The sequence below is a fragment of the Musca domestica genome, unplaced genomic scaffold (assembly GCF_030504385.1).
Source record: "Musca domestica strain aabys unplaced genomic scaffold, Musca_domestica.polishedcontigs.V.1.1 3, whole genome shotgun sequence".
Taxonomy (NCBI): Eukaryota; Metazoa; Arthropoda; class Insecta; order Diptera; family Muscidae; genus Musca; species Musca domestica.
The window spans coordinates 12,801,308-12,873,396 of NW_026712299.1; the positions used below are offsets into that span (position 1 = coordinate 12,801,308).

The 72,089-nt window shown below is 35.3% G+C and overlaps 1 protein-coding gene across 1 annotated transcript; it reads left to right on the top strand.

Annotated features, from left to right (window-relative positions):
* Positions 1 to 15,965: 15,965 nt before the first annotated feature.
* On the top strand, positions 15,966 to 26,252 carry LOC131803407 (uncharacterized). The gene is made up of 3 exons (XM_059124694.1): positions 15,966 to 15,991; positions 23,954 to 25,302; positions 26,083 to 26,252. The coding sequence occupies exons 1-3, from the start codon at positions 15,966 to 15,968 to the stop codon at positions 26,250 to 26,252; spliced, it is 1,545 nt and encodes a 514-aa protein (XP_058980677.1).
* The last annotated feature ends 45,837 nt before the right edge of the window (positions 26,253 to 72,089 follow it).

A 72,089-nucleotide genomic window follows, 5' to 3' on the forward strand; every position in this document is an offset into this window, starting at 1 on the left:
GTATTTCTTTTGGAGATGATCGCATAATATTTTGGTGTTGAAATAAACCAAAATTTCCTGATTTTACAGTTGCTCTATAGTTTACAAATATAGACCAATCGACGCGGAAGTTAGCATGGGGCTTGAGCTCAGGGCTGAACAGAAGCCTTCTAATTTGGATGATCATCGGATAACATTTAGCGGGTGAAATAGACCATCACATATGTGTTAAATAAAAGTCAAATTTTCCATTAAACCGCGATTATTTTTGGTCCCATCGAAATCACAAATAGGTCAAATTTTACCGTTACGTAGATGCCGATAGTGAATATATAGGATATATATAAAGAAATATAAACAATGTTTATATATTATATTTAGCAGAAGGGATGGGCCTATTGTTTTTAAAGATGTCCGCAATATTTTGGGGGTTGAAATGGACCAACAACTAAAAATATTCCTGATTTTGTAGCTGTTATAAAGGTCACAAATAGAAACCAAAGGACACGAAATCTGGCATGAAGTTAGAGTTCAGGACAGCGAAAATAATACCAACATTTCCAATCTACCAAAACGTTGAAAATAACTCACAGGCGAACTTCTGGCTTTTTAATGCGGATTTCTTGACGAATATTGTCAAATATCGTAGACCAGCAAATCATATAGATGAGTCTACTTTTGGAGACACAGAGGAGCCTCTTGTATCTGCAGATGATTGCAAAATATTTAGGGGTTAAAAAGAACCCGAAACAGAAAAAAATTCCTGATAATTTAAAACAATCGACACGGAATGTTGCATGAGAATAGAGTTAAGGACAGAGAAGAAGTTTAGCATTTTGGATGACCATTGCATTATATTTAGCTGTAACTAACATCGCGACGAAGTGCGTAAATATTGGGCAAATGACCCTAGTCAAAAAGCTAAAGGTAATATCAGGACGGTGCTCCGTGACATAATTTCAAAAGCGAAATCTTCCGAAATGGATTTGGACATGAGGGGGCTTCTAATACATTGTAGTGTTGTAGGGTATCACATGGTCGATCCATGTAATATGTATGTTACATATTTATTTATGTATATGTATGTTACACGAACTATCTAATTCCCATTCGATATCGATTATATTTGCTATTGGATCCAGTATATATATTTTTTTTTAATTTTGGAGTATGCACAGGGTTATACAAAAAGTCTGGTCTGGGCTTTTAAAACTTGCGTGGATTTTAACTGTACTCTTTAAATTACATTATCTGTATTTGAAATTACCAATTTATAATATTTAAAATGGAAATGTTCCACATATTTGATGTGGGTATAATAATTTTTAACCTTTGATGCTCATAGCAAGCTTCTTAAGAAATATATTCCAAGGACGATTTTGCCAGCCTCTTAGAATCTCAGGTATCTTTAAGTATTACTTCAAGGTTAAACGTCTCAGACATCCGCCACGGATATTTTTTGCCACAATGTTAAATTTCCCATGAAATATTTATTAAAAAATAATATCTTATTTAATCTCTCATTTTCCGTAAGCGCTGTATAGATGGCCTTGCAAAAGCTCACATTTTGTTTTTTTTTTTTTTTTTTTTTGCTACTCTCACATATAACGTAGAAAAACACTTAACATCCAAATATAGATACATTAGTATAAAATAACATTGAATTTGCCATTTGTTGGCAAGTTAAGGGCCTACAACGAAGATGGGAGCAAAAAGGAAGATGAAACGAAATATTCTTTCTTATTTGTGGAAAAGAAGAACACGACAATAACAGCTTGATTATAGTTACATTATACAAATTACCCTGCACTGAAGTGTACGAAAATGTCTTCAATTAGCTTTCAGCAGGAAAATTGTCAAAGAAAGTATGGACGAAGCTGGTCATGGCACAATGGGTATGCTTTTGAAAGATTTGTAGTGAAATTCAAATGAGTAGAATCGGAACAAATTGAGACTATTTTTTTTTTTAATTTTTGCAAGGATCTTTTCTATTTTATGTTGCAACATATCAAAAGTATCCCCCAAAAAGTGTCATGTAGCTAGAAGAGCATAGAAGCGCACAGGCTTGAGAATTTCAGTTTGCGGACAAGGTAAGATCTTTAATATCTGACAGAACGTCTAGAATGTAGTCTACATTTCCATTGCACTCAATTATTTATCTTTATCCTGGCAAGGATGATTGGAATAGTGTCGTGCCCTTCAAGTTGTCTGAAAACATACATGCATGAAAATGGATCTGGGCTTTTTGGAAGGGCATTTATGGAGAAAACTCCGTCACAAGGCTCATGAAATCCCAGAAATTATTGCAGACTATCTTGCAGAATTTTTAACAATTTATGGTGTTACATGTAAAAAATGGTTCAGACCTAACTTTCTATTCCCTCCACCATGCGGAAAGTAACTCTTGTAAAAAGTAAAGAAAACTGATAGATGACTAACAAAGAATCAAAGCCAAGACGAAACGGCTGAAGCTAGAATCTTGAGGTCCAGTCTTGTTGCGTGGGCATGTGATAAGTGTGGGTTATAGGAAATCCGTACTAAACTAAAAAAAATCCATACTAAAAATTTAATACTTTTTATTGGACAAACGGAATGAGCTAGAATTCTTAAATTTTAAACGAGAGTCACAAATGGAGTGAAGTATAGAGCCTTTGGAATTTCGAACTGTATGGTTTCGAAAAGTTTTAAAATGGTACTAAATTTCTACAACGGTACCATTTAGTATTATGTGAACGGATGGTGCATAAAACTTGATATGAAAATCCAAGTTGGAAAATAAGTTTGATATATGAAGGTGGAGTGCTTGAAATCCAAAACTTAGTATACTATAATTCTACAAACTACAATTCTACAAAAAGTAATGAGTGGTACTACATTGGGTATTGATTAAACAAATAGAGCTAAACTCCCAAAATTTAATATTAAGGTCTCTGCTTGTATCTAGCATCGCGATTTGGAGATGGGTTTAAATATGCGCAATTATCAATCAAATAATATTTGATATTTTAGCCATATTTTTTAATGGAATAGTTTTGAATTGGCATTTCCTAATGGGTATTAATGGTCCATTTTTCCCTGCAGCACCGTGATTTAAAACCTCCCCATATTTTAAAAACTTAGTCGTATTTATATCTATACCGATTCGCCGACCTGAGTCGATCTAGCTATGCATGTCCGTTCGTCTGTAAATGTTAATTTGTAATCACGCTACAGGTCGCCATTATGGCCCAATCCTCACGAAATTGAAATTAGAGGTGGGGTGAGGGTTAGCATAGAAGCATATTGTTTTTGGATATGATCGCAAAATATTTAGGGGTTGTAATGAACGAAAAACTGAAAACATTCTAATCTTGTACTTGCTCGACGCAAAATTTAGTATGGGACTAGATTTAAGGAATGGGCAGAAGCAATATTTAGCCTGTAAAAAAAATAATATTTTCGTTATACCGCGAATAATTTTAATCCCGACGAATTCAAAAATACATTAAAAGGTCACGTCTGTCATGCTAATAGCCAACATATCGGATATATATAGGGAAATAGGTACAATCGATATGTTATTTATTCCGCTTATAAGTCATGAACCGCTGAACGCATTTTGACAATTTTCACCAATTTTCTATTGTCTCTTTCCAAAAAAAGATAAAATTTAAGAAAATCCCGTTAAAATATTTTTAAAATAAAAGTGAATACTTTTTGTTATTTTTTTTGTCATATTTTGTATCTCATGCGATTTTCTCAATTTGACTTACAATTTTGAATTGAAAATTTTGTAAAGTTTTATACACTCCCTAACACCATGTCCTGAGGGTAATATATACAGGTCGCAATTACTGTCCGATCCTCAGGAAATTTTGATTGAAATAGGGTTAGATTCACAATTAAAGCCTATTATACCCTACAACACTATGTGTTGGCCAAAAATTATGTATCATCTCGAAATATTGGTTTCCCACATAGGAAATCTTCCTATCTCGTTGAGCTGAGTCGATCTAGCTATGCACGTCCGTCCGTCCGTCTGTCCATGTTAATTTGTAATCACTCTACAGGTCGCAATTATGGCCCGATCTTCACGAAATTTAGAATGGAGGTGGGGCTAGAACCAGAATAGAACCCTATTGCTTTTGGAGAGGATCGCATAATATTTAGGGGTTAAAATGGACCAAAAACTGAAAAATATCCTGATTTATATCCTGAAATATATCCTGGTCGCTATTATAGTCCAATCGAAGTTAGCATGGGGCTAGAGGTTAGGGCTGGGCAGAAGTCTTCCAATTTAGGTGGTCATTGGGTAATATTTAGTGGGTGAAATAGACCATAACATTTGTGTGAAATAAAAGTCAAATTTTCCATTAATCCGCGAATATTTTTAACCCCGGCGAAATTGCAAATAGGCGAACAGGTCAACCCTGACCGTTACGTAGATGCCGATAGTAAATATATCGAATTTATAAAGCGAAATATATACAATGTATATATACAAAGGAAGGGGAGGTTAGCTAGAAGGCTTATATCTCAAGAATGGCTGGACAGATTTTAAGATATGTTGTCAATTCCCTCTAGGCATAAAATAATAAAATCTAAGAAATAAAATTAATATAGATTTTGTAGTATTTTGTGACATTTTTTAATTTTTAATTTTTTTTTCGCATGCGATTTTTTTAATTTGACTTAAAATATTGAAGTGTTGGTTTTGTAATATTTTCCACCTTACAACACAGGTTGGGGGTATTAAATACAGATTGCAATTATCGTCCTATCCTCACGAAAATTTTCACATAGGTAGGATTAGGCTCAGAAGAGCTAGGCCTATTGTTTTCAAAGATGTCCGCAAAATATTTGGCCCCGCACTACTACAGCCTTTCCTTACTTGTTATATTTGAATTGGTATATTTAGGGGTTCAAAAACATTACAGTTTTGCTGATTTTGCAGTCGCTCTACAGATAAGAATTGAAAAAAAAAATTGACAGGGAATTTTGCATGAAAAGGGAGTTAAAAACGGGGAAGTATTCTTGTCATTGGATTATGATTAGCTGTAAAATGGACCACAACTTTAGTATGAAGTCGTTAGGAATATCTAACAACACGACGGGGTGCGAAAATATTGCACAAAGCCTCTGCCCCAAAACCTAAGGATACCACCTGGGCAGGGCTCTACGATATTATTTCAAAAACGAAACGTTTCAATAGGGAGCTCCTAACATATTGTAGTGTTGTAGGGTCGGCCGTGCATGTCTTTAGCCTTGCTTACTTGGTTTCAATTGAATTGCCTGGAACTTGGAGTAGTAAATTCGTAATATGTACCCATTTGTGGTAGAAAATTGCCTTTTCAGATCCATATTTTACTGTAACTGCAAGTAACTATACATCCACTCTAATATTTTTGTCAGAATTTAAATAGGATTGTCTTATGTTTGGAATTTTCAGTTTGGTTTTTAAGTGATACTAAATATTTCAGATATCTGACGTTTTGACAATTTTCACTAAAATTGCAACAAAATTCGTAACATAGTGTTTTTTTATTTTTGGAAAGGTGGACATTTGTTTCCTAAATTGGGCAATGTTTCCTAAATTTGGAATTAGATATAGGTATCTATTTGTTCCTCTGAAAAATGGCAGCCGAACTTAATTGTTGCCTTAAATTTTGTACATATATATTTGAAAATCCCATCAATATATTATTTACAACATTGGTTAAATATTCCATTAAAAAAATTATTAAAAAATATATAAGCAATTTACTATCCCATATTATGCCATTGTGCAGAACATACTCGCATCGATATCCCTTGCAAGGTATGGTACCATGAATTGGGATCTATATATGTATGTATGAATGTAATTGCAGCACAGATGAAAGACTAAGTAAACATTGCAATGTGTTTCAAATGGGCTTCAATTGCATATCAGAGTGTGTGGAAGGAATTGGTATTGCATCACTTAAGACATGGAAGCTTTTGTAGAAATAAACTGGGCAAAGAACCAATACAATTTGTGGAGCTTCTAAAGTAATGTGAATTGAAATTCTGTGAAACCAAATGGTCACCAGGAGTTCTTTGAGATCGAAAAATAATTAGAATGCGATGGTTCTATTATTTTTAATAGAGAAAATATGATTTGGTATTTTTTTAATTTTTTAAATAATCATGAAAGAAAACTGCGATTCTTGATTCCTGTAGGACCCATGAGGTATAATCTCATAAGAATTTATAAGCCTGTTAGTACCTCTTATTAGCCAAAAGAATAAATATGTTATTTCAAATGTTGTTAAAAATAATTTTTAGAATTTCTGCAGTGCAGTCCTTAATATTAGCTTTTACACCAACTAATGCGATGCAGTGTAAAGACCGCACAAACAATGGTATATCCAATATATATGTAAACTATCGATTATTGCTTTTATATTAAAAGAATGCAAAGGCAAACACATTCAAATCGAAGATATTCGTAACGGGAGATGTGCACCAAGACACAGGTTGAATTTAAATTGAATTGCACCCAAAAATTATAAGTCTTCAAGTATTTAAAGTATATATATCGTAGTCTTTAAATACAATTCACTTTTTATACCCTACAACACTATGTGTTGGGGGTATTATAAGTATGATTGGGACAGCATTTATGTAACACCTCGAAATATTGCTTTCCCACATAGGAAACTATATATGGATCTTCCTATCTCGCCGAGCTGAGTAGATCTAGCTATGCATGTCCGTCCGTCTGTCCATGTTAATTTGTAATCACTCTACAGGTCGCAATTATGGACCGATTCTCACGAAATTGAAAATGTAGGTGGGGTTAGGGTCAGAACCCTATTGCTTTTAGAGATGATCGCATGGATCAAAAACTGAAAAATTCCATGAAATTGCGAAATCATATATTACATATTGGATATGTATAGTTAAATATATACAATGTGTTTATACAAAGGAAGGAAAATTGCTTATATCTCAAAAAAATAAAATCCCTTGTGGCTCAAAAGAATAAAATCTAAAAAACGCATAAAAAGATGCCAATAATGACTTTAATAAAGATTTTGTAGTATTTTATGATATTTTTTAATTTTTTCACATTTTTTATCGCATGTGAATTTTTCAATTTGGTTTATAATATTGAAGTGTTTATTTTGTAATATTTTTGCAACGTAACACACAGGCTGGGGTTATTATATATCACGAACATTTTTTTAGGGGTTGAAATGGAGCAACATCTAAAAATGTTCCTGATTTTGCAGCCTTTATAAAGGTCACAAATAGAAACGCAAGGATACGATGAAGTTAGAGGTTAGGATAACGGGGATAATGGACCACTACTTTTTTGTGAAAAAATACCAAAATGTCCATTCTACCGAAACGCTGAAAACAACTCAGAGGCGATATCCAAAATACACAAAAAGGCGAATTTCTGGCTTTGCTGATTTCGTTGACGAGTATATAACCTAATATCGTAGAGAAGATAAGTCTAAATTCGGCAAAACAGTGGAACCTCTTGCAGTTGGAGATGATCGCAAAATATTTAGGGGTTCAAATGAACCAAAAACAGAAAAAAAAATTCCTGATCACACATTTGAAACCAATCGACTCGGAATTTTGCCTGAGAAGAGGGTTAAGGAAAAGGAAGAAGTCTAGCATTTTGAATGACCATTGGATAATACTTAGCTATAAAATGGACCACAACAACTAACAACAGACGGAGTGCGTAAATATTGAGCAAATACCCCTGGACTAAAAGCTAATGGTAATATGTTAGAAGCCCCCTTATGTCCAAATCCATATTGGAAGATTTCGCTTTTGAAATTAGGATTTTGACTTGGGACATTTGCCCAACATTTATGCACTCCGCCGGGCTGTTAGTTGTTGTAGTCCATTCTACAGATAAATATAATCCAATTGTCATCCAAAATGCTAGAATTCTTCCTTGTCCTCAACTCACTTCACAGGCGTGTCGATTGGCTTCAATTGTGTGATCGGAAAAACACTTCTGTTTTTGGTTAATTTTAACCCCTTAATATTTTGCAATCATCTCCAAAAGCAATGATCCCCTCTGTATCTCCAAATTTAGACTCATCTATATGATTTGCTTGTCTACGATATTTGATATTTGACAGAAATGCGTCTTTTGTGAATTTCGGATATCGCCTGTAAGTAATGCTGGTATTTTTCACACAAAATTAGTGGTTCATTGTACCCGCTTTCCTAACTCTAACTTTATGCGAGATTTCGTGTCCTTGGGTTTCTATTTGTGACCTCTGTAACGGCTGCAAAATTAGGAACATTTTTTGTTGTTGGTCCATTTCAACCCCCTAATATATATGCGGACATCTACCCTTGTGAAAATTTTCGTGAGGATCGGACGATATTTGCAATCTGTATATAATAACCTCAACCTGTGTTGTAAGGTGAAAAAATATATACACTTCAATATTATAAGTCAATTTGAAAAAATCGCATTCACAAAATACTACAAAATCTATATTAACATCATTATTGAAATATTTTTCTGCAATTTTTTTAGATTTTATACTTTTATGTCAAGAGGGCATTCAGAATAGACAAATTTTGTCAAAATCGATACAGCCATTCTGGAGATATAAGCATTCTAACTAACATCCCCTTCCTTTGTACATACACATAGTATATATTTCGCTATATATAACCGATATATTTACTATCGGCATCTACGTAACGGTCACAATTGACCTGTTCGTCTATTTGTGATTTCGCCGGAACTAAAAATATTCGCTGTTCAATGGAAAATTTGATTTTATTTAACACAAATGTTGTGACCTATTTAAACCACTAAATATTACCCGATGACCATCAAAATTGGAAGTGGATGACCATTCCACCTCCATTGGAATTGGACCATCTGCCCAGACCTAAGCTCTAGCCCCATGCTAACTTCTAACTTTGATTGGTCTAGAATTGCGATCTGTAGAGCAACTGCAAAATCAGGAATTATTTCAGTTTTTGGTCCATTTCAACCCCTAAATATTATGCGATCATCTCCAAAAGAAATAGGGTTCTATTCTGACCCTAGCCCCACCTCCATTCTAAATTTCGTGAAGATCGGGCTATAATTGCGACCTGTAGAGTGATTACAAATTAAAATGGACAGACGGATAGACGGACGGACGGCATACATAGCTAGATCGACTCAGCTCGGCGAGATAGGAAGATCCATATAAAGTTTCCTTTGTGAAAAAACTCTTTGGCCCAACCAAACTTATAATACCCCCAACATATTGTGTTTTAAGGTATAAAAATCAAAAGAAAATGTAGAAGAAGTTTTGATTGAAAAATTGTTTCAAACTGTATAAATTGTGGAAGAATCTAAAATTTTGAGGTGGTCTTTTCGCTGACGTAGTAGCGGGCACTTGCTAGTGTTCCATATTAGTATTACTTTTTCATTCCATATTTTCCAAGAACCACCTTCATTCCAAAGAGTATCATGCTTTCTGCAACACATTATTATTTTGTTTCTTGTTTTTATTTTTATTTCCAATATTTTTTTTTGTCAATAAAATTTCTCAGTGGATTACAAACAAACAACCTTGTACATGAGCTATGCCACGGTTACCTATGCCATGGTCAAGCACAGTTTCGTTTCCCTTTAGCGTTATTATGGCCTTTTGTTGGCGACAAATAAAATGTAACCATCCAAGATGTATGGAAACGCTTGTTTTGCCATGTCATAAGTGCACACTTTAATTTCCAGAAAAAGCCATCATCTACAGTTCAGCAAACAGCAAATCTTATATCGAGTAGGAAATATACAAGAAAAATCTCACACACACACACACACACCCAGAGCATACATCCACATCTACAGTCACGTAATGGAGTGTATCATTTCAAGGAAAAAAGGATATCATAAAATGTTGACTGTACGGTCATAAAAATCTGTATTTTCCAAATAAAATTACGCCCACATAGCCATAACGATAGTGGCTTCGCAGAAAAGAAGAAGGGCAGAAGAAACTGGCATCACCCTCTACCGAAAAATACCGAAAATAACACAAATAACCACAAAAATGTTAGCCAAAAGGGAAAAACTGCTGAGAGGCAGATGCCAACACCAAACCAATATGGCCATTGCCAACAGCCAATACTTGTAGCCACCAACCAACCAGCCAGCAGCAGCAGCAATTCCAGTGTTATTCGGTGGCAGTTGTCACAAGTGCATAAATTGCAACGCCATATAAGTTACATGGGCAAATATCCTTGTCGAGTCCGCAGCAAGCTGAGAATATGCACACGACTCAACAACAACGGCAGCAGCAACATCACCAAATGGCAAGGACAGCAACAACGATGCTAAACATTTTGCTTCGTCTTTCTCAAACACAGAGGAAGATGTTGAACTGAACTTGAGCAATGCTATGCCTTGTAGTTTTTCCGCCATTTGGTCATCGAGTTTACAGGATCTTGCACTAAAGTGCACAATTTCCTCGATGTGAAAGCTTTCTTTGTGCATGCGGGTGGGTGTATTCGATTTCATATTTTCTAAGTAATTGTTTGCCTTTTGATTGGAGGGTATGTGTATTCAAAAGAAATGGGTTTATTTTATAAATTTGGAAAATTATTAATGTTATTCTCACTTAGGTTTGAGATTTTTTAATATATTAATCAAAGACCCGATTTATACAATATGAGCTAATAGAAAGAGGAATATATAGGTGAAGAAAAACTTAAGTGACCTGAGCGGCATTGTACACAAGTCTACTACAATCCGAGGCTAAAAAGCTCCTATAAAATAATAGAAAACCGTCGTCCCGGTAAAGCAAACCCAAGTCGTTCAGCCTGCAGAGGGCGGCTGGAGGCAATTGCTTTCGAGTTCCGAGCTGGTCCGCATCCTCAAATCACCTTAACGTACCCTCAGCGATGCTACTATCTATGAAATGGCATTTGTCTAAGAATATTAGTCCATTCGTCATAGAAATGTCTTTTCTATCTATTAGCGCCCTATCGTAGATCGACCTACAGTAATGGGCTTTATAGGAGCCGTCTGCCCTACGGAGGGGCAGAGCCCCAGACAAGAGCATAACATTTTTCCCACATCCTTAGCCTTTCCATCTGATGTGACAAAATTTCAAACAAGACAAGGAAGGTAAAAGCGACGGTAGGTCTGATCAATTGCCGGTAGATGAAAAAGCCTATCATCGTGGAAGAGACAACCTCTCACCCTCAAGATTCAACAGTATCCGAAATGCAGACCCTTTAACCCTAGATATGACGTAGTCTTTATGACGAATACGGTTGAATCTCTCCTGGAATACTACACCTAAGCATCTCATTTTATCCGAGACAGGAACCAGCTCCGAACCTACCTTAAGATACATCTGAAACCTCCTAAAATTTGGGTATACTATGCCCAGCAGATCAAGGAAGGCCGTAGCACAATATTTCCATACGATCAACTTCAGGAGCCATTTAATGACTTAGCGGTGGAGGGCATCGATGTATTAACCGTTCTATCGAGGGACCGAAAAAGCTCATAGGACACCATCGGCGTAAGTCAGTAGAAAGTCGCCAGAGAAAGAGACGGGATCTCGCAGGAAGATATGTTGTAAAACATCCGACCGAGGTGGTCCGAGTCGCTCAACCACTTTAATTTTGAATAACAGATCCTTAAGAAAACTAGAGACCATTTTACAGGATTGGCTGTAAAAGCCATAGATTGGAATTTATATAAAATTCCATAGTGCCAGTCAAAGACAAAAGCTCTGGCGATATCTGAGGAGGCTAAGGATATTGTTCCGTATTTCCTGTCAAAGCCTTTGTCAACAAAGCTACTAAAAGTCTAAAACCAAATTGACAATCCCGTAGAATCCTTCTTAATTCTAGGGTTCTTCCAATTCTTTCCAGAATAAAGAATTGGAATAACTTTCCGAGCGGTGATAGAAGAGAAATGGACCTGATGTTACCACACTGAGAGGAATCAGAACCCCTCTTCAGTATGTAAGCTATTTTGGCATCCTTCCAAGCCGTAGGAAAGTAGCCTAAATTCAAGCGATGATCATCACAAAAAACAAAATTACATTTCCCGTCCTTTTAGAAGCTACGTCCGGTATTTGGTCCATATCGAAGGATTTAAGGGCTGGCCGACTTGAAAGCGCAAAGCCAACCTTCTTGGTATAGACAAACGCACTTTCTTCCCAAAGGGAGATGTTGTCCACAGAGGAGCCATTAGCATGATAGGTGAATGGACTCCAATCTCCTCCATCACCAAGCTGACTTGATGTTCAAAAGAATCGTCGACCAAAACTCCCCCAGCTCTATGTTCTTCGGAACTAACCCTAGCATCAGTGGCGTCTACAAGGGGACTGACAGCATTTCGAGAGGCAAGGCCTGGATTCCAATCCTAATCCTTCATCCCATACTAAATTTAGTACTATTAAGAACTTTTCGCACAATTTCAGTACACATTTCCCCGACCACCTCCATATCTCAATCCCGGATACGAACAGTGGCAACCAAATCAAATTTTGGGATTCCAGACCTATCTTCAACCAATAACAAATTTAGTACCATTTGGTACTTTTCGAACAGTTATGGTACACTTTACCAATACCACTTCAGTGTCTTCACCACAGAAATCAACAAAGCTTTCAATTTCAAACTTCGGGATTCCAGGAATCGGGACTCCATACATTCACCCAATACCAAATTTAGTACCATTTATATTTCCCAACCACCTCCAAATCGCAAAAAAAAAAATACCAACAGTAATCTAAATATCAAATTTCATAATTGTATATCTACCTCTTCAATTAAAACCAAATTTAGTACCATTCAATACTTTTCGTACGGTTTTAGTACACATTTCCGATCTATTTGTCCAGGCTACACATAAACACATAAAACTATTTAAAAATTGTTTGCACTTGTAGAACCCATTTTCAAAACCACTTCTTTATCACTAATCTACCACCGACACGAAATTTCAAAATTCGTGCTACATCCATTCACCCCAAACCAAACTGTTCTCAATTTAGTACTTTTCGTAGTTTTAAAGTTCGATTTTCCAAAAACCCTTTGGATATCTATCTAGCACTCCATCAGTGACTTTCATTTCAAATTTCTGGCTCATTCCATTTGTCCAATACATATAATTTAATTATATCCCCAGCCATATGGCTAATGAGGGTATATATCTTTTGAAAGGGCCAAAACGTGCCCTATCGTAATATTATAGTCAAACACGTATAGAGTTCGGAGATGGACAATATCGGTCCACTACTTATGGTACCTCACCCACAAAAGGTCGAAATTATCCAACTTTGCAAATCCTAACATTTGCATCAATGCTAGGTCAGGCACAAAAATGGAGAATATCGGTCCACTTCATCCAGTCCCTCCCCCAAAGATCAACATTTTTATACCCTCCACCATACATAGTATGGAGGATATATTAAGTTCGTCATTCCGTTTGTAACTCATCGAAATAATCATTTTAGATCCAGCAAAGTATATATATTCTTGATCAGCGTAAAATTCTAAGACGATTTAGCCCTGTCCGTCCGTCTGTTGTAATCACGCTACAGTCTAAACGAATTAAGATAGGAAGCTAAAATTTTGCACAGATCCCTCCCTTTTGCACAGATCCCTCTTTTGTCTGCAGGCAGGTCAAGTTCGAAGATGGGTATATCGGTGCACGATATCGTATAGCCCCCATATGACGGTACCCCCCGATATTTGGTATTTTGATGATGTAAGTCACATTTTTCAATGGAATTGTCTGAAATTCCACACAAGGAGTCCCTAGTGGGTACTTTATACCTCGGAAGAGAATTATCTATATAGGTCCACGATATCGTATAGTTCCATATAACGGTACCCCCCGATATTCGGTATTTTGATGATTTTACACACATTTTTCAATGGAATTGTCTGAAAATCCACACAAGGAGTTCCTTGTGAGTACTTTATCCCCTGGAAGAGAATTTCTACATTTGTCCGCGATATTGTATCCCCCATATAACGGTGCCCCCGATATTCGGTATTTTGATGATTTTAGACACATTTTTCAACGGAATTGTCTGAAATTCTACAAAAGGAGTTCTTTGCGATTACATTACCCCCTGAGAGAATTGTCTATATATGTCCACGATATCGTATAGCCCCATATATCCTACCCCCCGATATTCGATATTTTGATGATTTTACCCACATTTTTTCAACGGAATTGTCTGAAATTCACACGATGAGTTCATTGTGAGTACTTTATCTCTTGGAATAGAATTATCTATATAGGTCTACGATATCTCTAGCCCCCCATATAACGGCACCCCCGATATTCGGCATTTTGATGATTTTAGTTACATTTTTCAACGGAATTGTCTGAAATTGTACACAAGAGGTTCTTTGTGAGCACTTTACCCCCCGACAGAGAATTCTCTATATAGGTTAACGATATCGTATATCCCCCCTGTAACGGTACCCCCGATGTTCGGTATTTTGATGATTTTAGCCATATTTTTCTATGGTATTGTCTGAAAATCGACACAAGGAGTTCTTTGTGAGCACTTTAATCCCTGAAAGGTAATTGTCTATATAGGTCCACAATATCGCATATCCCCCCCTATATCGGCACCTTCCGATATTAGATATTTAAATAATTTAACAGAATTTTTAATGGATTTTATTTTTTGAAAATTTTCTAATTCGTTTCAAAGTTCGGCCTGGCCGAATTTACTGCTTTTTTACTTGTTAATAATTATAACTCTTATAAAATGTGATGTAAGAGTCCGATTGCCTTCAAATTATACACATTACAATGTTCATAACGATGAAATATATCGGTCCACTCCTTCTGGTACCTCCCACACAAAGTATGGTATATGGTACCTTAGGCAGATTTTAACATTTTCTTAATATTGTCACATATTTAATAAAAAGTGAATGAAGTAACAAATATAGTCAAAACCTGGGGCGTCGCAATATTTATAACAAATTTATTTCGGACCGATACGAAATAGACTATATTGGTGCATTCCTCCTTAACTTATGTTTTACTTTTAACGTCAAAAAATATTTAAATAATCGAACAATGGTTGAGGGTATTCATCTGTCGGCTAAATTGTTTTTAAAACATTTTATTACGAATTTTCAAGAAGTCAGCCTTATTACACTCCTACCAAGTCTGAATTTCAGGATTCTAGCTTCGTATGGCCTTCAATTCTCAGTCTGTTATTTCTCTATTCTTTTTTACATATATATTTCTGATATATCGGAATTTAAAGCTCCCAAAAAGAAATTCGAACTGTAGTTTAGAAGGTTGTAAAAGTTTTGGCTGAGTACACCTTCCCTTGGTCATTTTGCTGTTCATCTCCTTTTTACTTTGTTTGTTGGAGTTGAAGGCATTCTTCATTGTTATACTTTTAGTTCTCAAGGGGAAGTAAAAACTATAATAATAGCACTACAAAAAACGCCATAATATTTATATATGCGTAGCAAAATAACTTCATTTATTACAATGCCTCTGTAATTAATATGCGAGTTTTTTGGTGTCATTTCAACTGATTGACATCTCTTTTTTCTGGAGATGTTAATTGGATATGCCAGCGGCACTTATTAGCAAACCACAACAAATGCTCTGATATCAACCGATATTATAACATACATATACAGGGAAAAAAAGTTATTTCAACGCAATGACAAATAAACATGTTACATTTGTATTTGAAATGTTAATTGAACTTCAATAATTCATATATCCATGGGCACAGCAGAGCGTTTGACCCACCGTTGCCAAGCGCAAGAAATATGAAATTGTAAAATTCATACCTGTGGGATTGATAAATAAATGTGAAGTTATACGAAAGAAAGAATTAAACATATGACTAGCCAGAGAGTACGATCGTGAATTCCTTTAAAACTACATTTTCGCAGGAAAAAAGCAGAATGTATAATGTATTGAATCGAGGTCAACCGTCATAAAAATATCAAACCATAATAAGACTAATCATCCATGGAGTCTTATTATGCAGCAATGTGAGGCTGAAAACAGGTAAGTCTGTTTGATGAGTTTACATTGGTTCAACACGAATAAAGACTTGTACTCCATATCCATATATTGGATAGACTATATCCCTTAGTATTTGCTTGACAGCTATCAAACTTTTGCTGCCAAGTATGGGGAATGGTGCTCGGAACGGATTTTTCTCTGTGCACAGTGGCCCCACATTTAGGGAAGGTGTGACAAAAATGTTTTTTAATAAAAACTAATCGATCTGATTTTTAGAGTAGCTTTAGAATAAGTAAAACATAAAACATAACATTGTGAAAATTGGTCAAGGGACAGGCATATTCCCCATATAACGGTACCCTCCGGTTTAAAAAAAATGATTGTATGTCATTTTTAATTGAATTAGACTGAAATTTTACATCTGCCGTTTTTAATGAATCAGGCATTCATGCCTATGGCTCCACAATTTTATGTAGAATAGAAATAGTTTTACCGTATGTTTTCAATCGATTTTGCTGAAATCTAATATTTAGTTTGGGATAGAGTGCCAAATTGAAGTGACAAAAATTGTTGAGATCCAATATTTTTTTGATCTAGGTCCCATAGAACACGTCCCCAGATTTAAGGTTTTTTTTTAAGATATTGGCAAGATTTCTCAACAAATGTTGTTGTAGTTTGGCATTTTGGATTCTGAATGCAAAAAAAAAAAAAAAAAAACAGTAAAGAAAGTCCTAAAGTCGGGCGGGGCTGACTTTATGATACCCTACACCACTTTGCTAATTTAGTAGAGCTCCACATAACAATTGACGGTTTTTATGGGAGAATTCAATCATACACGCCATGATTATAATTATTATCTAAAAAGGACAAAATATGGCAAAGCATTTGTATCTTTTAAATTCGGACTTGTATTGCCCATTTGGTGCAAAATTAATTTGAAATCAGATAAAGAGATATATAGGAGCTATATCAAAATCTGAACCGATCTCGATAAAATTTGGCAAATATATTTCTGAGCTGTATTTGATATATTTCCCTGAATATCGTTGTTACGGAGTGCATATTACGGCTGTGGGTAACACAGCAAATCGGATGAACAATATATATGGGAGCTATAGCTATATCTAAACCGATCTTCATACTAGCTTCTAGACTCAATTCGGTCGTATTGGTGCACAATAAAAGTAAATCGGACGACGTTGTATATAGGAGATATATCCAAATCTGAACCGATATCGATAAAATTTAGCAAAGGTATTTCTGAGCTGCATTTGATATATTTCCCCAAATATTGTTGTCACAGAGTGCATATTGCGACTGCGGAGGACAAAAATAACAAATCGGATGAACAATATATATGGGAGCTATAGGTATATCTGAACCGATCTCGATCAAATTTGGCACACTTATTCTCAGGCCTGATTTGATTGTATGTGCAAAATTTCATACTATTCGGATATTACACGTTTGGTGCACAATAAAAAGCAAATCGGACTAAGATATATATGGGAGCTACATCTAAATTTTTACCGATTATCTCCAATTTCAATAGGGTTCGTCCTTGGGCCAAACAAATGTTGTTTAGAAAATTTCATCTCAATCGGATAATAAATGCGACCTGCATTTTGTTCACAAGAATACATGGACAGACGAACGGACGTACAGAGGGACTGACATGCATAAATCAACTCAGAAAGTGATTCTATGGATATCCTCAAAAGTAACTATGGGTCTATCTCGCTTCCTTCTCGATGTTACATCCAAGTGCACAAAGACATAATACCCTTACCACTATGTGGTGTAGGGTATAAAAATAATGTTTTGTACACCTCCCATGTAAGGGTACATTTTAAAACATGATTAATAAAATGTTGATCCTTTGTTGGGATGGTACTGAAAGCTCACTTTCTGTGTCGTCCGTTCGCATTTATTATCCTATTGAGATGAAATTTTCCAAACAATATGATTTGGGCCAAGGACGAACTCTATTAAAATTGCTGAGAATCGGTTCAAATTTAGATATATCTCCCATATATATCTTTAACCGATTTCAAGTTAATTTTGCACCAAATGGCCAATATCAGCCCAAATGACCTGCATTTTGGCACATTCAACCGAGTTCAGTATAGAAGGAAGTAAGTTAAATTTGTTAAAAATCGATTCAGATAAAGCTATTGCACCCATATATATGTATCAACCAATTTGGTGTTGAAGTCCCTCACATTCATAATACGCATTCGGCAACAATGATATTTTGTACTGGATATCTTATATAGCTCGGAAATACCTTTGCCAAATTTTATCGAGAACGGCTTACATATATATCCTTAATCCTAATTCAGGTTTTTTCTGTCAGAATCGAATTCGATTCAGAATTGGATATGCCCCAAAAACATTAGTTCCCTTTGAAACCAAATTCTAACTGCTCTATAGCCAAATGTTGACATATGATCTGCCTTTAAATAAACGCCCAATATAAATTCTTTTGCTACGGGATCTCTACTAAATATGCATAGTTGTGTAGGGTATCATATAGTCGGCCCCGCCCGACTTCCTAAAGATTACAACGTGCCAGATTTTGAATATATACTTTATACTTTATATTAAATATGTGATAATATTTGTAAAATGATGAGATATGAGTGACGTTCCAGATGTAGGCGACCGATGTATTCACTTCCTCTAATATTGATAAAAATATTGAGATGTGAAAAAATTAAAGGTAATATAACAATTATTTCCTATTTTATGCTAATATTTATTGTACCAAAATTTTAACCTTTGTGGGAAATGAACAGGAGGTGTCCGATATGTTCTTTACTCACATCAGATATCTGGTTGAGAAAAATATGACAAATATGAATATTTAAAATTTCTTGAGAAGGTGCCAGAGGTGGTCGATTTGTATCATTCATTAGTAAAACATTTGGGATATTTGAAATTTGAAGTTAATTGGAGGCTTATTTCGCATTTTGTTGTTTAAAATTCAGATAGAGTGGTCCGATATCTACCATCTTCTCAACAGATCTTGTCTTGGTAGAAATATTCAGACGTGTGAAATTAGATAAGAACGAGAAGAACGGTTCGGATCTCTATTTCACATTTTATGAGCGTTTCGTTTATTCAAAATGTTAATCCTTTGTGGGGACGTACCAGAAGGAATCGTCCGATATTATCCATTTTCAAATGACTTTTATTTAACACAAATGCTATGGCCTATTTCAACCACTAAATATTACCCGATGACCATCAAAATTGGAAGGCTTAGGCCCAGCCCTAAGCTCTAGCCTAACTTCCGCATTGATTGTTCTATAATTGCGACCAGTAGAGCAACTGCAAAATCAGTTTTTTTTTCAGTTTTAGGTCCATTTCAACCCCAAAATATTATGCGATCATCTCCAAAAGCAATAGGGTTCTATTCTGGTCCACCCACCTCCATTCTAAATTTCGTGAAGATCGTGCCATAATTGTGATATTATCCATTTTCACTCCTGATCTAGCGCTGACAGAAATATTAAGAGTTGCAAAGTTTACTTAATATCGAATGATCCTGTCCCTTCCTAAGAGGTAAATTTTTTTGTTTTTTTTTGGAGTTTTGAGAGTTAAAAGACAGGCACCCCTAGATCGCCTCCAAATATCCTGAAACAGATTTTGTCCGTTATTCGCTGACGCACGTTCTAACCACATCAAATGATATATACCCTTGGTAGGCATATGGCTAAAAGTGCGATGAAAATATATTTATTACATATAAGTGTACATTTCATTCGAAAGCATCCCTATTTTCACCATACACATCAACAGTGACCCGTATTATAAATTTTTGACTTCAAATTTTAATCGTTTCCGTCACGGTATTACATAGTATTTTTCATTTTTAAAATATTGTTTTAAAAGGGTATTTCCAAAATATAGTCTTATCTGGAACCTCACAACAACAGTTTCATATTCCCCGGCGGCATGCAGTAGAAACCCCAGCCTATTCACCAAGAGTTAGCTTGATACCAGATTTATCAGTCTGCTAATATCTTGACTTCAACTAGCCCACATAAAAAATAAATTCTACGGTTTTTTATCTTTTTTTTCCGATTCACCAAAGTATTGGTTAGTATTCAATTAATAACTTCCCACAAACCAATATCACATTAAGCGCAAAATTGAATATTATTTATACACCACATAAATATTAATACTGTTTTCTTTTTTTCAATTAAAATAAATACTCAGAGATATTTTGAATTAATTTAAATAAATCTTCCATAGAGCAAATGTTGCCAAGATTTATAATCGTTGCAAATAATTAACACAAACAACAGCAACAACAGAGAGAAAATTAATGCAACATAAACAGCTTTTGTGATTAATATTAATATTATTATTAATTAGTTGTTGTTGTTGCTGCTGTTGTTGTTATTACGTACATTGAGGTCTACATGTGTGATTTCAATAATTAACATCTATAAATTTTGCCATTCATAACTGTTGCTGAAGTAAACAATTATAACAATAACAACAACATCAACATTAAATTGAATAATTGAATTTAATAGGATGAAGTCTACTGGCTGCTTGTGTTGCGGATTTAAAAAAATTTATTATTACCATTTTAATCCTGACCATAAGATTTAGTATAAAGTAAAATATAAAACATGTTTGGAATATGCATCAAGTTAGGTTTTAAATTGTTCTTAATTTGGCAAATATTTTATTATATATTTAAGACAGACAATAAATTAGCTCAAAGGTTATTTTCTTTGACACTTGCAACTTTATCTAGTCTTTTTATACCCTACAACACTATGTGTTGGGGGTATTATAAGTTTGATTGGGCCAAAAATTATGTAACACCTCGAAATATTGGTTTCCCACATAGGAAAGTATACATGGATCTTCCTAGCTCGCCGAGCTGAGTCGATCTAGCTATGTATGTCCGTCCGTCCGTCTGTCCGTCTGTCCATGTTAATTTGTAATCACTCTACAGGTCGCAATTATGGCCCGATCTTCACGAAATTTAGAATGTAGGTGGGGCTTGGACCAGAATAGAACCCTATTGCTTTTGGAGATGATCGCCAAATGTTTAGGGGTTGAAATGGACCAAATACTGAAAAAATGTCGGATTTTGCAGTAGCTATACAGGTCGCAATTATAGACCAATCGACGCGAAATTTCGCGTGTAGATAGAGTTTAGGGCGGGGAAGAAGCCTACTAATTTGGGTGGTCATCGGATAATATCTAGCGGGTAAAATAGACCATATCTTTTGTGTTGAAAAAAATCAAAATTTTTCATTAAACCGTGAATATTTTAAATCCCGGCGAAATCAAGGTTACTTCTGACCTTTACATTGATGTTATTATCCAACAAATCGGATATATAGCAAAATATGTGCGATATATATGTCTAACAAAGAAGATATGCTTGAAAGATCTTGTTGGAGCAAAAGTATTTTATTATTTTTATTCTAAGTCTTATTATTTCATTTATTATAATTAACTTATTATTTTTATTATAATTTACAATCCCTATTTGTCTGAACGGACATCCCTAATTACATTGTAAATTTTTCAACCGGCATCCCTATTTCTTTTCTAATTGCAATTTTTGGCAATTCCTCTTTTAATCGCATTCTTCGATTCAAGGTCAATATTTGTCTCAACATAAGCCGGACAATGATCTTTGCTGCCTCCGTTACGTTATGCTTTGTTGTTGTTGTTAATTTCTCTATTTACCCTAATGAGTGGAAATGTAAACAAAGCAATAGCGTCAGCAGAGACAGTAAATATGATCAATGCTGGCTCGTTATGTTGACGATTACAAATCTATTTTTAGTATTGTTCCTTTTCTCTGCCGTGCTGCATTAAATCGATCTAACGCTAACATAATTTTCTGCCTTGCTGCTAATACAAACAAAACGACCTAAGTCGCAAATTTTATAAATTAAAGTTTAAGAATATTAATAAGAATTAAGTGTCCCATCAGGAGCAAAACTATTACCAAATTATATTTAATTATAATTTTGATTAAATAAAATTGCCCCAGTGACAATAAATTTTAAAGAACATTTTATTGTGTTTTTTTTTGCTCTGGCTCAAGCAGCCATTCTCCTACATTTTTATGGTGCCGAAACCCGGGACAAGTGAAAATTCCTGACTCTAAAACTTAAGAACAGTGTTCGTGAACTTTAATTAAACCAAAAGAAAATTACTTTACTCGGTCTTAAATTTGTGAAATAAATTAATAAATAATATGAGAAACTGCACAATTAAACTGCGATAAAAATCTTTTAAATAACTGTGAACATTTTATCAAAATATATGTCTGCCGCTATTCTGGGAAAATTCTAAATCTAAACAAACCTACACCCTGAGAAAATTAATTGGACAAATTTAAAAGAATAATACTGTGAACTTCAATACTTACTCCTTTGTTGAACTTCTATACTTACCACTGTGCTGAACTTCTATACTTACCACTGTGCTGAACATCTATACTTACCACGGTGCTGAACTTCAATACTTATACCTGTGCTGAAAAAGATATTTTTTTTGGAAAAAACAAAGTGAAGACTTCGTACTGCAACAATAGCTCAAACAAGTTTTGTTATATTTTGGTCCTGTCTCATACTGGTAAGAAATTGAATAGACATTTTATATAAATTTATGAACATTTGCGCCATTTTGACACATTTTGCTGCCTCAAATTTTAATCAAATTCAAAATGGAGGATTACTCGAGAGCAATTGAAGACCAAAGGATTTTAATGAGCCGTGTCCAACGCATAATTTCTGACTTCGATCAATTGTCTGTTGGTGAAAAAACGCGAGGTTTGTGTCAAAGCTGTCTCGACGAGATAGAAGAAATTAAGAAAACTTTTGAGGCCAACCATGAGCAGATTTTTGATGCGGTGCGTGACCGATCAATCAACACTGATGATGTCCCATATTTTCATGAAGATGTGCATTACTCATTTTTCAAAATTTATCTCAGTGGTAAAGGAAAGTTGCTTGATTTTATGGCCGAATATCGAGCTCCAAATTCTCCAAATTTTCATTCTACTTTTCATGCCTCAAGTTCCTCTCAAAGAAACGATTCCATTATCCCAGACATTCGTCTTCCGAAAATCGACATTCCAATTTTTTCTGGTGACTATTTAAATTGGGTGTCATATAGAGACATGTTTATTTCGCTGGTTCACAACAACCAAAGCTTGTCCAATGTTCAAAAATATTATTTTTTGAAAAATTCTTGTCGAGATACCCCATTAACTATCGTCAACGAATATCCTGCCTCTGAGACAAGCTATGATCTTGCATGGACTGCATTGAGTAAAAGATACCACAACAAACGAAAAATAGCTGACACTGTGTTACGCAAACTACTTAGTATCCCGAAATCCAATGGTTCATGTGAAAGCATAAAAAATCTTCTTGATTCTACGAGAAATAGCTTGGCTCTTCTAAGCAGTTTAGGTGTTGATTGTTCCAATTGGGATCCGCTCCTGATTCACATTACTGTCAGTAAATTAGACCTGCAAACATGCAAAGAATGGGAACAATCATTAAAAGCTGCCACAGAAATTCCCAAAATTACCATCTTATACAACTTTCTCGAAACTACATTTCGCACATTAGAATCGATCTCTGAGTTTACTGAGTGCATTCCTAAGCCACATTTTAAATCAAACAACTCGAAATCGTATCAATCCCAAAGAATGACTCAACATCGTCGAATAAATATGGCGATTATAAACGATGAAAATTGCCCCTGTTGTGGTAAGCGCCATTTTCTTTATAAGTGTTTCAAATTTCTTGCGATGCCCTCTGCCTCGAAGCTTGAATTTATCAACTCCAAGAAAGTATGTCGAAATTGTTTAAATGTTGGTCATTTCTCGAGAGACTGTAAAAGTACAAGTCGTTGTAAATCCTGCCACCTCGCTCATCATACGATTGTACACAACGATTATACCTCTCGCAATACCTCAAGTTTCTCCGATGTTTCTCATAGCAGGAACGATAATGCAGCTTCTACTTCCGCCGTTGAGAATTCTAATGTCAACTTGTCTCTATTGAATACCACAGTCATGCCTCATGTTCTGTTAGCGACCATTCGTGTATTAGTGAAAAGCGAATTTGGAAACTTCAAATTAAGGGCCATTTTGGATCAAGGAGCCCAAGCATCTTTGATAACGGAAAGTGCTTCCCAACTTTTGCGGCTTCAAAAATACAACACTTTAGCTCAGATCACAGGTGTAGGTGGAAAAACAGTAATGGTTAAAAAATATGTTAAATTTGCTCTTGCCTCTCACTACGAATCAGGCTTTGAATTAAGAGGTCAAGCATATGTCATGCCTTCCCTAAATAATTATTGTGCTGGTCCTGTGGACAGACATAAATTGCCGTCTTTAGCAGAATTTTCTCTAGCTGACCCTGAATTTGATAAAAATGATCCCATAGATTTACTTATTGGTGGTGATTTATACGGAGACATACTACTACCGCAACAAAAGAAATTCGAAAAAGGCATTTTTCTTCAACTTACCCATTTTGGATGGATTGTTTCTGGCCCTACCGCTGAAATCTCTTATGCGCATTCCGTCAATGTTAATTTATGTTCCATAGACACCCAACTTAAGGCATTTTGGGAACAAGAAGAGCTCATAGAAACAAGAAAAATTACCCACGAAGAAAAATCATGTGAGGAGTTCTTTAAGAAAACTTGTTCTCGTGGCTCTGATGGAAGATATACCGTCGCATTACCATTCATTTCTCAAATACTTGGCAAATCTTCCCCTGTATTTAGTCACAGTGACTTCAGCGCTTTAAAACGTTTAAAACAAGTGGAGAGTAAATTCGTTAAAAACCCCAAATTTGCCTCAGAATATAGGAATTTTATGGATGAATATGAATCGCTAGGACATATGGTCAATATTGGTCCCTATCCTCAATCCATTCATCCTTACGGATATTTTCTGCCCCATCATGGCGTTATTCGGGAATCAAGTTCCACGACAAAATTACGTGTCGTTTTTGATGGTAGCAGCAAAATCCCTCTTTCTCCTTCTTTAAATGAGGAACTGTTCCCCGGACCTGCTTTACAAAATGACTTGCCGGCAATCATCAATCGCTGGCGTCGATTCAAAATTGGTTTCAGGTCAGATTTAGAAAAAATGTTCCGTCAGATAAGAGTCATAGAAAACCATCAACATTACCAGCAAATTTTGTGGCGAAATTCCGATTCTAATATTTACGTATATAAACTACAAACCGTCACCTATGGTACTTCCTCGGCTCCGTATCTCTCAATAAGAGTTCTTCATCAATTGGCTCAAGATGAAAGAGAAACTTTCCCTGAAGCTTGTAAGATTTTAAAATCTGATACTTATGTCGACGATATTATTTCTGGAGCTGACTCTGAGTCCGAAGCAATATTTTTGCAAAAACAGTTGGTCCAACTACTCTCTGCTGGAGGATTCAATTTACGTAAGTGGACTTCTAACTCTCCAGAGCTTATGTCCCACATACCAGAAGACTTCCGTGAAAAGTCAAATGTTTTTGATTTAAATGGACCAAACTTGGTAAAGGCCTTGGGCTTATGTTGGAATACTGACAAAGATACGTTTTCATTTGAGGTTAATTTTCCCATAAAACCTGACGTCACAAAAGCTAGTCTTCTCTCTGATGCCGCCAAATTATATGACCCTTTGGGATGGCTAGCACCTGTCACGATACAAGCGAAAATTTATTTCCAAAAGTTATGGCTCGAAGGCATTGATTGGAAAGATGATGTTTCTGATACAATGAAATCTAATTGGCACTCTTACTTAAAACGATTAAAAGGCATCGAAAATATTGCCATTCCCCGCTGGTTAGGCAGTTTTAAAGAATGCCCCGTCGAGCTGCACGGATTTTGCGATGCATCTACTTCAGCTTTTGCAGCCGCGGTTTATATCAAAATTTTGAATGATAATGGAGAAGGTGTAGTAAACTTACTACAATCAAAAACAAAAGTTGCCCCCTAAAGGTTTTGTCTATCCCGAAGTTAGAACTATGTGGAGCAACGCTTTTAACAAAACTGATGCATAAAGTACACGATATGCTGGATCTCAACATTACTAATGTTTATTACTGGACTGATAGTATTACCGTTTTGTGCTGGCTCAGAGGAGAGTCGTCCAGATGGAACGTTTTCGTTGGAAATCGAGTCGGTGAAGTCCAACGACATTCTAACATATCTCAATGGCGATATATTTCAACTCATGACAACCCTGCTGACTGTGCTTCCCGTGGTATTACGTCTACTGAGTTAGTTCAACATCCTCTTTGGTGGTCTGGTCCTCTTTGGCTCTCTCATCCTCAGAATCTTTGGCCAAAACAACCAGACAACTCTTATGACACTAATCTGGAAAAGCGGAAATCACTTAACGTTCATTCTTCTACTGTGTCAAAATATCCGGATTTATTAACTGATTACTCTTCTCTTACTAAGTTAACTCGAGTCATGGCTTATATTTTGAGATTTCTTCAATACAAACCTGGTTCTAAAATCCGACATAAAGGCTTTCTTCGAGCGACGGAATTGAATAAGGCGCTACAAAAACTTGTTATTTTGTCTCAAGACGTCGATTTCCCCGAGGAACTACAAATATTAAAGAACGGAGGAAGCATTTATCCAAGAAGCAAAATTGCCCAATTGTGTCCCTTTATTGACGACGATGGCGTACTACGTGTTGGAGGCAGATTGCAAAAAGCTAAGTTTCACTATGACTTTAAATATCCTATGTTATTGTCCAAACACAGTCCTTTATCTCTCTTAATATTTACAGATGCTCATAAGAAGACACTTCATGGAGGTCTCATCCAGATGCAAGCCTATGTCACTAGAAGGTTTTGGATATTATCTGCCCGAAATCTTGCTAAAAATGTCCAACGCCAATGTATTACGTGCTTTAAGTACAAGGCCAAATCCCTGCAGCAAATAATGGGCAATCTTCCGTCTGTGCGATTGCAACCCACAAGACCTTTTAAACATAGTGGTGTGGATTACGCTGGCCCAATAACCATTAAGCAATCAACGGCCAGGAATTCTGTCACGACAAAAGGATACATCTGTCTCTTCATATGTATGGTCACGAAAGCTCTTCACCTTGAAGCCGTAACAAGTCTTTCTACTGATGCTTTCATTGCTGCCTTCAGAAGGTTCACCTCACGACGAGGGATGTGTTCAGACCTTTACTCCGATTGTGGCACGAATTTCATTGGCTCTAATAAGGAACTTAAGATTCTACAAAGAAGAAATACAGAATCTCTACCGGAAGATTTGGCAAACCTACTAGCTGACAATGGCACAAATTGGCACTTTATTCCACCGGCTTCCCCAAATTTTGGAGGTCTTTGGGAAGCTGGCGTCAAATCCACAAAACATCATTTAAAACGCATCATGGAGCATCGCATTCTTACTTACGAAGAATTAGCAACTCTATTGGCTCAAATTGAAGGATGTCTCAATTCAAGACCGCTATGTCCTATTTCGCCTGACCCTTCAGATTTCGAAGCTCTAACTCCATCTCATTTTCTCGTTGGAGAACCGATTTTATGTGTCCCAGAAGAAAATCTGTTAAATTTCTCCATTGATAGACTTTCCCGGTGGAAAGTTGTCCAACTCCTTAAACAACAATTCTGGAAACGCTGGTCCTCAGAATATGTAAACCGTTTGCAGTCTCGCCCTAAATGGCTCAAACCTCAAAAGAATCTTGAAGTCGATGATCTTGTCATTATTTTCGATGAAAGATTGCCTCCAGGCCAGTGGCCGCTTGCCCGAATTATCGATGTTCATCCTGGTACTGATGGAAAAGTAAGAGTTGTCTCATTAAAGTCGAATGGAAAAATCTACAAACGTCCTGTCTCCAAAGTCGCACTACTTCCTCTTCAAGACTATTTCAATCCCCCACAAGGCCAACATAAGAGTTGCTGTGAGCAGAGGCATAGCATGGTAATCTCTAAAACCAAATAAAACACCTCATCATTCATCATGGTCAAGAATAGTTGTTCTTTGTGCGGGGGAATGTTGGAGCAAAAGTATTTTATTATTTTTATTCTAAGTCTTATTATTTCATTTATTATAATTAACTTATTATTTTTATTATAATTTACAATCCCTATTTGTCTGAACGGACATCCCTAATTACATTGTAAATTTTTCAACCGGCATCCCTATTTCTTTTCTAATTGCAATTTTTGGCAATTCCTCTTTTAATCGCATTCTTCGATTCAAGGTCAATATTTGTCTCAACATAAGCCGGACAATGATCTTTGCTGCCTCCGTTACGTTATGCTTTGTTGTTGTTGTTAATTTCTCTATTTACCCTAATGAGTGGAAATGTAAACAAAGCAATAGCGTCAGCAGAGACAGTAAATATGATCAATGCTGGCTCGTTATGTTGACGATTACAAATCTATTTTTAGTATTGTTCCTTTTCTCTGCCGTGCTGCATTAAATCGATCTAACGCTAACATAATTTTCTGCCTTGCTGCTAATACAAACAAAACGACCTAAGTCGCAAATTTTATAAATTAAAGTTTAAGAATATTAATAAGAATTAAGTGTCCCATCAGGAGCAAAACTATTACCAAATTATATTTAATTATAATTTTGATTAAATAAAATTGCCCCAGTGACAATAAATTTTAAAGAACATTTTATTGTGTTTTTTTGCTCTGGCTCAAGCAGCCATTCTCCTACAATCTCTTATATGTCGAGAACGGATGAACTGATTTCGGCAGTTCTCATTAATTCAGAATGGCCTCTTGGCAGGAAAGAAAAAATGTCTAAAAAAATCGCATAAAAATATCTCTCTAAATTGAAAATATTGATTTTGTAAAATTTTTTCATATTTTTTCAATTTTGTCATATTTTTGGCATATTTTCATTTTGAATTAAACATTTGGTAATATTTCTACAGCTAACAAAACTAAGTAGTTAAGATATCATATACAGATCGCATTTATGGCCCGATCCTTACGAAATGGGTATAAGATGAGGGTCAGAATAGAAGCCTACTCTTTTTGGACATGATCGCCATATATTTAGGGGTTGAAATGGACCAAAAAACTGCAAAATTGTCGGCAGGTGGTAATTATCGCCTGATCCTCACGCACATTTGAATGGGGGTTACCTCACATTGCAAAAGCCAAGCAGTTTCGGATGGCCATCCAAAAATATTCAATGTGTGAAGGAGTTTGCCAACTTTTATAGACAAAATACGAAAATGTCCATTCCAGTGACTTTTTGGAGAATTCACAAATACAGGAAAGAAGTACTTCCGACTATTTCGTTAACGCTGATTTCGTTGAAGAATATAGTCAAATGTCTGTATCTCATATAGATGCGTTTCAGTCAAAAACCAATAATAAATGTTAATCTTTTACCACTTCTGAGAGATTATGGGTCTTTGGGAAATATTGGTTCCAGATCTAGGAAGTCTATTTACGTGCAACATCTATCAATAATTGGAAATGAGCAAATTAGTTTAAGTTGCTATTATTCGAAAATTAGAGAACGAAACCTTATGGTTTTCTTTTATTATTTGTCACAATATCTTGTGGAATTCTTTCGAGTATATCACCTATATAAACTGTATCGTTTATTATAGTGTTGTAGGGTATTCAACGGTCGGCCCCGCTCGACTGTAGCCTTTGCTTACTTGTTAAATTTACTTATATGTAGATATGCCTTTGGAGTATAATTTCCGATCTAGTTGACATCAATATTGCACCATTGAATATTTTTGGAAATCAGAGACAAGGGATGTACACATTCTAGGCAATTGTACTTCGAACGTGGCACATGGTGGCGGCTGATTTATACATTTCTGAAAAAAAGGGTTGATAGCAATCATACGTATGGGTGCACATTTCTTGCTCATTTACTCCAAGTACAACATAAAATAAATAATAATAAGAAAAAGTCTAAAGTCAGACCGGGCCGACTATATGATACCCTGCACCACTCTGCGTATTTAGAAGAGCTCCTATAACATATTGTGAATTCATGTGAAGTAGATCATATCAAATATGAACCTTATTTAAATGCGTATCATGACTTAAGAGTAGTTACAATTTGGGATCTACACCATTTGAAACGAATTTGGGAACTTAAAAAAAATTCGTTAAAAAATTTCTTAAAATCTTAAAAATACCGAATGTAGCCGCCACATTTTGGTCTATACGACGACGTGCAAATCTATAGGCAACTATGCAAATCCAAAGGCAACATTGTCATAAGCCATTACAATATTCAAATGCGAAATTTGAAAAAAAAAAATAGTGAATAATGTAGCTAAAGTCATCAAAATACCGAATATAGGGAAAAACTATGGGGGCTATAACAAAACGAGGACCTGCACAGACACTTTTCCGTCATAGGCTGTAGTATCCATTAAGAACTTCAAATACGAAATTTGTAACAATTCCGGCGAATAATGTCGCTAACATCATCAAAATACCGAATATCGGGACGTACCGTTATATGAGGGCTATACGAAGGCGTGGACCTGCATAGGCCACGTTTGTCATAAACCATTACAATATTCAAATGAGAAATTAAAAAAAAAATCGGTGAATAATGTAGCTTAAACCATCAAAATACCGAATATAGATATACCATACCATGATACCATGGGGGTTATACCAAAACGTGGACCTGCACATACATTTTTCTGTCATAGGCGGTAGTATCCATTTCGAACTTCAAACACCAAATTTGAAACATTTCCGGTGAATAATATCGCTTAAATCATAGAAATGTATATAGAAGCTATAAAAAATCTGGACCGATTTCAATATTCCAGAGCTGCATCTGATGTCCGGTATCAATCACCGTTTTTGTGGAGTGCATATTACGAATGTGAGGACTTTAACACCAAATCGGATGAAACATATATTTTGGAACTATAGCTATCAATATCTAAACCGATTTTCACCAAATTTTAAGTACTTATTTCTAGGACAAATTCAGTCAGAATTTCCAAAATGCAGTTCATTTGGGCTGATGTTAGCCATTTGGTTTACAAAAAACCTGAAATGGGATAAACATATATACGAGACATGTATCCAAATGCGATCTTGATAAAATTTTACAGACGTATTTTTGAGCTCCATAAGTTATCTGGTACCAAATTTCATTCTTGTGAGGTGCATATTACGCATGTGAGGGACTTAAAATCCCAAGACGGATGAAACATGCATATGGGAGCTATAGCTATATCTGAACCGATTTTCTTCAAATTGTATGTACTTGCGTCTAGATTTGAGTCGGGTGTACCACAATTCAGGTTATTTGGTTTGATATTGGCCATATGGTGCACAATTAACCCGAAATAGGTTGAAGATATATATGAAAGCTATATTAAAATCTGAACCGATACAATTTGATAGATGTATTTCTGGACTATATCTGAAATCTGATACCAAACATTATTGTTGTATGGGTCCAGCTCGCTTCCTTCTCCATGTTACAAATAAATGCACAAAGACATAATAACCTTACCTCTATGTAGTGTAGGGTATAAAAACCTAAAATGAAGGCCCCAAAACCGGAATTTTGGAATTAAAAATTTATATATACCTACCTTAGTGCGAGAAATTTTTTAGATTTAAGAACACGCAAAAGTCACTTTGAGCTAAATCAGGAGAATAAGGTAGGTGGTCAAGCAACTCGTACTTTAATTCGTTGATTTTAGCCATTGTTAAAACACTCTTGAGCGCGGGTGTCTTGATACAAAAGGTTGCAATAGTACTCTGAATTTATTGTTTTACCCTTTTGCAGATAGTCAATAAATAAAATACCTTTGAAGTCCCAAAAAAAAAAAAACCTTTACCATAAGCTTACCAGCTGATTGATTTTTTTGCCTTCTTTGGGGCACTTCCTCCAGCTTCAGTCCATTGCTTGGATTGTACTTTTGTCTCTGGTTTATAGAGGTGGATCCATGTCTCGTCAATAGTTAGAAAACGGCGTCTAAAATTGTACTCACTAACGACGACGGGTCCAAAAACGCACCACCCCCTTCACGAGCAAGGGGTAGAGATAGGGAGCTGAATTTTTGTCCGCGGAATATGAGTAACGCTATGGCATCCTCCACTAAGTTTCAACATTTTTCTCCCACTAATAAGGGAGCCTGCGTTATGGGTTAAAATCCATTTTATTTCGCTTAAAATGATCAAAACAAGCTTGAGAAATGCTCATTCTTATGCAATTTTTGAACACCTCTTTCTATAAGAAGGAGTTGCCAGATCGAAACAAAATTTAACATGTGTTCATAACAGAGATGGAAGTTTCCAGCACACTTTTTTCTGATTACACCGCGCTTTTTCTGCTAAGCTAAGAAGTTTCCGAACTGCCTTCGTATAACTTTCTTTTATATACATAGATATTACAAATAAGGAAGCATTGATCTACACTTTTTTCGGGAACAGAATAGTAGCTAATCCCGCTAGTCCCTTCTTATTTTACATATTTTTCCTCCATGATGTTGAAGGCCATTTTCAGGAATATATTTATAATAAAATCATTTTTTAAGACCAATCCTTATCTATAATTTAATTATATGAATATAACCTAAATAATCAATGTAAGTCTTGCAGTATTATCAATAAAATATTACGTATACCTTTTTCGTGGATCACTCTGTGAAGCTATCTGATTTATTTCCGTATTTACAAAAGGATGTGGAAAAGCAAACCAAAGTTTAAGCCAACGCCAATAAATTTGCTAAACCCAAAAACCTTATCAGCTAATGACGCAAATGTGGCTGAATGCTGTACCAAATGATAAGTGAAGCGTGCACAAACCACATCAACGAACCTCCAGTCATCCCGCCCTCCCGTTTTGTGCAGCATTCAAGTGGCAAAGCAACCGACGAACGAATGAATGGAACATAAATAAATACAGGAAGTGAATACATCCTGATGAGAATAACAAGGACATAGATGCATATGTATGGATGTTGTCAACGCGTCTATACATATTTTCAGCATTTGGTGACGATTACGTTGGTGATGGCAATGGTCTATGATGTCCCCACACCCGCCACTCACACCCATGCCATTCTGTCGTATAATACCATAAATACCCCTTGATGTGCACATTGACAGTATTTTGAAAAAGAAAAAAATGAAAACGCGAAAGGTAGACTCGAGCTAAATAAGCCCTGCCACATAACTGCGAAGGCGGCAATATCATTAGCCACTTTGGTTGGAGCATGCAACTACTGCTGATGACTTTATGTCGCAAACAAATCGAAACCGCCTCATCAAAACAAGGTGAAAAATTAAACCACATCAAATCAGTGACTGCTGGCCTGGATGATGCTGAAACTGCATTAGAGGAAAAGCAGAGAAGCGAATGTGTTTAACTGGACAAATGGTTGGGACTTAATGCTTATGTGAATGGAAAGGTATTCTTTTGCAAAAAGGGTAATCCTATAAGGAATTATGCCAGAAAATGACCCAATCTTTCATTGAAGAGGGTTTCAAAATGGATCACAAGTAACATATGTAGGCCTACATACATATTTGAGGACAAACTTTTCAAAGAAAAGTTCCAACATTAAATCATGATATTTCATTTCAAAATGACTCTCCCATCAAATTTCTTAAACTTCCAAACTTCTTATCTTAGTCCAACTTATGTTACCAACTGGCCAGATTAAACCAACTCCTTGCTCCCACTAAACTGTCATTTGATGTATGCCATTGATTTGATATGACAAACATACATTATGACCATTCTCATACAACATTGATAGCTGCACGGATGTTGTGCAATGACTGGAGTAGAGGATCTTATCCGCACACCGACACTCACACTCATACACGAACATGCAACATCATCAATGCAACATCAATTTCATTGACTTTTTCTCATCGTCACACTCCATTGAATGCACAATTTCATTAAGCATGCCCCGGAGGTTAAACGTCATCCAACGTTCGTTACAAACTCGTTAGTGTGTCAGTGTTTTTGTCACATATGCCAGCAAAAGTCCTATGAGATATTTTAAGTAGAACTTTCTTTATTGCATGGTATAGGAGGGTGGTATACTTTATTTAAGAACGTCTGGAAGACTTTGTATAAAATATATATTTATCAAATGTCCGTTTCCGGCGTGTGGGTAAGGTACGGAAAATACTAATTGCTATAAAGGCTATAATTATTCAAAATGTTGACCCTTTGTGAAGGAGACATCAGAGGGAGTGAGCCGATATATATACAGGCTGAGATGATAAAACTGCAACAAACATCAGACTGCTGTCATTTCAAAGCCACTCGTTCGACAGTTGTTAAAATTATTCCAGTGACAGCTCATCATATTCTTTACAAGCGTACAAAAGCATTTTCGTGAGAATTTTCCAGAAAAAAAGTTATTCGCAATGGAATTCAAGCGTGATAGTGTATTTTCTTTATATTTGGCTGGAAAACCACAATTGGCTATCCTTAGAGCACTCCAGCATTTAAATGTGAATAAATCTTTTTGTTCTCGTAGCATCGTTCGTTACCGTGATACAGGTAATGGTTCGAAAAGTAAAGAAACGACTTGATCGCAACCCGGTCGCAGTGGCCGCAAAATGGCTCGTGAGCTGAACATATCACAATATTCCATTCGGCAAATACTAAAAAATGAGCTCGGGGTAAAGCCATTGAATTTCCAAAAAATTAAAGAACATATACTCCAACAAAATGAAAATAGACTCAAAAGAGCTAAAGAGTTGATTCGCTTGGCCGAAAGTGGTGAATTGCCGAGTTTTGTTTTCTCCGATGAGAAAACATTCGTTGTCTAGCAGTTTGTGAACAAACTTGTCAAAGAGGTCAGCTGAAAATGTGCACCTTCGGTTGGCCACCAGAACTCAAGCGCGGCCATGGTGATGGTGTAAGCCGCCATAACAGCCGATAGTCGCTCTCCGCTCGTATCAATCGACCGTGGCATCAGAATAAATGCCGAATATTATCGTGAAAATATTCTGGAGGGTGTATTAAAGCCTTGGGCATTTTTGGCGCAGACCTTGGCAGCACGCGCCACCCAAGAATGGATACAAAATGAGGTTCTTCGCTTCATTTCCAAGCGCAAAATGGCCACCAAAATCTCCGGATACTAATACGTTGCACTATTGTGTCTGGAGTATTTTTGAAAGCAAGGTTGGCACTAAAAGATACCATACTGTCGATTACCTCAAGCAAGCGCTTCCCCGCCAATGGGCCAAAATACCACAGAGCAACCTTCGGGCAGCGTGTGACGATTTCATTGTCCGTTTGAAGGCCATAATTCGTGCCAAAGTTGACCAATTCGAACAAATCTAAAATTATTCTAAAATTTGATGCTATTTCCGACATTTTTTGCTTTCATTCAATAAAATTAAAAAAATGTAAAAAAAATGTGGGGAAGGTACCAGGAATAGCGTGCCGATATATTTCATCTTCATACCAGATCTTGTGTTGGTGGAAATATTGGATTGAATCAGATGCTCAGATGCTCATAGAATAAATCAGATGCTTATTTCACATTTTAAGAGAGTTTGGGTTATTCAAAATTTTGACGCGTTTTTGGGGAAATGCCAGAAGGAGTGGACCGATATATCCCATAACAACGCTAGATTTTGTGTTAATAAAAATATTGGTATGCTTATTTCACATTTTATGAGAGAATTTTGAATAACATTTTGACCATTTGTGGGGTCCTATATATTCCATCTTCACATCAGATCTTGTCTTAGCATTGTGGTGTGTGAAATCATAAGAGAGTCGGATGCTTAATTTGCATTTTATTATCATAATGGTTATTCAAAATTTGGACCCTCTGTGGGTTGGTACCAGAATGAGTGTGCTAACGTCTATCATCTTCACAAAAAATTTTGAGTTGATAGAAATATTAAAATGTGCCGATTTTTAAGGAATCGGATGCTACGATGCACCTGACCTGGCACTGATAAAAAATATTGAAATTTGCCAAATTTGCACAAAATCGAATAATCCCTTCTTGTTCTATAAAATAAATTATTTTTTTGAAAATTTTGACCTTTTGTGGAGTAGGTACCAGAAGGAGTGGACTGATATTGCCCATCTCAGAAATCGACCTAAGTTTAACAATAATATTACGATGTGCCAAGTTTGGACTAAATCGGATACTTCCTTCTAGAGTTATCGTGCGCTCTATCCATCCAGACAGATGAATAGACGGACAAAATTGTACCATTTAGCATTATGTGAAGGGATAGAACTAAAAACTGAGAACTTAAAATGACAATAAAGGTTGGAAAGTAAGTTTGATAAATGAAGGTAGTTTTTGGAAATGTGTACCAAGTGTGCGAAAAGTACAAAATGGTACCACATTCGGAACAGTTTGATTAAAGGTGATCCGATGGAGTTTGAATTTTTAAATTTGTTCCTCTTGGGGGTAGGTTTGTGATAAAAAGGTGGTTCTGGAATTGTATACCACAAGTGCACTAAATAGTACAATATTTGGTACAATTGAAATCTGAAATTTCCTATTAGGGTCCCTGTCCATGTGTAGCCTGAAGTTATGGGGGAAATATTTACTATATTTCTACGAGAAGTACTTAATGGAACTAAATTTGGAACAGATTCGTTTAAGGTGATCGGATGAAGCTGGAATTTTGAAAATGTGTATTGGGGTATCTCTTGGAGGCAGGTTAGTGATAAGGAGATAGTATTGGAAATGTAATCCACAAGTGCACGAAAAGTACTAAATAGTACTAAATTTGATACGATTATTGGGTGAACATATAGTGGTTGAAATCTGAAATTTGGTTTTAGGATCGCTGTTGATGTAGAACCTGAACATATGGAGGTGGTTTTCGAAATGTGTACTATAATTGTACGAAAAGGACTGAATTTTACTATATTTGGTATTGGGTGAAGGGTACTAAAAATTGTACTGGTTGAAAGTATTGAGCTGAAATCCCGAAATTTGATATTGGTTTCCCTGTTATTATTTGGAATTGTGATATGGAGATGGCTTTGGAAACAACACCTTTATTAGAACTATGATTTTAGGTGCATTTTATGACTCGGTTTTGGTATTACTTAAAAACAAGTTCATATTTTCTGATCATACCACAGTTTTAATACTTAACATACATACACATATGTACAGTTGTGTACACCAATGCATTGATATTAAAACAGCATTGCAGTCAACATCATCTTTAAAAGTATGAAAAATAATTTATTTTTTTCTCCCAAAAACCGCACTGAAGTGCTCAATGCCAAGCGAGAAGCTTTCCTTGAATGACGAAGTTTTGGTCAAGAAAATGAAAGGAAACCCAATGAATACAATCATCAACCGGTTAAAGAAAAGCGAAAACAGTGATGACCACAAGAACATTTAACTAAAAACGTCGCAAATATCTAAACTTGCACGTTTCACAAAGAGAAGTAATTTTTAATAAAAACATTTTTATACCCTACAACACTATGTGTTGGGGGTATTATAATTTTGATTGGGCCAAAAATTATGTAACACCTCGAAATATTTGTTTCCCATCCCATCCAGCTATGTACGTCCGTCCGTCCGTCTGTCCATGTTAATTTGTAATCACTCTACAGGTCGCAATTATGGTCTGATCTTCACGGGGCTTTGGGATTGGGCAGAAACCTACCAATTGCGGCAATTTCGGCCGTCGGACAATATTTAGGGGGTAAATAAGACCGTAACTTTTATATAAGAAAATATGAAAATTTCCACTAAACCGCGAACATTTTTAACCCTAGCCAAATCACAAATACATTAAAACGATGCTGATAGCCAAGAAATCGGATATGTAGTAAAATATGGACAATATATATGTAAAATTTATAGATCTTATTTGTTTTGCTTATAAGTCAAGAACCGCTGGGCCGATTTTCACATTTCCCCTTAATTCGGAATGGTCTCTGGCCAGAAAAGGAGAAAATCTAAGAAAATCGCGGAAAAATATACTAATAAGTGAGTGAATATATTTTATTCCATTTTTTTCAATGTTTGTCATATATTTTAACGCAAATTTTCTAAATTTCTACAGCCCTCAATACTACGCTTTAAGGGTATTATATGCATCTCGTTATTATCGTCCGATCCTCACGAAATAACATGGGGTAGCGTTAGGTTCAGAATTAAAGCCTATTGCTCTTAAGATATTTAGGGGTTAAAATGGACTAAACAAATTAAATTTTTCTAATTTGTAGTCACTCTTTGAAGTCTAGCATTTTGGATGAATATTGGATTATAATTAACTATAAAATTGACCACAACTTTCGTGTGAAATTGTTCTAATTGTTGCCAATTTCTCCGAGTCAAAAACCTAAGGGTAACATCTGGGCAGGGCTCTTTGATATTATTTCAAAAATCAAATCTTCAAATATTTTAGTGTTGTAGGGTATCAAATGGTCGGCCCACACGGCTATATCATTTGCTTACTTGTTTTCTATTAAAATATTAAAGAAGCAATAAGAGTTTAAAGGTGCTTTTACAGAGACTACCGCCTGCCTCGACAAATGGAATTAGTGATCGGAAAAAATTGTATGGCATCCTTTGACATACCATTATGTTCTATGTTAAAGGAATTTCTCTGGAATATATTTTCAAAGCACAAAGGATTCCAAGATATATAGGGTTCCAAAATCGGTCACATCGGCCTAGGGTAGTTCACACTTTTCAAAAAAAAAAAACTTTAAGGAAAAGTCAAAAATCAGGCCGGACCGACTATATAATACCCTTAACTACTATGCATATTTAGTACAGCCTTCGTAACAAAAATCATACCAACTATAAACCAAATTACATTGTTGTATTGCGTAGTCGATAAGGATTATATTAAAAAATATTTATTGGAGCAATAGATATACCTAACCGAGTTTCACCAAACGGTAAAATTCGTTTGAATATGAAAAAATCTATCCAATTTAGACTGATATTACTTATATGGTGAGATACAATTTGGCAGATGTATTTTAGAACAGTATCTGTTGCCCGGTATTAAAATCAGTGTTGAGGAGGGATATTAGCAATTTTGCACGATAAAACTAATAACCGACAAAAATATATATGGGAGCTATATCCTAATCTAAACCGATCTTGATAAAATTTGGCATTTGTATTTTCGAGCAGTATCTGATGTTCGGTACCAAATATCGTCCTTGTGGAGTGCATATTACGTATGTGAGGGACTTAAAACCCCAAATCGGATTAAACATATATATGGGAGCTATAGCTATATCTGAACCGATTTTCTCCAAATTTGATGTATATACTTCCAGACTAAATTCGGACGAAAGTACCAAAATTCAGTTCATTTGGATTGATATTGACCGAAATCGGTTACTCGGATAATAAATGCGACCTGCATTTTGTTCACAAAAATACATGGGCGGATGGACGGCTGACATGCATAAATCGACTTTAATAATGATTCTATGAAGATCCTAAAAAGTAACTATGGGTCTATCTCGCTTCCTTTTCCATGTTACAAACAAATGCAAAAACACATAATACTAAGAGTATTATAGTAGAGTATACACTATGAGGTGCAGTATAAACTAGGGTATCAAAATGGATTTTTGGTCTACTTTCCACGATCCCATTCACCAAAAATTCCATACCAGCTGTACTTAAAAGGCTTCGTCCTTTCGCAAAATTGTCTATGTTGTTGATTTGCAGGAGTTAAATATCACCATTAACACACCTCCACCAACCTCCATAATTTCTTCACTTAAACATATTTCGTATGCGAGTGGGTTGTTTAATATCCAACAACATTTTTTTTTTGCGAAACTTTGTCACAATAGCCCGAATAGTCGATAACTGACCATAAAATGGAAAAAGCGCGCGAAGAACTTTTCAAGAGAGCGCGAATTTGGATAATTCAATGTTAAATTATAGACCAATCTCAATGTGTTTAACATTTTGGCTGCTTAATCAGAATTGCCAAGAAGATACTAGCTAAAAATCACTTTTTAATTTAGGCATATTCAAAATATTAAAATCAAATTTTCGTTTCGAAGTGTGGACATTAATGCTCATAAATTTTGGTTGAATTTCCAATGAACATTCTTGGTGGAAAAATCAATTCCCAAAACTGCAACACTGATATTTAATGAGAAAAAAAACACGGTGAGAGAAAAAATCATTGGAAATAACGTCACAAAGAGAATGATGCAGCGATTGCTTCATATGAACGTCATACAAGAAGCATATGTGAGGACAAACATACGTATGTCTACCGCGTCAATGTGGGGATTCATTTTGTGTGTGTGTGTGTGCTTGTGCATTTGTCATTGAACATGTGAAAGAGAGCGAAAATGCCACAAAAAGAGCGAAAGGAAGAAAGAAAAACCATTTAATATTACACCATAATTCATGGTGCATTTCTTCCTTTGTGCCAAAGAAAATGTACGGGTGTCATTGTGTGTATACCCTAATGTGTGTGAGTGTGTGTGTGTGTGTGCGTGTTTGTGCGATAGTTATAACATCTACATGCGTGTTTGTACATGTGTTCATGACGATGATGATGATGATTTCATGGTTATGGCGTTATCTTTAACACACTATCAATTGAAAATTTTCTCCAGAGTAGTTTGTTCATTTTTTTTCGCTTCTTCTTCTTCGTGTTTTTTTGCGTCCCTTTTTCCTTCGTTCATCTACTGAGTGAGTGACTTTGAGAATAAGTTTTCCTTTCAGTGCCACAAATGAAACTTTACAGTCACTCATGCAATTTTCCGTTTCCTTTGTGGGAAATTTGTCTTCAATTTAGGGACTTCTGCAAATGAAATTTAGCATTGTCTTGTTTGTGTTCTTTGCATGTCTCTTTTTTTTGTTTTTTGTTTCTTTATTTGCTGCGATAACTGCATAACATACGATGTGGAAGTTATATTTTCATTTAAAATGTTAAAGGTTAAATGAGAAATATTTCACTGGCATAATGTATTTTAAACATGCTTTTAGTTTTACTTCTGTAAGAAAAAGAAGACACTTTTTTGTTTGTTTCTTGACATATGGGACACTTTATTTACATATAATGATAAGGACTTGTTTAACGTTATAAGAATCCTGAAGCTATTCTCCACAAAATTATAAAACCAATTTAAATGTTAAATAAATTTCTTAAAGGTTGCTTTAAAAAACACTAACAAATTGTTTTAAAATAATGTATAGGTCAAATTTTGACAACAGGGTGTATTATTTATGCTATTAATTTTTCTGTCAATTATACGGTGCTCTTTCGCGAAGTGCTAGAACTAAGAAGTCAGAATTTAGTCAAGTCAAAATTTAAGATATATATGCTTCTTGATAACATTCAGGATCATCCATATTAATCAAAGTGCAAAGTAATTGACTGACTGACTGACATAACGTTTCATTGACGCCCAGACGAAACGGCTAAAGTAAGAATCTCGATATGTTGGGTGAGGGTCCCGCTTGTTCCGAATGGGCCAGATAAGCCTGCGTTTTTTGGAAATTCGTACTATAACGGTATGAAAGTATTGAAATGAATTAAATATGGCACCCTTTGTATTTGAGGAAGCAGAGCTCGAACACTTAAATTTGGTATGAGGGTCTATGTTGGAGTATATAATAGATGTACCAAAGAGTTTTTGGATATTCGCACTACAAGTGCACACAAAGTTCTAAAATGTATTACATGTGGTACCATTTCGTAACATTTGAACGGTTAGGGCAAAAACTTGAAATTTGTAATGGGAATCAAGGTTGAAGAGTAGACTCGATGTAAGGAGGTAGTACTAAACGGTACTAAATTTAGTAACATTTGAATTTGGAGAACGGATGGAACTGGAATACTGAAAATTCAAATTAACATCACTGGCGGAGTGTAGGATTGCGATATGGAGAAAGTTTTCGAAACTCGTACTTATTTGTACTAAATCCGGTATAATTTAAATTTTGGGAGAACCAATGGAATTGGAATACTGAGATTTAGAAATAAGATCAATATTGCATTGCTTGACTGCGATAGTAGTAGGTAATTCTGAAAATTCGTACTTTTGTGTACTAAATGGTACTAAATTTGGTACAATTTCGGTTTGGTTGAACCTACAGAGCTGGAATTCTGAAATTTAGAAATAAAGTTACAATTGCATTCTAGGACAAAGAATTGTGGTGAACCGATAGAGAATGAATTCTGAAATATTAAATTAGAAGTTTTGGAAATGCGTACTCATGTGTACTAAATTGGGCACAATTGGAATATGTGTGAACCGATAGAGCTGGAATCCCAAAATTTAATACTGAAGCTGTTGCTGACTGTGGTTACGATATGGAGGTGGTTTTTGGAAATTGTACACATTGTACGAAAAGTACATAATAGTGGGGCGCGTGCTGAGTACGATGGTGCTGAGTCCTATTGGAATGTCCGAGGCCTGCGACCAAAATGTTTGCGTGCCCAAGGCTTTAATACACCCTCCAGAATATTTTCGGCATTTATTCTGATGGGACCATCGGCTGTTATGGCGGCCCACACCATCACCATGGCCAGCGGTTGAATTCTGGTGGGCAACCTCTGACCTCTTTGGCGAAAGTTCACCACTTTCGGCCAAGGAAAGCTACTCTTTACCTCTTTTGAGTTTATTTTCGTTCTATTCCAATATTTGGAATTTCAATGGCTTTAACCCGAGCTCATTTTTCAATATTCGCAGAATGGAATATTGAGATAAGTTCAGCCCATAAGCCATTTTCGGTCAATGCGACGCGTGTTTCGATCAAGTCGCTTCTTTACTTTTCGAACCATTTCTGCTGATGTTGCTATTTTCTTCCGTCCACTTCTTTGACGTTGGGCTACGCTACCAGTATCAGGGTAACAAGCGATATTAGAAGACACAAATGATTTACTCACATTTAAGTGCTGGAGTGCCCTAACGATAGCCACTTGTGGTTTTCAAGCCAAATATAAATAAATCACACTATCACGCTTGAATTCCATTTCGAACAACTGTTTTCGGGAAATTTCTCTCCAAAATGCTTTTATACGCTTGTAAACAATATAATGAGGTATCACTGGAATAATTTAGCAGCTATCGGACGAGTGGCTTAGAAATGACAGCAGTCTAAAGTTGGTTGCAGTTTATTCATCCCAACCTGTGGAGCTTTTGATGACCAGTAATTCGATGTTTATATTGTCTCTTTGCCAGAGTGTGAACGATTTATGGAAAATTGTGAACTATGAACTATGCTGAACGATGTTGGGTTGTTCACGATTGGTATTCGGGTGGTTTATGTGAAGGGTGATTTGTTAACGATTTGAAGGTGAACGGGTATTCTTGGGTGACCGTCGGATGTTGACAAATTAGGAAGATCAGGTATTACGATTTTTGAGTTCGGAGTGACGTCACCGTTCGGGAACGCAACGTATTGCAATGTTCTATCTCTTGTCCAATGTTGTATCAGTTTGTAACTTTCAATACTTTACGTATTCATTATATCAGAAATGAATGTGGCTGTCTCTTGAAATAAATCGGAATGTAATAGTCGTATTTATAGTGGATTTTATATGTTCAATGTAGACTAGTAAATAGTTCTTTTTTCATGTCCTAAATTTTTTGCAAAAAATACAAAAATTCTTTTGTTCCTTTATTATCCTTTTTACAAAATGGCCAAAAATTCTACCTACATTTTAGCACACATAATTTCTTTTTGTCATATAATGGGTATGTTTACATTTACACATATTCTCACACATACACACACATATCATTTTATTATTATTGTAACACTTTCTATCGATATTTGCAGGACAAAAAAAGAAACAGAATCACCTGAGTAAGCCAACAAAATACATGTGTGACAAATGTCTAAAATGATTTTTACAACTCTTTGTTGTCGATCCAATATGTCCATTACAACCTGTCTTTTGTATCTTCGAAAACTAGGACTATTATTATGGCTTTTGTGGTATTTTTCTTTTTTTTGTGGAAAATGCCATTTTTTGATATTCACTTTTTGTTCGTTCTAGGTGTGTAGTCAATATGTTGTTCATCCTACGTACGTACGTCCTATGTGAACACACTCACACATGCCTGTAGTACGTCGGCATATTTGAAATGCTTATGTGGAGCAAATATTAATATGAAAAGTTTTGCAATAAAGGAAACCGAAATGTAAAAATGTTCGGTGGCCTCATGCCAATAGTTATAAATGGGACACCGAAAATACTTTCTTTTAGTCATTCGCATTACGTTTTTGTTTTGGTATTATATTTGCTTATTTGTGTGTGTGTGTGTTGGGCCTCTTTGTGCATATTACTTTTACAAAATGTTGTTTGAATACATTTTCGTTGGAAAAACCTCTTGTATTGCCGGTCGAACAAATAGCAATGAGGATAATGTTAATGCGTTATTGCAGAATGTATACGAATGGTATTTAGGTGGATTGGAAATAATGCGGATATTACAATATACAGTCAAATGTGGTTAAGGCCTATTACAAGATATATGCGTTGGATCGAAGTATCCGATAGGGCTAAATGTTTATACAGTACTTTCATCTTCTAGACTAGACGTTATAAATTAAGGTTAATATTTTTGTGCCCTCCACCATAATATTTTATACCCTCCACCATACATAGTATTCTGTCCGTCTGTTGTAATCACACTACAGTCTAAACGAATTAAGATAGGAAGCTAAAATTTTGCCCAGATTTCTCTTTTGTCTGCAGGCAGGTCAAGTTCGAAGATAGGCTATATCGGTCCACGATATCGTATAGCCCCCATATAACGGTACCCCCCAATATTCGGTATTTTGATGATTTTACCCAAATTTTTCAATGGAATTGTCTGAACAAGGAGTTCCTTGTGAGTACTTTTAACCCTTGAAAGGTCTACGATATCGAATAGCCCCAATATAACGGTACCCCCGATATTCGGTATTTTGATGATTTTGGCCACATTTTTCATTTGAATTGTCTGAAATTCCACAAAAGGAGTCCCTTGTGAGTATTTCACACCCTGCAAGCGAATTGTGTATATAGGTCCACGATATCGTATATCCCCCATATAATGGTACCCTCTGATATTCGGTATTTTGATGATTTTAGCCACATTTTTCAATGGAATTGTCTGAAATTATACACAAGGAATTTTTTGTGAGTACTTTACTCCCTAAAACAGAATTGTCGATATAGGTTCACGATATCGTATAGCATCATATAACGGTAGCCCCCGATATTCGTTATATTGATGATTTTAGCCACACTTTTTAACGGAATTGTCTGAAATTCTACACAAGGAGTTCTTTGTGAATACTTTTCCCCCTTATTGAAAGTTCTCTATATATGTTAACGATATCGTATTGCCCCCATATAACAGTACCCCCCGATATTCGGTATTTTGATGATTTTAGACACATTTCCCAATGGTATTATCTACAAAACCATATAAGGATTTCCTTGTGAGTACTTTACTCCCAGACATAGATTTGTCTATATAGGTCCACAATATCGTATATCCACCTATATATCGACACCTTCCGATATTAGGTATTTTAAAGATTTTAACAGAATTTTCAATGGATTTTATTTCTTTCCAAATTTTCTAATTCGTTTCAAATGGTGGAGGTTATACAAAGTTCGACCAGGCCGAATTTACTGTTTTTTTACTTATTATACCCTACAACACAAACTTTACTTTACTCCCACATACTTTGTGAACAAAATGTAAGTCCCATTTATTATTCGATTGCGATGAAATTTTCAAAACAATATTTATTTTGGTCTAAGGATGAACCCTATTGAAATTGGTGATAACCGGTTTAAATTTAGATATATCTCTCACATATATCTTCAACTGATTCCGGGTTAATTGTGCACCAAATGACCAATATTAGTCAAAATGACCTGAATTTTGGCACATCCGACTGAATTCAGTCTGGTAGTAGGTACATCAAAGTTTGGTGAAAATCGGTAAATATATAGCTCCCATATATATGTTTCTACCGATTTTGTGTTTAAGTCCCTCACATGCGTAATATGCACTCCAAAAAAATAATCTCTGATGCCAGATATCAGAAACAACTTAGAAATAAATTATAATAAATTAAATAAATTTAAAATTTTGTAAAGATCGGTTCAGATTTTGATATAGCTCCCATATATTTCTTTATTCGATATAAGGTTTATTGTTCACCAAATGTCTAATGTCACCCAAAATGGACTGAATCTTTGCACTTCCAACGATATACAGCCCAGAAGAAATTACTTCAAATGTTGGTAAAAATCGGTTTAGATATAGCTATAGCTCCAATAGATATGTTCCATTCGATTTGGGGTTTTAAGTCCCCCACATGCGTGATATGCACTCCACAAGAATGATATTTGTTACAGGACATCAGATACAGCTCGAAAATACCTTTGACAAATTTTATCGAGATCGGTTCAGATCTGTATATACGTTCGATATATATCTTCATCCGATTTTTCGGCTGCCCAAATTGATACAATTTGTCATATTCAACCGATTTTTTCCATTTGGTAAAACTCGGCCCGGTATACCTTTTGTTCCAATATATATTTTTACCTTATCGAAGTCATATTATACACTATACAGCAATGGTCTAGAGGTAAAAAAGCCTCCGTCAAATTCATTAAAAATCCCCAAATTGTGACTAGTCTAAAGCCGTGATACGTATTGAAATAAATGCTAAATATATGTATTTTTTGTAACGGGAGCTCAACTACATATGCATAGTGGTGTAGAGTATCGTATGGTCGGGCCCGCCCTACTTTTTACCGTTCTGGTTTAAATTTGACGAATATTTCTTAAAATGCAACCCCTTTCAATACTCTCCTGCGTTTTAATTTGCAAACATACCAGTGGCGTTGTAATCCACAGAACATTAATCCAATGCAATGATTAAAAATAAGATTACAAATAATATGCAAAAGTTAGAAAAAAAATGGACATCACTTCATAATATATAATGTCGCATCATTTAGCGAGGTCAGCGGGAAAATGCCACATTCAATTCTAAAGCACTTTCATAAGCTCACACTCTAACATGTTCTGTGTGGCGTTTTAGCAATTCTGTATTTATACCCTCCACCATTGTATAGGGAGAATATTAACGTTGTATATCCGATTGTACTCATGTTAGACCCTACAAATTATATATATTCTGCTTTAACGTAATATTCTTAATTTTTTTTTTCTATTTTTATACCCTACACCACAAGGTGGTCAGGGTATTATGTCTTTGTGCATTTGTTTGTAACAGGCGAAAGGAAACGAGATAGACCAATAGTTCCTTTTGATGATCTGCATAGAATCACATTCTGAGTCGATTTATGCATGTCCGTCCGTCCGTCCGTCTGTCCATGTATTTTTGTTAACGCATTTATTGCCCTATCCAGATGAAATTTTGCACAAATCATTTGTTTGTCCCAAGGACGAACCCTATTGAAATTGGAGATAATCGGTCAAAATTTAGATATAGCTCCCATATATACCTTCGTCCGATTTGCCTTTTATTGTGCACCAAACGTGTAATCTCAGTCCGAATAGTATGGAATTTTGCACGTACGATCAGATTGGACCTGAAAATAAGTATGCCAAATTTGATCGAAATCTGTTCAGAGATAGCTATAGCTCCCATATATATTGTTCATCCGATTTGTTATTTTTGTCCTCCGCAGCCGTAATATGCACTCTGTAACAACAATATTTGGGGAAATATATCAAACATAGCTCAGAAATAAATTTGCTAAATTTTATCGAGATCGGTTCAGATTTGGATATAGCTCCCATATATAATTTCGTCCGATTTACCATTTATTGTGCACCAAACGTCTAATATTTGTCCAAATGGGATGGAATTTGGCACTTACGACCGAATTTAGTCTGGAAGGTAGTATGCCAAATTTGGTGAAGATCGGTTCAGATATAGTTATAGCTCCCATATATATTGTTCATCCGATTTATTGTATTTGTTACCCACAGCCGTAATATGCACTCCGTAACAACGATATTCAGGGAAATATATCAAATACAGCTCAGAAATATCTTTGCCAAATTTTATCGAGATCGGTTCAGATTTGGATATAGTTCCCATATATATTTTTATCCGATTTCAAATTAATTTCGCACCAAATGGGCAATACAAGTCCGAATTTAAAAGATACAAATGCTTCGGCATATTTATTCCTTTGAACTTTAAATTATAATTATAATCATAGCGTGTATGATTGAATTCTCCCATAAAAACTTTTAATTATTAAGTGGAGCTCAACTAAATTAGCAAAGTGGTTTAGGGTATCAAAAAATCGGCCCGCCCGACTTTAGGACTTTCTTTACTGGTTTAATCTATAAAAAAAATTGGCTGAGAATTAGCTCTTGGCGAAAAAGTAAAATTATACTTTTTAGGACTGTCGCATGAACTCACATAAATTAAAGATTTAACCCTAAAATACTTGAGGGTTAAAATCATATAAGAGTAAGTGAACAGAGGGGCCGAACAAAAAATTCCCTCCACCATTTTTAAGGAACTTGGAAGGAAAATTTTCGAAAAAAAAAATCCGTCGAAAAATACGGCCCAAATGAAACCCGTTAAATGTGGTTTAAGTAACACGCATTAGTAATATTCATTCTACAAAAATTATATTTTGTATCAGATATCGGATACAGCTCAGAGCGTCTTAAAATCAAGTGACCCCCCTTACAGTCTCAAGAGTTTTATCCGTCTCTGAATAAAAAACCCCAAAAGCAAATGCATTAAAATCGGATAGTTTTCATTGTTGTTGTTAGTTGTTGTTAGTTTTGGTATTTTCTGGTGTCGTTTGTAATTCAAGTTGGATATTTCTCTTCATTGAAAAACAATATGGAAAATGTGTCTCGTCATCTTTCCGAGTGTTGTGGGTGCCTTTGTTCTGATATTTACTTATTTGTGTGAGAGCGTCTATTATATGCACATTTTTACGGATATTTGCCAGGAAATAAATATTTTTAAAGGGGTTTTGTTAGTTGTTTTGTTTATGCGTTCATTGAACCTTTTCGGTAGGTAGTCTTATATTTGATATTTGGTTTTATTGTTGCTGCCACCGCTGCTCTGTGTCGTTTACATTGTTTTGGGCAATGCATATCATTTGGCATAAACCAACAAAGGAGCCATTAAGCTAAAGGATCTGTAGAGATTTTTATTTCGCACAAACACACACACACACACATTCCAATACGTATATATAAAGTGCGATATAGAAAAAGCGAAATAAATCCCAAAAGAGGATTATTACAAACGCACGATCCAATGAAAAGACCGAGGCATATACATTTGCATTATCTGGTGGCGGATGTGGGGATATTTTTTTTTAATTCAGAGACAAAAAAGAAGAATTTAAGGGAAACACCAACTAATAATGTACTGTATACCACGGAGAGAATGATATTATTCCTAGGTTTATTGAAACGTCATATAACAAATAATTATTAAATATCTTCAAATTCTAAATACTGCATTTTATGATTTTGTATCAAGTTGGGGGTATTATAAGTTTGATTGGCCAAAAATTATGTAACACCTCGAAATATTGGTTTCCCACATAAGAAAGTATGTATGGATCTATCTATCTCGCCCAGCTGAGTCGATGATCGCATAATATTTAGGAGTTGAAATGGACTAAATACTGAAAAATTTCCTGATTTTGCAGTTGCTCTACAGTTCGCAGTTATAGACCAATCGACGCGAAAGTTAGCATGGGGCTAGAGCTTAGGGCTGGGCAGAAGTCTTCCGATTTTGATGGTCATCGGGTAGTATTTAGTGGTTGAAATAGACCATAGCATTTGTGATGAATAAAAGTCAAATTTTCCATTAAACCGCGAATATTTTTAATGCCGGCGAAATCACAAATAGACGAACAGGACAATTCTGACCGTTACGTAGATGCCAATAGTAAAAATATCGGATATATATAGCGAATTATATACAATGTATATATACAAAGGAAGGGGATGTTAGCTAGAATGCTTATGTCTCCAGCTGGAGCGATTTTGACAAGTTTTGTAAATTAAGAATGCCCTTGTGGCATAAAAGTATTAAATCTAAAAAAATCGCATAAAGAGATGCCAATAGCGATGTTAATATATATTTTGTTGTATTTTGTGACATTTTTTTTATTTTTTCATATTTTTTATCGTATTCGATTTTTTCAATTTGACTTAAAATATTGAAGTGTATATTTTGTAATATTTTTTCACCTTACAATACAGTTTGGGGATATTATATAAGTATTGCAAATATCGTCCGATCCTTACAAAAATTTTCACTAGGGTAGGGTTGGGCTCAGAAGGGCTACGTCTACCGTTTTCAAAGATGTCCGCAATATATTTAGATGTTGAAATGGACCAACAATTAAAAATATTCCTGATTTTGCAACCGTTATAAAGGTCACAAATAGAAACCAAAGGACACGAAATCTCGCAAAAAGTTAGAGTTTAGGACAGCGGGAAGAATGGACTACTAATTTTGTGTAAAAAATACCAGTGTTACTTACAGGCGATATCCGAAATACACAAAAGACGAACTTCTGGCCTTTTTATGCTGATTTCTTTGACGAATATAGCTAAATATCGTGGGCAAGTAAATCATATAGATGAGTCTAAATTTGAAGATACAGTTGCCTCTTGCTTTTGGAGGTGATCGCAAAATATTTAGGGGTTCAAATGAACCAAAAATAGGAAAAATTTCCTGATCACGAAATTGAAGCCAATCGACACTCCTGAGAAGAGGGTTAAGGACAGGGAGGACTTTTGGATGACCATTGGATTATATGTAGCTGTAAAATGGACCACAACAACTAACAGCACGACGGAGTGCGAAATGCTAACGGTAGTATCTTGGCAGTGCTTTGTGACATAATTTCAAAAGCGTTATCTTCCAAAATGGATTCGGACATAAGGGGGCTTCTAACATTTTGTAGTGTTGTAGGGTATCACAGACTATAGCCTTTGCTTAGTTGTTTTTCTATACAATTTTTTGGGTTATACAGTGTTAGATACTTTACTTAACATAGAAAATGACATAAAAATCGCATTTATTGAATTGGGTGTAGAGTGCGAATTTTTTAAATCCGCATACTCGTATTTGCCACAAATATAGAGTTTAACATTATCTAAAATTTATGATGTTATGAGTAAGAAAATTCATTAAGAATAGAATATGTCAAGTGTCCAAGATTTTGGATCGGAGTCTAGGTTCGGAGAATTTTTTTTTTAAATCCACGCTTAGAAATCATGTTCTAGCATAGAAAATATCTATTAGGTCTGAGTCTTCAATGAAAATACAAGCCACTTCGGATCTGGGTCTAGTTTAAGAAGATTTTTTTAAATCCGGGATAAATCCAATACCCACAAGAGTCGACCTATGTCAATTTTTGTTAAAATCTACAATTTTGGATTTGAGTTTTAAATATACTATTTATATTGAGCCCACGATTGTGACACTGGGTTTAGCTTGACAACATTTTTATGCTCAGGAAAATTTCACGAAGTCCACAATTGAATAAGAATATGTAAGAGCTTAGTAAATTAAATTGGCTTCTTTCAACATCTGAGTTTTGTTCACTTGAATCTAAATCTTGAATTAGTAAAAAATATCGCAACTGAATAAGAACATTTGTTTATGAACTAATGACTTGTTTAAAATATACTGCCCAGCAAATCATCCCATTGCCAAATAAAAGTTTTGTTAACTTCATCCCACATTTTAATATTGAAATGTAATGATGAATTGAGTTTGGGCTTTGCATTACCATACTTCACATTTTATACCCTCAGCCATATGGCTACATAGGTAAAATAAAAACGATTTTTAGCTCTACGTCTACATTTGGAGTCGACCTATGGGTGTCTGTTGGCATGACTGGTGTATCTGATGTCTTCTAGACTTGGTACACCGCAATATTATTACTAAGCATAGATTGAGTTCGGAGTTGGGCAATATTGGTTAATTCCTTTTGGGACCTCCCGCTCAAAAGGTCAAAATTGTCGAAGAAAATAATTTACCTCATGGAAAGAGAAAAAGCCATTCGATGGGGTGACAACTTTACAATTCCTAATATTTGTATCGGTGATATGTCAGGGATGAGAAGGGAGATTATTGGCCCTCTAATTTTAGTACCTCCCCATACATATAAAAAATGAAATAACAGTCATGTTGTTTGAAAGTTTGCACACCTAAATATTTCTGTCATGTCTACATCTGTTATTAATCTACGATGGAACGGACAATTCTTTATTTTACCTCCTTCAAAAAGGGTCAACATTTTAAATAACTGATTCTTTTCAAATTTGTCTCATCATTTTACATCCTCCACATCAATGTACCTTCTGATACCTTCCCTAAAAAAGGTCAACATTTTGAATAATTATAATTCTCGTAACATGCGATTCAATTATACGATTTTTTTTTTGGCAAATTACGTGTATTTCAATATTTTCACCAATGTTAGGTATAATGTAAATATAAGGAGTATCGGCCCTCTTCCTCTAGATCCTTCCCATAAACATTTAAAATCTCGTTTTCAAAAATGTTTTCTATTTCGTATTTGAAGTTCGCAATGCGTACTACAACCTATGACGGAAAATTGTCTATGCAGGTCCACGTCTTCGTACAGCCCCATATAACGGCACCTCTCTATCACGGAAAATTGTCTATTCATACGGCCACATATAAAGGTAGTATATACATCTGTTTAAATATAAATGCCTTACCCCCTGGTAAACATTACCATCGTTCTCCACTCATAAACAAACGTTGTTTTTATAAAAACAACAATAATGGGATTTTGCCTGACGATTTTGCAACAACAAAATACTATGGTATCCCAAACAAGCAAGCCAAACACTGTTCTATAAATGCGATATATTTTTAATATTGAGGTAAAAACATTTCTCAATCAAGGCAGATACATTTTTTCTGTTTACATGTTGCCAGAAAATTTCGGCAGTTCATTCCCTTTGTTAGGCAAAAAAGTTTCTCTTTATGTTTGTGGAAAAAAGTCGTAATGTATAAATAGGCAATACTAGACACATGCCCGCCCATAGACTTCCCACAACTACAAACCAACATATTGTTCATAATAATTTTGCATATTGTGTTAATTGTTATTTGCTTTTCGATTTTATTTTTCTTCTTTGTGTTGTAGTTGGGCTTTGTCTTCCCTTTGCTTTGTTTGTGTTTTGGGGGAAAACATTTTCATTTAGCCATCAGCAACATCGTCGCTAGCAGCCCAAAAGCACAATAAACTTTATTGTATACGAATCCGAGTTGCATTGTCAGCAGCGTTTTGTTGTTCCTGCTGCTGCTCTCTTTGTTGTTGTTCGAAATACTTGCCAAAAATGCCCATTTTGTAAATGCAAAGAGGAAACAGAATTCTATTTTGTCGTACTGGAATTATTCCATATTTTTTGATTTACCATAAAATGTTATTTGAGGTTAAAGTTTTTCAATTATTTACAATTTTGCCCGATGTTTAGGGTGCGTTGAGTGGGCTCTCTATGGTCAGTTAGGAAAGTTGTTGTCGTATTTTATTGCATCGTTTTTAGTTGTAGCCATACTTAGTCTTTGTAATGTCGCAAATATTGTATGCAGATATATGTTTGTATTCATGAAGCAATGACATTTTATTTTGGAGGGGAAATTATTTCGATGATTTCTGTTACGGCCATAATGTACAGTGTTCTGATAACTCTGTGCGACAAAAAAAAATAATAACTAAGGGAAATATTCCGCTGATCATGGAAGTAGAGAAAATAAGACACGTGTATCGGCGTTTTAGAAGTTTTTATCGGAAAGTAACCGAAATAAAGGGGGCAAGTTCTCCCCTTTACCACATTTTAGAACATTTTCGGATAACGATTCCTCGGAATCTGTGTATTTTAGAGATAGTGTCTCAGGCAATATTGCAGACAAAAATAAGAAAAAATATATTGGTCGAAAATTTTTACCCTCAACATGGTAACAAAAACTTCCTTTAAACGGGATTGTAGCTAGTCAAAGTATTCTACAAAATTATTTGTCATAAAATGTTTACTATAGGTCCTAGAAGACATGAAGACTTTAGACTTGTGGCTGGATTCTTGTTCTATGAAAATACGAAATGAAAAATATTTCCTTTATAAAATGTTTCATACGTGTGGTGATCACGATAACTCTCGAATGAAGTAACCGATTTGGTCCAGACTTAAAACATCGTAATATTATTACGAAAATTCGATCGATTTCGGAGATGGGCATTTTCGATCCACTCCTTCTGGTACATCCCACACAAAAGGTCGAGATTTTCAAAAAAATATTTTACTGCACAGAAAGAGAAAAGATAATCCAATTTTGAAAATACCAATATTTGCATCAGTGTTAGGTCCGGTGCGAAAATGGAGAATACCGATCTCTTATAAAATGTGATGTAAGAGTCCTATTGTCTTCACATTATACACATCCCATTATTTCTTCTAACACAATATCTGCTTTGAATACAGGGTATATTGGTATTCTCTTTTTTGGTACGCTACAACTTTGAAAATTCTAATATTTGCATCAGCGCTAATCAGGTGCGAAAATAGGCAATATCGCTCTACTTCTTCAAGTACCTCCCCCACAGAGGGTCAAAATTTTAAATAATTATGACTCTTATAAAAGATGATGTAAGAGCCCGATGGTCTTCACACTGCACACATCAAAATATTTTTATTAACCCAAAGTCTGGTGTGAAGACGGAATATATCGGTCCAAGCCTTCTGCTACCTTCCCAAAAGAGTCAAAATTGTGAATATTCATGAAGCTCATAAAATACGAAATTTATATCGGATTCCATTTAGACTTGATATTTAGACTCAATATTTCTATCTGCACAAGATCTGGTATAAAGATGGTAGAGATCGAACGATTCTTTCTGGTACCTTCCCACAAAGGGTTAAAATTTTGAATAACCAAAACGTTTATAAAATCCGAATTAAGGATCAGGTTCTCTCTATATTTCTCACATTCTATTATTTCTACTGACACAAGATCTGTTGTGAAGATGGGATATATCGGTCCTCTCCTTCTGGTGCCTCCTACACAAAGGGTCAAAGTTTGAAATATCCATGAAGCTCATAAAACAAGAAATTAAAATCAGATTCCATTCAGACTTGGCACATTTCAATATTTCTATCTCAATATTTCTGGTAGAGATAGGACAATTCCTTCTAGTCCATAATTTAAATAATCATAACAAAAGTCATAATATATTTAAATAATCGAACATTGGTTGTGAGTGTATAGCATTCGGCACAACCGACTGATGCTTTTCAATTGCTTCCGTCCATGTATTTTTGAGAACAAAATGCAGGTCGCATTTATTATTCGATTGAGTTGAAATTTTGCAATCAATTTTTCTTTAGCCCAAGGACGAAGTCTGTTCACACTGGTGATAATCGGATCAGATTTAGGTATAGCTTCCTATATCTTCAGCCAATTTCGGGTTAGTTGTGCAACAAATGGCTAATATAAGAAAAAATTACCTGTGTTTTGGTACATCCCACCGAATTCAATCTACAATAAAGAAAGAAAAGAAAATCCAATTTGGGGTTTTAAGTCCCTCACATGTCTAATATGCACTCCAGAAGAATGATATTTGGTACCAGACATCAGATATTGCTCGAAAATACCTCTGTCAAATTTTATAAAGATCGGTTCAGATTAGTGGCTGTCATATATATGTTTTATATGATTTGGGGATTAAAGTCACTCACAAGCGTAATATGCATTCCACAACAATGATCTTTGCTACCAGATATGGAAAACAGCTCTGAAATAAATAAATTTTGTCAATATCGGTTCAGATTTGGGTTTTCCATATATATCTTCAACTGATTTTGGGTTAATTTTGCCTCAAATGGCCAATATCAGTACATATAAATTTTGGTACCTCCGACCAAATTTAGTCTAGAAGCAAATACGTCAAATTTGGTGAAAATCGGTTCAGATATAGCTATAGCACCCATATATATGTTTCATCTGATTTGGTGTTTAAGTCCCCCACATTAGTAATATGCATTCAACAACAATTAAAGTTGGTACCAGCTATCAGATACAGCACAGAAACACCTTTTCCAAATTTTATCAAGATCGCTTCAGATTTGGATATAGGTGCACCAATTCAGTCCAAAAATCCTGAATTTTTGTACATCCAACCAAATTCAGTCTAGAAGCAAGTAGATCTAATTTGGAGAAAATCTTTTCAGATATATCTATTGCTCCCATATATATATTTCATCCGATTTTTGTTTAAATCCCTCAAATTCGTAATATGTATTCGAGAGCAATGATATTTGGAACGAGATGTCTTATAAAACTCGGAAATACCTTTGCTAAATTTTATCGAGAACGGCTATATATATATATATATATATATATATATATATATATATATATATACTTAATCAGATTTCAGATTTACTGTGCAAATAGTGGCTAATATCAGCCCAACTCGATATATATTTTCTTAATATAACCCTTCTCGAAGTGATATCATGCACTCTATAGCAAACTTTAACTGTTTTAAAGCCAAATGTTTATAGGTGGTATGATCTACTTGAAACAAATTCTTTTTTTACGGGAGCTCTACTAAATATACATAGCGGTGTAGGGTATCATATAAACTACCAATATATTCCCCTTATTTTTCAGCAATAATACCAAAAACAATATATGCCTAAAATGCAAGGATTCCGAGGAATCTTAATTTGATAATTTCCAAAAGAGTTGAAGAGGATGGAACTTGGCCCCTCTATTTTGATTACTTATCGCTGTAAACTTTCAAAACGACGATATACGTGTCTTCTTTCTGTTAGTTCTACTTTCATAACCTGCTGGATTTTCCTAATATTTTTTGAAAAAAAAAAAAATATTTAAAAAAAAAAAATATTTTTTTAAAAAAAATTACAATACAATATTCTAGTTAATCGGAATTTAGAATGAAATCAACCTCCGCATTTATGTTCTGTCTATTTTTTCTGCTAACCGTAAATAATAAATGTAAACAAATTTTTTTCTGGACAATGATGTCCTTTTACGAAACACTGTGTTCATGATTATTTTCCCTAAACCCAATTTCTGTATGTCCTAAGTATTATTACAACGGCAATTGTTCTATGCCATCGTATTATTCATAGTCGTGGGTGAATTACGACCAATAATTTACAATATATTATTTTTGTTGTTGGCAAAAACAAAACAGAAAAATAAATAAATATTTTATTTATGAGAGCCCAGAAATGCCTAGCCACAAGAGCAAGAAATCATTACAATTTTTTTTTTTTTTGTTGCTGCTGCTGTTTTGGTTCTGTACTAAATGTAAATTCATTGCTTGGTGGAAAAAAGATGAAAAACAAATAAAAGTACATAGGCGCTGTTTGTTGTCGTCAAAAACAAAAGAACATATTGAGTGTGGGAAAATCTCAAATGTACATATATATTGTCAAATATCAATGGAGCGAATTTCCTTGTCCTTGCTAGCCTTGAATATTGAGAAAAATACATTCAAAGCACTTCAACACACAGACGACGCTTAGTCTCCAGTTGGACGATTATAATCTACCTTAATGCTTAACAGGAATACGCTTTTTCCACACACACACAAAAAACGACATATTGTCATAAAGACTCTTGTTGCGACTTGGAACAAGTTGGTCCCTCACAATGGATTTCATGGAACTTATTTGGCCAGTAATTAGACTCCCAGTCGTTACAATGTACCATTACCAATTACGTAGCCAAACTTCGACGGTTTTCATCAACGAGAATCCACAGGCATAAGCATGATGACGGTGAGAGTGAACTATACTTTTCAATTGACCATCTTTAATCAACTCGTCGAAGTCTGACAAGTTTAATGAATGCACGGCTGAATGGAAATTTGGAACAGAAAAAAAGGTATTGTAATAAGAAATGGAGGAATGGCGAACAATGGCACAAAAAAAATCGAAATTAAAGGCAAAAAATTGAAAATATTTCTTAGTCAGATTTTTTTCCTGGCGAAACTTGTTTCGAAATTGAAAATGAGAAAGTCAAAATTCACAGATTGTCTCAACAGATGAGCTCAAAAGGGTTTCTCCAGAGAAGCTAAAGAGAGTCTCCCCAGAGGAGCTGTGTTGTGTCTCTTCAGAGTTGCTGTAGAGATGATCTCAACAGAGTAGGTATAGAAGGTATCTACAGAAGAGGATTTCTATAAATTACTTAAGGGTATCTCTACCGACAGTATAACTGTAGAGGATCTTTAAAGAGTAGCTGTAGACAGGTGGTCTACAGAGTAGTTGTTGGGAGGTTCTCTACAGAGTAGCTGTAGAGAGGTTCTCTACAGAGTAGCTATAGAGAGGTTCTCTACAGAGTAGCTGTAGAGAGGTTCTCTACAGAGTAGCTGTAGAGAGGTTCTCTACAGAGTAGCTGTAGAGAGGTTCTCTATAGAGTAGCTGTAGAGAGGTTCTCTACAGAGAAGCTGTAGAGAGGTTCTCTACAGAGTAGCTGTAGAGAGGTTCTCTACAGCTTATCTGTAGAGAGGTTCACTACAGCGTATCTGTAGAGCTACCGTAACAAAAGAACCTACGACTTTATAATTTGATTTCAGAGTGAACTAATGTGGGAGGCATATTCAATTTCTGAATTGATTTTCACACAATTTGATGTAGTTGCTTCTAGACTGAGAGATTCTTTACAGGGTAGCTGTAGAAGGGTTCTCCACAGATTTGCTGTAGAGGGATTCTCTACTGTAGAGAGCGTGTCTGCAGAGTAGCTGTAAGGAGGTTCGCTACAGAGGATTTGAGCTGCAGGTATTCTTTACAAATGATCTGAAAGAAGTCTCTAAAGAGTGCCGAGACTTTCATTCGCTTGTAGAGCTTCCCTAATCTTCACGTCGTATATAAAATCTTCCGAGGGATTACCTCGTCTATAAAGACTCCAAAGAATTGTTATCGTCAAAGAACACTCCCGCTCATCTATAAAAACTTCAGACTCGTCTATAATGACACCCATTTTCCGCTCGGCTATGAAAACTCATGAGAAATAAGATGGTGCATGAAGATTCCAGGCTTCGCCAACTTTCTTTAGACTTCTGGCTTCATTAAGTTCGTTGTTAGGTCTTCCAGTGTCAAACTCCGCAAAGACTCCCGGGTTCTCCATTTCGTTTATTAAGTCTCCCGGCCTCTCCAGTTCGTTTGTTAAGACAACCGGTTTCGACAGTTCGTCTGCTAAAACACTCGGCTATGATTGATCATTAAAGACTCCTTATATCCAGGCTTCTCCAGCTCTTCTACCAAAGACTCGTGTATAAAGAGGTCGGAAGAAGAAGAGGCCGGCGGAAGATGGGTGTCATTATGGACGAGTCTGAAGGCTTTGTAGACAAGCAGAAGCTTCGGGAGGGTTCGTTGACGATATAAAGTCCTAGGAGTCTTTATAGACAATGCTATGCCACGGAAGACTTTATAAACGATGGAAGAGAGCCTTCATAGGCGAATGAAAGTCTCGGCGCTCTTAATAGACGAGCCAAAGCTATGAGGGACTTTGTGAACGAATATAAGCTCAGAGAGCCATTATAGATGTGTTTAAGCCACGAGAGTCCTTATAGACGTTTTGAAGCATCGGGAGCATTTTTAGACCAGCCCACGGCTCTATAGTCTTTATGGACGAAATAAAGCCTTTGTATTGTTTATAGACGAACTGAAACCTCTGCAGTCTTTAAAAGTATGGTAGTGCCTCCGGAGTCTGCATGAAAGATATTAAGCCTCGGGAGCTTTTATAGTTGAAGCAAAGATTCGGAAGTATTAAAATATGGGACTAACGCCTCGGAATGCTTAATGGACGAGATAAGGCCTCAAATGTTTTAACAGACGAACTAAACATCAGTCCTTATCTCGACAGTCTCCGTAGTCATAATTGATTAGGTTAATCGTCTGTAGCTTTTAAATCGAACTATTGCTTCAGGATTCTTTATGGATGAGGTAAAGCCTCAGAAGCTAAGGCCAAAGGGGTCGTTAAGGTGAAATAAAGCCTTGGGTGTCTTTATAGATGAATTATAGACCAGCTAAAGCCTTGGGATCCTTTATAGAAGAGCTAAAGGTTCTACAGTCTTTATGAACCGGATTAAGCCCCGGAGTCTTATAGACGAGCTACAGACTCTACGGTCCTTATCGGCAAGCTATCGCCTGGGCAATTTTTATGGACGAGATAAAGACTCGAGCGTTTTTATAGATGAAAAAAGCCTCGGGAATCCTTGAGGATGGACTGAAGGTGAGAATTGGAGATATCTCTTGTTTAATTCAGAGTTTGACCCTTGTGGGGATCTACACAGATTTGACCAAATTTTATTTTTTAACAGTTATGGATGATTCAAAATGTTCCTCATACCCAAAGATGCCTCTGTTTTACAAAACGCACAACATTCAAACTAATCAGCATCCATTTAAAACTCAACCGTACTTTTGCATCCCTCAAGGGAATTTTGGTTTCCGAAGGTTTTCTGTTTTCATTTAACAAAAAAAAACATTTCAATTAAGGAAACACACATACGATTGTGAGTTTTTGAAAACACCATAAATTAAATAATACTACAAAAAAAACTTCAATTTCGAATGCTCAAATTTGTTAGAACAGCCTTTGCGTTTTGGTGCTGCTGCTGCTTTGTTTTGGAACTTGAAACTTCAAAGTTTTGAAGCATTTTTGGCTCGTTTCAACAAAACAATCTAAATCAAACCGCACTCGTAATGTCATGGCCATAATCTATAGAAGCAAAACACCAACAAAAACATACCAAAATACAATAATTTTTACAAATACACAATACTCTAACAGACAGACAGACAACCACCATTCAATTCAACATTGCGAAAAAGCCAAAATTTTCTAAATTAAAAACCAGTTTTCCATTGTGTATAGACACACATGCACTTACACACACATGATGATTGTGTAAATTTATTCTAAACATGTGGGTGGAACTGAAGCTTATTAGATGGGGTGTAGCTATAACTTATGGAAATTTTAATTTTGAACGGAAATGAAGACCTGGAAAAACAATATTTTTTGCCATTATAGATAGTAGTAATTTATATATATATATATATATATATATATATATATATATATATATATATATATATATATATATATATATATATATATATATATATATATATATATATATATATATATATATATATATATATATATATATATATATTCAAAATTCTTACCAAGAGCTTTATATATCCGCCTTAAATATATCCAAGTTTTTTGGTCAGGATAATTGAAACCTACTCTTTAACATATCCTTAAAATCTTCAAAATGTTTGGACAGCAAATCAAATTCATGGCTTTTGTCTCCTATGGTTGTGTCGCACTTATTTTTAGAAATTCCGCGATTTTGGCACCTAAAATTCTAAAAATCGACAATTTGAAAATAATTTCAAAAAATATCGCTATTCTTGGTCAGAAAATTATTGAGAAACATTTTTAAAGGAACCAGGGCTATTGACCATTAAATCCTTAAAAACGCCCGATTATTGACTAGAAACCTCAGCTATATGGCTAGAGACGGTATATATCATTTTATATTGTCAAAACGTGCCTAGATGAAATTCCGGATTTAGACTCTAGGCCTTTTTGGACCATATAAGTTTCAGGACATTTGGAGTTCAATTAGCGTTGTCCATCCATCCGTCTGTATGTCTGTCTGGCTGGGGATTTTGTCCAAACTTGGTTCATCGTAATATTATTATCAAACTTACATCGAGTTCGGAGAAATGCAATATCGGTTCACCCCTTATGGTACTTCCTCCACAAAAGGTCGAAATTTTTAAACAATATATGTACCTGTTTTACTGCACAGAAAGAAAAAGGATAATCCGATTTTGCTTCAACTTTGCAAATCCTAATATTTGCATCGGTGCTAGGTCAGGTACGAATATGTACAATAACGGTCCACTCCACCAAGTACCTCCCCCACAAAGGGTCATAATTTTGAATAACCAAAACTATTATAAAATCCGAAATATACATCCGGTTCTCTCCATATTTCACACATCCCATTATTTCTATTAACCCAAGATCTGCTGTATATCGGTCTACTTCTTCTGGTACCTCCCCCACAAATGGTTAACATTTTGAATATCCCTGAAGTTTTTAAAACGCAACTTGGTACGTTTCAATATTTTCATCAACACAAGATCTGTTATTAAGATGGTAGAGATCCGACCACATTTTCTGGTACATCCCTCAGAAAGGGTTAACATTTTGGATAACCAAAACGATTATAAAATCCAAAATATACATCCAGTTCTCTTCACACTTCACACATCCCATTATTTCTACTAACTCAAGATCTGCTGGGAGGATGGGATATCTCGGCCTACTGGTTCTGGTACCATCTGCTCGTCCATGTATTCTTGTGAACAAAATGCTGGTCGCATTTTTTATCCGATTGGGATGAAATTTTCCAACTAATAATTGCTTGGCCCAATGACGAAGCCTATTGAAATTGATGATAATCGGATCAGATTTAGATTTAGCTCCTATATATCTTCAACCGATTTCGGGTTAATGGTGCAGCAAATGAGCAAAATAAGTCCAAACGACCTGAATTTTGGTATATCCAACCGAACTGAAACTAAAAGAAGGTACATTAAATTTGGAGAAAATCAGTTCAGATATAGCTATAGCTTCCATATATATGTTTCATCCGATATGGGGTGAGGGACTTACATGCGTTATAAAGCACTCCACAAGAATGATATTTGATACCAGATATCTTATAGAGCTCGGAAATACCTATACAAAAATTTATCAAGATCGGTTCAGGTTCGGATATATTGCTGCCATATATATCTTCAATCGATTTCGGGTTAATTGTGCAACAAAAGGCCTATATCATTCCAAAAGTCCTGGTTTTTGGTAAGTTCGATCAAATTCAAATTCGATATTTTATACCAGATATATTATAGAGCTCGGAAATACCTATACAAAATTTTATCAAGATCGGATCAGGTTTGGATATATTGATCTTATATATATCTTCAATCGATTTTAGGTTAATTGTGCACCAAATGGCCTATATCATTCCAAAAGTCCTGGTTTTTGGTACGTTCGATCAAATTCAGTTTAGAAGCATGAACATCAAATTTGGAGAAAATCGTTTCAGATATAGCTATAACTCCGATTGATTTTTAATTTGGTGTTCATCCGATTTGGATGATATTTGGTACCAGATTAGAAATACCTTTGCCAAATTTTATCAGAACGGCTAAAATTTGGATATAGCTCCCATATATATCCTTAATACGATTTCAGGTTTATTGTGCAAATAATGGCTAAAATCAGCTCAAATGGAGTGAGTTTCGGGACGTACGTTTCCATTTTGTGGAACTCGGCACCGGTCTATATTTACACCCTACAACACTATGTGTTGGGGGTATTATAAGTTTGATTGAGCCAAAAATTATGTAACACCACGAAATATTGGTAGGAAAATATATATGGATATTCCTATCTCGCCGAGCTGAGTCGATCTAGCTATGCATGTCCGTCCGTCTGTCCGCCTGTCCATATTAATTTATAATAATCACTCTACAATTTTGGCCTGATCTTCACTAAATTTAGAATGGAGATGGGGCTAGGGTCAGAATAGAACCCTATTTCTTTTGGAGAAGATCGCATAATATTTAGGGGTTAAAATGGACCAAAAACTGAAAAAAATCCTGATTTTGCTGTTGCTCTGCAGGTCGTAATTATAGACCAATCAAAGCGGAAGTTGGCATGGGGCTAGAGCTTAGGGCTGGGCAGAAGCCTTCCAATTTTGATGGTCATCGGGTAATATTTAGTGGGTTAAATTTGTGTTCATAAAAGTCAAATTTTCCATTAAACCGCGAATATTTTTAATCCCGGCGAAATCACAAATAGACGAACAGGTCAATTCTAACCGTATATAGCGAAATATATACAATGTGTATATACAAAGGAAGGGGATGTTAGTTAGAATGCTGGAATGGCTGGACCGATTTTGGCAAATTTTGTCAATTCAGAATGCCCTCGACCACTAATGTTGTGTGCAAAAATACCAGCGTTACTTAAGGGCAATATCCGAAATACACAAAAGGCGAACTTCTGGCTTTTTATGCTGATTTCGTTGACGAATATAGCCAAATATCGTAGACAAGCAAATCATATAGATGCGTCTAAATTTGGAGATACGGGTCTTCTGGCTTTTGGGGATGATTGCAAAATATTTAGGGGTTCAAATTAACCAAAAACTGAAATGTTTTTCCGATCACACAATTGAAGCCAATCGACACGCCTGTGATGAGAGTTAAGGACAGGAAAGAATTTTAGCATTTTGGATGACCATTGGATTATATTTAGCTATAAAATACAGAAAATATAAAGTACAGAAATATTGGGCAAATGTCCCTAGTCAAAATCCTAATTTCAAAAGCGACATCTTCCAATATGGGGGCTTCTAACATATTGTAGTGTTGTAGGTGATATCATGCACTCTATAGCAATGTTATCTGGTATAAAAGCTTAAAATTTCTCTGTGAAATTTAGAGAAAATCGATTCAGATTTGGATATGCCTGCCATATATCAGTTCCCCCTGAAATCAAACTATAACTGCTCTAAAGCCAAATGTTGTTAGGTGGTATGATCTATTTCAAATAAATTATTTTTTTACAGGAGCTCTACTAAATATTCATAGTGATGTAGAGTATCATATAGCCATTCCTTTGGAGCCTGCTCCATAGAGGGTCAACAATTTGAATAATCAAAATATATTTATATAATCGAACATTGGCTGAGGTTATACATCTGTCGGCAAAACCGACTGATACGTTTTAACTTGTTGTTGGAAACCTTAGCACCAGCCAAGTACTGGGATGTGAAAAGCTTGAAGACTATTTACTTTTAAATACATCAGATATATCCATAAATTGCACGAAAACCTTCAACATTTCTGTAACGTAACTATTTTTTAACACTAAAACTCGACCCATTTTACTATACCATACTTATGTTCTTTTTAACACATAGACATCACACAGATAGACATGACAACACTTGAGACTTGTGTTAAAATAAAATGCTAACATACAGTTAAAAACACACACACACACTCACTCACTCACACTTAGACGCGCACCATAAAGTATACAATGCCAAATACATTTTGGAATAGAAAATAGCGAAAAAAAGAAGAAGAAAAAAAAACGCCAAAACAGACAACAACAAAACACAAATAGAACAACAGCAACATGAATAAATGTTTTCGGTTGCTTTCAACTGTTTAGGGACGTTTTATTTATGTGAGCACCATAAATTTATTGTTAAACTAGCTTCGAAACTTAGACACAACTCTGCGGCAGAAATGAAAAAAAAAAAGACCAAACAAACCGACCACAAGAAAGAAATACTACTCTGACTTTTGACTTTATTCTGTTAGGTTGCGTATAAATTTCTCAACATGAATTTTTCGTTTCAAAATATTCTTCACCCCCACACAACGGAATTGCACGCTCTGCTGTCTTGCGTTTCCTTTTTTTTTTCTTTGCTTTGAATACAAATCTCAAGCCATTGCCAATGTTAGAGCGAAGTTAGGAAGTTAGAAATCATTTTATGTTGAAATTTATGTTTAAGTCGAAGTGATATGCTATAACTGAAAATGTGATTTCAATTCTAATATCTTTGTGGGGAGAGATATTCTAGCAGTCATTTGCTGTAGAGGGTACGATCCCAGTCGACTTCAAATTAATATAAAGTGGTCATCTATTACAACGTTAATGAACTTATGGGCCAACTAGCTTAAATTCAACGACTTCATTGGCCATCGACAATAGAGTAGATGACCTTTTCGGTCATAGAGTTGATGACTAGAAATATCATCTACTACCTCAGCTGCCATCTACAATTATTGACACCAGTGATAATCTACGATAGATTAGTTGATAGAAGAGGCAATCCACGATAGCTTATGTGACTCCAGTGGTCCATTTTATAGGTTAGGTCACCTTAGTATTGAAATTGGTGAGAATCGGTTTAAATTTAGATATAACTCCCATATATCCCGTATATAAGCATCTTCAACCGATTTCGGGTTAATTTTACACCAAATGGCCAATATCAGTTCAAATGACCTGAATTTTGGCACATCCGACCAAATTAAGCATAGAAGCAAAAATCGGTTCAGATATAGCTATAGCTCCCATATACGTGTTTCATCCGATTCGGAGTTTTAAGTCCCTCACAAGTGTAACATATACTCCACAAGAATTATATTTCATACTAGATAACTTATGGATTTCAAAAATAGTTCTGTCAGGTTTTATCGATATCGGGTAAAAAAAAGTATACATACACTTAATCTGCATAAAATGAAATGTCGATTTAGCGATGTCCGTCCGTCTGTCAATCTTTGGAAATTACTCTAGCTCCCGAACGAAATGGAGTATGTCTGCAGGACTTTTGGTATTGAAAGTTGTCCCTGTAGGTCCAAAGTTGGTATTTGTAGTTTGTAAAGGGTAGTTCGCTCCGGTGGCAAAACATTGAATATCTAGGTCCATGTTTTCCTATAGCGCACATATAATGGTTCCATCGCATATACGGTATTTTTACGATTTAAGCCACACTTTCTAAGAGATTTGTGTGAAATGTAGTATTTATACTCCATAATGGGTTCGTCAATCGGCGTCGAAATATTGTCCTAATTGGTTCTAGTCATTCTAGTCACATATACCCAAAAAGTTATGAAAAAATTCGTATTTATGACTCACAATAGAGTCATTGGCTATATGAAGGCCATAATTCGTGCCAAAGGTGACCAATTCGAACAAATCTAAATTTATTCCAAAATTTGATGCTATTTCCGACATTTTTTGCTTTTATTCAATAATATTAAAAAAAATGTAAATTCATATAGCCCCCATATAACGGTACCTCCCGATATTCGGTATTTTGATAATTTTAGCGACATTATTAACCGGAATTGTTTTAAATTTGGCAGTTTAAGTTCGAAATTAATACTACAGCCTGAGACAGAAAATTGTCTGTGCAGGTCAACGTCTTCGTATCGCCCCCATATAACGGTACTTCCCAACATTTTGATGATTTCTGCGTCATAAATCACCGGAGTAGTTTCAAATTACGTATTTAGAGTTCGTAATGGGAACTTCAGTTTGTGACAGAAAATTGTGTATGCAGGTCCAGGTCTTCGTATAGTCCATCTATGACGGTACCTCTATGACGGTTTCAAGTTTCGAATTTGAATATGGTGATGGCTTATGACAAACAAAGCCTATGCGGGTTCACGTCGTAGAGACCCCAATTTAACGGCTATATCCGGTATTTTTAAGATTTTAAAAGAATTTTTAACGGATTCTATTTTTTGAAAATTTCCAAATTCGTTACAATTGGTGGAGGGTATTCCAAGTTCGACCTGGCTTTTTAACTTGTTTACTTTGTTTCCGTTTCGAAAAGTATTTTAAAGCCTGGAATAAACCGAAATTTGCAGTTATAAAAAAAAGTGTTCGAAAATTTTATGGCTATGTTCGAAATTGAATAACTTCTATGTTTTTATTAAATTGAACTAAAATAGACTATCGAATAGCTGATCTCAGTGTCTTCTTCGACTGTTTAGTAGATGACCTCAGTACGCATTATCAATATATATCTCATTGATCATCTACTATAGAGTGTCTGATATCAGGAGCTACCCTCAGTATATAAGCGTAGTTGTACAGTAGTTCTCATTTCCATTTTAAAGCTTACATTTACGTTACCAAAAAGCAAAGCACAACAAACTTCTTTTGATTCATGAAATGTTTGATAGTGTTTAAGTAAGGGTGCTAGTGTAAGTGTGTTGGCAAACGAAAACATTTTCCTTTTTCAAAACTTCTAACAACAAATGAATATTTACGTTGCTTGACGGGGTTTTATTCGCAAAAAAGTTTAGCGCGTTATTTGTGAAATAAGCTCCTACGAAAAAAAAACATACGAAAACGGAGTAGAGAATCAAAAAAGTTGTGTAGTTGGCAACAGAATGTGCAAATGTTGCATTTAAAATGATGCAACCAGTTAGGACAGCTAAGTCTAATTTATTTCCAGCATTAAATTACCAAAAATACAGAACACAAAAGAGGGATGAATAACAGATGGCGGGACGCTATAAGAAAAGACGGATTATTACTTGCGCGTTTGCGGTTTCCGCTGTCTAGACATATGCATCATGTTGTCTGTCTCAGCGGTTTGTGTGTGAATTATAATTTATTTCTTAGTTGCTTATGATAATGCAATTATGTATATGCGATGTATAGGCTTGTTTGTGCAACGTATTGTATTTTTGTACAAAGAAATACAAAAAAATTAATTACCAACTATTTAGTCAGCAAATATTAGATAAATATTTAGATATATTTTGGTAATCAAAGATTGTCCCACATGAAATGAAATTAAATAGGTTGAAACAATTTTACTCAAATGTATATTATGTCTGCAGGACTTTTGGTATTGAAAATTTCAGTAATTTCCGATATTCCGAATTTTGATGAATTTAGCGACACTATTCACCGGAATCGTTTCAAATTTGGTATTTAAAGTTCTTAATGGATACTGCAGTCTAAGGCAGCAAATTGTCTACGCAGTACCACATTTTGGTATAGCCCCCATGTAATAGTACCTCCCCATGTTGATGATTTTAGCTATATTATTCACCGAATTTTATTTTTCAAGTTTGGCATTTTTAACGGATTTTATTTTTTTGAAAATTGCCGAATTCGTTCCATATGGTGGAGGGTATTCAAAATTCTGAACTTATAGCTTTTTTAATTTTTTTGATTAAATTTAGACTTTCAAGGATTTCTATATTATTAATTTTTTTCCTTTTCGCAAAGATTAATAGGAAAGTTTGTATCTGTCTGAACTTATTTCAACGTCTCCATATGTAAACTTTAGAAACCAACAATGACCTTAATAGCAAGTTTCAGATTTTCAACTCTATTCCTTCACACAATACCAAATTAAGTGCAATTTAGTACTTTTCGTACAATTATCGTACATATTTCCACAACCACCTCTATATCTCAAACTCAGATATTAAATTCCGGGATCTCCGATCTATATCTTCACCCAATACCAAATTAAGTACAATTTAGTACTTTTCGTAGAATTATAGTGCATTTTTCCACAACCGTCTCTATATACCAATCTCAGATACCTAGAGATATTTCAATATCAAATTTCGGGATTCCCGCCGTATACCTTCATCCAATACTTAATTTTGTACGAATTAGTATTTTCGAACAATTACATTACACATTTCCAAAACCAATTCCATATTACAATCCTAGACCTCATATTTCAAATTTGAAGATTCCAACGTTATCCCTTCACCAAATTTCGTACTTTTCGATTAATTATAGTATGCATTTTCAAAATAATTTACATATGTCATTCTCAGATAACAACAGTGACCTCAGATAACAACAGTGACCTTAAATCAGTTCTGCAAATTCCCCCGTTGCCAAATAAAGTACCATTTAGTACATACTTTCCAATAGTACATACTTTCAAAGCAAACTCCATATCTCAACACCAGATACCATGAGAGAAACCTAAATGTCTATTTTTTTTAATTCAAGCTCTGTATATTCACTCAATATCAAATATATCACAATTCAGTACTTTTCGTGCAATTATAGTACACATTTTCAAAACAATTTCCATATCTCAATTTCAAATACCAACAGAGACCTCAATATCAAATTTTGAGGATTCCAGTCCTTTTCTTTCACCCAATACATAATTTAGTACTATTTATTACTTTCCTTCCAATTGTAGTACACATTTCCGCAATCACTTCCATATGTTCAGGCTACACATGAACAGCGACCCTAAGGCCAAATTTCAGATTCAAGCACTATCGGTTCACTCAAAGCCAAATTGTACCAAACGTAGTACTATTTAGTACTTTTCGTGCACTTGCAATACACATTTCTAAAACGAACCTACTACCAAAAGGATTCTCTATTGAGGTTCCTGATTCATCCGTTCACACTAAACCAAATTGATCCAAATTTAGTACCATTATTACAGTTCCCTCACTTAGAGCACATTTTGAAAACCACCTTCATATATGGAACTTATATTTCAATCTTAATTTTCATACAAAGCATCATACACTTTAGAAGTTTAATAACATTTGAACCATTTCCTAAATTTAAAGTTCGAATTTTCAATAACATTCTGGTGCATCTAACCCGCACTCCATCAGGAATTCTCAGTCCGAATTTCAGAATTCCAGCTCCATCGGTTCATGAAAATTACAATTTGTACCAAATTTATAACCATTTAGTACACATATGTAAGGATTTCCAAAGCATCCTACATACTTCACTCCTACGTCCCCATAGTAATCCAAATTCCAAATTTTGGGATTCCATCCCAAATCATCAAATTTTAGTTTATTCAGTACATATAAGTGCACATTTCCAAAACTAAGTACATATCCCAATCCTACACTACGACAACAATATTATCAGGAAACCAGCTCTATTGGTTCACCAAAATAAAAATTGGACCAAATTTAGTACACATAAATGCGAGTTTCCAAACTTTCTACATACCTCAATTTACACTCAACATTTCCAAAACTACTCCATAACTCAACATACAATCCCATAAAAAATTAGTTTCCAAAATTTCAGAATTCCAGCATTGTCGATTCTACACATTTCCAATTTGTAAACATTTTAGTACCATGCAGTGCACATAAGTACACATTTCTATAAAAACCCTCATCATACAATCCAATATACTTTGTATTTCCCAATTTCAAGATTTCAGTCCTATCGTTTCACCCAAATCCTAGTTTAGTACTATTTAGTACACATAACTACGAATTTCCAAAGCTTCCTACAAACTACAACTCTACACTCCCACAATAAACCCAATTCCAAAGTTCAGAATTTCATCCTTATCGGCACAGCTAAATCAAAATTGTACCAAATGTAGTACCATATACGAGTAGTACATATAAGTACGAATTTTCAAATTTCAGGATTCCAAATCTATCAGTTCACCTAAATCAAAATTGTACCAAATTTAGTACATTTTAGTACATCTAAGTACAAATTTCCAAAAATGCCTACATATCTCAACCCTACACTCCGATAGTAATCTCATAACCAATTTTTAGGGTGTCAGCTCCAATTGTTCATACAAATCCAAATTTATTTAATGTAGTACGATGTAGTGCAGTTAAGTACTTAAGTACATTTTCCCAACTACCGATATCATACTGTCCAATACAAACCAGTAAAGAAAGTCGTAAAGTCGGGCGGGGCCGACTTTATGATACCCTACACCACTTTGCTAATGTAGTAGAGCTCCACATAACAATAAAAGTTTTTATGGGAGAATTCAATCATACACGCTATGAATATAATTGTAATTTAAAGTTCAAATTCCATTCCATTTGGACAAATATTAGACGTTTGGTGCACAATAAAAGGTAAATCGGACGAAGTTATACATGGGAGCTATATCCAAATCTGAAACGATCTCCATAAAATTTAGCAAATTTATTTCTGAGCTGTATTTGCCATATTTCCCCAAATATTGTTGTTACAGAGTGCATATTACGGCTCCGGAGGACAAAAATAACAAATCGGATGAACAATATATATTGGAGCTATAGCTATATCTGAACCAATTTCGATCAAATTTGGCATACTTATTTTCAGGCCTAATTTGGTTGTAGGAGCAAAATTCCATATTATTTGGGCTGGTATTACACGTTTGGTGCACAATAAAAGGCAAATCGGACGAAGATATGTATGGGAGCTATATCTAAATTTTGACCGATTATCTCCAATTTCAATAGGGTTCGTGTTTGAGCCAAATAAATAATCTGTGCAAAATTTCATCTGGATAGGGCAAAATTTCATCGGTACTTTGTTTATAAAAATACATGGACAGACGGACGGACGGAATGCATGAATCGACTCAGAATGTGATTCTATGCAGATCATCAAAAGGAACTATGGGTCTATCTCGTTTCCTTTTGCCTGTTACAAGCAAATGCACAAAGACAT

Coding starts and splice junctions, on each gene's coding strand:
- LOC131803407 (XM_059124694.1), top strand. CDS start 15,966: ATGCAGCAATGTGAGGCTGAAAACAG. Junction 15,992..23,953: donor CAATGTGAGGCTGAAAACAG/GTAAGTCTGTTT, acceptor TTCTCATAGCAG/GAACGATAATGCAGCTTCTA. Junction 25,303..26,082: donor AGAAACTTTCCCTGAAGCTT/GTAAGATTTTAA, acceptor CTGGACTGATAG/TATTACCGTTTTGTGCTGGC.